The sequence below is a fragment of the Pinus tabuliformis genome, chromosome 4_2, assembly GCF_031772625.1.
Source record: "Pinus tabuliformis cultivar Carrire ecotype Pingquan chromosome 4_2, CPIR1, whole genome shotgun sequence".
In the NCBI taxonomy this organism is placed as follows: domain Eukaryota; kingdom Viridiplantae; phylum Streptophyta; class Pinopsida; order Pinales; family Pinaceae; genus Pinus; species Pinus tabuliformis.
In genome coordinates, this window is record NC_142304.1 from 712,285,887 (window position 1) to 712,357,975 (window position 72,089).

The 72,089-nt window shown below is 39.0% G+C and overlaps 1 pseudogene; it reads right to left on the minus strand.

The window, feature by feature from the left end:
• Positions 1-12,776: 12,776 nt before the first annotated feature.
• Positions 12,777-28,534, minus strand: LOC149171491 (alpha terpineol synthase, chloroplastic-like; annotated as a pseudogene).
• Between the last annotated feature and the right edge of the window lie 43,555 nt (positions 28,535-72,089).

A 72,089-nucleotide genomic window follows, 5' to 3' on the forward strand; every position in this document is an offset into this window, starting at 1 on the left:
ACAGGTAAGGAATGTAGCACTAGGGGAGGAAGGCCATACCAGAGAGGAATGGGAAATGGCAGGGGCAGAGGAGCTTCCTATCAGTGTTACAAGTGCCACAAGTGGGGGCACAGGTCCTTTGAGTGCCCTGAAGGAGAACAGGCTGGTCAAAGAGGAGCATATGTTGCTCAGATAGAGGAAGCAGAGGCACTGCCTCAAGAGGTCAAGAATGTACCGGAGACAGGAGAGGCCTTAGTCCTGAATAAGGTACTGCTCAAACTGGCAAAGGAGACAGCTAAACAAACCCAGAGAAAGGCATTATTCCGGACTGTGTGTAAATCACATGGAAAATGCTGAAAACTGATTATAGACAGTGGAAGCACTAATAATTTGGTTGGAATAGAGATGGTGGAGAAATTGGTTTTAAAAAGGTTGAAGCACCCAACTCCCTATAAGGTGTCTTAGTTACAGAAGGGTCACCAACTGCTAGTTGATGAGCAGTGTGAGGTGGAGTTCCATATTGGCAAGTATAGGGACAAAGTGATTTGTGACATCATGCCCATGGACGTGTGTCATATTTTGCTGGGTAGACCATGGTATTATGGCCGAAAAGTTTTTCATGACGGGAAAACAAACTGTTACAAGTTTGTCAAGGATGGGATTAAGCATATGCTAGTACCCATCAAGGAAGAAGAAACAACAGAAACTAGTGGGACAAAAGTGTTGCTAGTGGGTGGAAAAGAATTTCTAAAACAGATTGAAGATGACGAGGTAAAGTATGTTGTTGTAAGGAGATTGAGAGCAGTGCTGTTGCACACTGAAATTTCTGACTTACCTAAAGAAATTCAAGATTTGTTGCAGGAATTCAGTGACATTGTGGTGGATGATTTAACAGATAAATTACCACCAAAGCAGAGTATTAGTCATCACATAGATTTCATCCTTGGAGCTAGTTTATCGAACAAAGCTGCTTATCGGATGAGTCCCAAGGACAATGAAGAGATCAAGAAGCAGGTACAGGAATTGTTGGAGAAAGGCTTGATATGGGAAAGTTTAAGTCCCTGTGCATTTCTGAGAGTTTTAGCTCCCAAGAAAGGAGGCGAGTGGCAGATGTGTACAGATTCATGAGCAATAAATAAAATTACTATCAGGTACAAGTTTCCATTGCCACGAATAGATGACATGATGGATTGCTTGAGTGGAGTAGCATATTTTTTGAAGATATATCTAAAGAGCAGATACCACTAGATTAGAATCACAGAAGGGGATGAATGGAAAACAACTTTCAAAACTAATGAAGGGCTATATGAATGGCTAGTGATTCCATTTGGGTTGAGTAACGCCCCTAGTACCTTCATGCGCCTGATGAATGAGATGTTGAAGGAGTTTATTGGGAAATTCATGATTGTGTATCTTGACGATATACTGATTTTCAGCAAGACTAAGGAAAAACATTTTCCACATGTTCGATATGTTCTACAGAAGTTGCAACAAAACAAGTTGCTGATAAATTTGAAAAAATGTTCTTTCTTTCAAAAGGAGTTAGTCTATTTGGGTTTTGTGATTGTGGAAATGAGTTGAAAATGGACCCAAAAAAAGCTGCAGCGATACTTAGCTAGCCATCCCCTAAGGGTCTGTTCGATGTTCAAAGTTTTCATGGGTTGGAAAGTTTCTATCACAAGTTTATAAAGAATTTTAGTGGAATCTGCGCACCTATGTTGGATACCATCAAAAAGGCAAGTCAACCTTTTTAGTGGACTGAAGCTGCAAAGAAGAGCTTCCTGATCTTGAAGAAGAAGATCACTAAGAGGCCAATTTTGAGGTTGCCTGATTTCAACAAACTTTTTCAAGTTCGTTGTGATGCCAGTGGTACATCCATTGGAGCTGCAGTTAGCCAAGAAGACAAACCAGTAGCCTATATCAGCGAAAAATTAAATGAAAGAAGACAAAAATACGTCTTATGACAAGGCGTTTTATGTCGTCGGCCAAGCCTTGAAGCATTGGAGACATTATATGCTGGGTAATGAGTTTGTCTTGTTTTCTGATAATTCTGCATTACAGTATGTTATGTAGCAACATAAGTTGAATCACAAGCATGAAAAATGGGTGGAGTAATTGCAGAGTTTTACATTCGTATTGAAGCATGTGAGTGGTCAAGCGAACAAGGTAGCACATGCACTAAGCAGAAGAGTTCTACTCTTGCAGGAAAACACGATACAAGTGTTGGGTTTTGAACACTTGAAGGACTTCTATCAAACAGATCCAGATTTCAAGGAGGCTTATGAAGCCTGCCAGAATCCTTTGTTGAGAAGCAATAGTCCATGGCTAGATTATAATTTGCAAGAAGAGCTACTTTTCAAGGGAGGACGGTTGTGTGTTCCAAAATGTTCGATGATGGAGAACATCATCCGGGAAAAACATAGTGGAGGTCTAGTTGGACATTTCGGCATTGATAAGACCTTGGATCAGCTTAGTCATTTCTATTACTGGCCGAAGATGTGAAAAGACATGTAGTGGTATGTGCCCAGGTGTAAGATATGTCAGTTGGCGAAAGGGCACAGTCAAAACACGAGGTTGTGTACACCCTTGCCTATTCCAAATAGACCGTGGGATTCAGTCAGTCTGGACTTTGTCCTGGGTCTACCCAAAACACAGCGGGGATTTGATTCCATCATGGTGGTGGACCAATTCTCGAAGATGACACACTTCATCCCTTGCAGAAAAACCAATGATGCTACCCATGTAGCACACTTGTTTTTCACGAAAGTCATCAGACTACACGGCTTACCCAAGTCCATTATTTCCGACAGGGATGTGAAATTCATGGGACATTTCTGGTGCACCTTGTGGAAAAAGTTGGATACGAAGTTAAATTTCAGCTCCGCTTATCACCCACAGACTGATGGGCAGACGGAGGTAGTGAACAGAAGTTTAGGAAACCTGTTGCGGAGTCTAGTTGGGGAAAATTCATGAATGTGGGATCGTGTACTTGCTCAAGCGGAATTTTCTTACAACGATTCACTGAATCAAAGCATAGGAAATAGTCCTTTTCAGATCTTGTATGGAATGCATCCCCAAGGAGTGCATGAGCTATGAGATTTGGGACAGTTAGAAAGAAGAAGTGCTAATAGGGAAGACTTTGCAAGAGCAATTAATAGCCTACATGAGTAGGTGAAGATGACATTACAGGACAACAGTCAAAGGTACAAACAGAAAGCAGATCTGAAACGATAGGAGGTACAATTCAATGTAGGGGATCAAGTTCTAGTGCATCTACGCAAATAAGGATGCCCTAAGGGTGAGTACAATAAGCTGAAATTCAAAAAAATTAAACTTTGTAAAATTCTGCGTAAGTTTTATGCAAATGCCTATGAGCTAGAATTGCCTCCAGGTATAGAAATATCACCCATCTTTAATGTGGTGGATTTATTCCCATACACTGCCAGTCCAGAAGAGGACAGTTCGGCGCAGCCAAAGCGGGATACCCAGGGAGAGAGTAGTTTGTGGATGAGACAAATGCCTTCAACTCAGCCACTTGAAATTGAAGGAATCCTCGATACATAGATGGCCAGGCAAACTCGGAGAAAGGAGTACCTATAGTACCTTATCAAGTGGAAGAACCCTATTGAGGACAGTTCGTGGCTTGACGCGGGACATATACAATGTGCAAGGTATTCTATCAAGGAGATCACGGACTGGAGCCATGAATTTTCACCTACCTGGGAGCCTGATGCAGGAGCATCCAGCTCAGGGAGGTCATGGCTGGGAGTTTGTCTTTTCTAATAGATTGAGTTTTCGTTAGTTTTCATTTTCATTTAAATTTCTAGGAATGGCTGTCTCAGCCACCTGTTAGTGTTTTCTTACGTTATTTTTATTTTTAGTTTTATTTAAAGTTTACTTTTAGATTGCAAATCAAGAAAGGACAGTTATTCAGAAATAACCTAATGAAACTACTGGCAGTTTGCTAACTGTCCAGTGTTCTTTACAAAACGAAAAAAGGAAACAACTATTGTGATCTTTTCTTACCATCATAGAATTGAATAGAGATAAGGAGAGAAACATTCTGAAGAACAAATACATCTGAATCCATATATATTACAGCTTAAGTATTATTCTACGTGATACAATTGAATTCATTTTCTTTTCCATAGTATAATGATGATAGACAGTGAACAATAAGTACAGAAGCAAGGAGAGCATCCAAACAATTCAGCAAGATAACAAAGTAGCCCTACGGAAGAAACAAGAGAGCCACTATCTACAGGTACAGAAGAAAAAAATCTACAGGTACAGAACCAAACTCATAACCATTTCCTTTGCAAACTTTTATCAATAGAAATCATTGTATCTATATATATATATATATATATATATGTCAAAGTTGAACATCCATAGTCAAATATTCAGAGACCAACAATAAAATAGACTTGACAGTGCCAAAAACCACCACGAGATCACCACAGGACCGTATCATTACAAACACAAGTTAATAGTGGAGCCATAAATATACAGTGGAGCTATAGGTACAGTGAGGCCAAGAAACAACAAGGCCAAAGCCAAACCATGACTATAGTCCTGTAAACAAAACCCTCAAATAGACAAACAGAGAACTTTCAAGGAGTGACCCTACTCAGTTCGAGCGTAGGAGTTAGGGTGAGAGGTCGACAAATAGAACCAAGTCGCGCACCTGTAGGGCCAACAAGAAGGCCATCAGAACAAGTAAAATGAAACTAAAGATATAGGGTTGAAAATAGAGGAAGGGTCACCAAGAAAACTCACCGAGAGAGCCAAGCCCGTGTGAACCAGAGGAGAAACCACGGACAAAGGTTACGGCCGCAGAGTGCTCACTGCCCACAAGGAGCAAGAGTTGTCAGCACCGGAAGAAAACGAGGAAAAAAAGACCAGCATGGAGAGCAAACTTACCTCTAGATAACCACCGAATGAAAGCCAAGAGCCGAGCCACTCCACAACCACAACCTGTAGCAAGAACCAAGCAAACAATCAAACAGTGGAGCAAGGGCATTGTAACCAATAGCGAATAACAAAAGTTTACAACCGAAAACATAACCAAAGCTGAGAAAAATAGAAACTAGAGCCCAAGACCAAGGGTTCCAGGTCCAAAGCCGAGAAAATGAGCACAAAAGAGGAAACATTGACAGCATACGTAGGTTGAAACCCTCATGAAAATGCATGACCGGGAGCAGTGAGACAAAACCCCTGTGAAAACAACCAGAGCTAGAATCCTTGTTTTGCAGAGCAGCAGAGAAAACGAGCTAGAGACCTCACCTCGCAAGCAATAGAGTGAAACAGCAGTGAAATGACCTGACTTAGGGTTTCGGGGGTTTGGTAAGAGGCGGGAAGGAACGAGCCCCAAGGCCAGGACACCTGTCCTCAAATCATTAACACCATAGTACAACACCATAAAGTCAACCAACTACGCAGTTAACAACAAAATAATCAACAGTTAATTATTTATACGAAAAGGTAAAGGGCTGGTTCCATCAAGAATGATGAATAAGTGAATGAAAAAATACTACTCAATATGATTATCTAAGTGCAGAAGAACATAAAATCCTGATAGAAAAATTGTAGAATGATGAATAAGTGAATGAAAAAATACTACTCAATATGATTATTATTTTCTTTTTGTATTTTCATTGATAATATACTTAAGAATATTAGATAAAAAAGTTCAAACAATATATTAATTCATATATGTTTAATGTTCTACACGCAGGAACAACTAAGGAAAATATCAATGTCCTAAGAAAAGAAAAATTATAGAACATGTAAATAATGATGAATTGGTTATTAGATCAGCTATAGTGGTGTTGGAGGTTAACAAAAGGTGGGGAATATTTTACAGAAAGGGATCTAGGGGAATGAGCTTATAGACTTATTTTCCACTTACAATACAAAAATCAATCCAATGATTCTAAGAAACAAATTATATCTAAACTACATGAAGCATTTGCAATGGAAATGAGACATGTCAAACTTGCAATAACAAAAAGAATAATTCAAAAGGTAATATTCCTAATTGTATATAATCATTTTCTAGAATATATGTATATATAACTACAAACCATTAATTTATTAATATGGATTTTGTTATATTTACTTTTCTCGTTTCATTATAAAAATAGTTTATTATTTTTTCAAGAAGATTTTGAAAATCCAAAATGATTAACATGTTGATATGTGAAACATGTTAGTAGGAATGTCCAAAAAAGTGTATAAAGAGATGGTCAAAGAAATGGATATACTTGTATCACAGGAGGAGCCATGTCAACAACAACGTGCTTCAAATGTATGTAATCATGATTGACTTTGTACATATAAAAATATAATTTAGCATTTAAAATATTAATTTTAAAGTATTTTCTTGTAGAAAAGAAAACAAGATGGAACTCATTCAACACATAAATCAGGACAAGAAGGAAGAAAAGAGTTGATTTCAAAGTTTGTGAGTAATTGTTAATATTTCTTTATAACAACTGAAGGTTTCATTTTTGTATATTTTCAGTTGTTTTACAACAACTATTCTTGAATGTCTTCAAATAGGTGCTAACATACAAAGAAGAGTCATTGGAAGAATTGATTGACATTAGGTTAAATAAGGGCTATGAGTATATGTCGGCATATTAAAAATTAATTGTGGAATATTTAAGTATCTATGTTGTTTTACTTCTCTGAGTTTATAGTTAATAGAGCAAAAAAACCCTTTATATTAAATCTATGATTTATAATGAGATTTAAAACATGAAGGCAACAAGTATGAAACTACGTTAGCCAAAGACTTGTTGCAAAAAGGCATGCGACTTGGTTTTGAAACCACGTGCATAGTTTATGAGTCACTTCTTGCTATGGTAGATTTCTATTCAAATTAAATTTATGTATATTATTTATTTTAATTTTCATTATTCTCAACAATGTAGATACACTCATTACACTTTTATGTTTGCAGATGGAACTGCAAGATCAAGTAAATGAAAACAATCGATGCAATCAACAAAACATTCCTCCAAATAACCCAAGTTATAGAAGTAGCTCAAGTAGTGATAACATTTCCAGCGAAGAATGATAATCGAGTTGGATATCAATGCAACCTATTATATTTTTTGAAATAATTGTTTGTGAAAATCAGATATGTTGTTTAATGTAATGGACATAGTGTCCCAATTGAAAGACAAGGGTTTACCAATAACAATCCCATTTTGTCTGACAAAGAGCCTTTTATTGATATATAATAAAATATATTTTAATTTATTCTATTTTGTTATCCAATGTCATTGTGAAATGTTACACCACTGATTAAATATATGGATGATTAGATATTATAATGAAGAGATGTAAAATTTGATAATATAAAAAATTAATTCAAACATCATATACAAATGCACTAATAAATTTTTAGATTATATGAATATTGTTATAAGATATATGTCAATTTTTCAATGAATAATAGATCTAAAATATTACAATAATTGCACCATCACAAGTTGATCTTTCCAAGAAAAGAAAATGTCTTTCAAAAATTAGTGTGTCTATAACATAAAAAAACGTCGGTGCGTTTTGTTATATAAAAGCACCATGACAACATCTTTTTGCATGCCTACTGCCTTTTAAGAAAACAAGAGCATTGATGTGTTTAAAACTTGATGCACCAAACTTGTTTCAGATTAACGCTTTGATGCATTGTAATTATTAACACAATAGTGCTTTCTTATAACTAACTCCTTAATCTTACAAAATATTATTTCCATCTCGATGCTTTATGAAAACTAACAACATTGACCCTTTTGTATAACTAACGCACTAGGGCCTTTCTAATAACAATATGCATTGGTGCTGCAAGTTAGAAAAAACATTGGCACAGCAATTATATTTTGCGTTCCCCGGTGTTATTCCTTAGAGGAATGCCCCGGGGCTTTTCTATATCGTAGCACCATTATGGTATATACTATGTTATGCATCAATGTTCTTTTCATTTAATTCCTCGGTTCTTTTACTTATGTATGTCTCCTAGTGCTTTCATATATGTAGCACATCGGTGCTACTTGTTCCATTAAGCACACCGGTAAATAAATAAACATAAAAATAAAAAATAAAAGATCCATTAGAACTTCTGGCTGCCCAAATTTTTTTAGTTGTAATGAATTTTCGTTAAAACTTCTGCGAAAACCTTAGCTATCCCAAATGGATGCTTTAGTTGATGTTCTTTTGACAATTTTTTCCAATTTTATAACACTAAAAACCTCAGTTATAGCCTCCGCTAGAAGGTATTTTCCTTGTAGTGTAAGTTACCTATAACCAATGATGAAAAGGAGGATGAATTGGAGGAAAAAATGTAGACTTATTCCTTTAGGGTTGATTTGACTTCGCAAGCGTCATCAAGTCCAAAGAAGATGACCCAAAAAAAGCTAGTATAGAAGGACCCAACATAGATCTAAGAGAATCTACTAGGCAGAGATACTATAAGATATATCTATGGATGACCTCAAGCAGAAAATGGCACAACATGTGTTAGAGGAAACAATAAATAAGTGGAAGTTGAATAGGAAACAAACCCAAGAAAAAGAGATGATGATGGGATTTTTGGTTGGGCCCCAAATCTTAGAGGCATTAGGTCATGCAGAGAGGATCTTCATTGATCTAGTAAAAAAAAAACTAATAGAAGAATCGGAAAAGGAGGATCAATATACCCAAGAATAGGAAAGTATAGGAAGGACATAAATACTACCAACAAGTAATCCAATGGTTAGCACAAGAAAGCTTAAGCCAACCTGAATTAAGGATTATCTAATGAAACGAGCAAAGAAAATAAAAATTGACTTGACTCAAGACTCACCACTCCAAGAGAAAATATAAACTATTGAAGAAGAAGATGAGGCAATAGAGAAACAACACATATAACGAGTATTATTGGAGCATACTTAGTCAAATACCCTAGTTGATATTGACAAAGAAAAAAGTATCGAGATAGGAGCAGAGAAACAACAAGAATAGTTGATATAGTAATAGTAGAATATTCAACAACAATCAATAACACAACCAAATATACTACACCACAACAACAATTAATGAAATCCTATTAGTCTACCCAACAATAACTAACTAATCCTCAACAATCATAGACTATTACTGAATCGAAATAAGAACAATCATAGGAGAAGAAAAAGCAGTCATCGGGATCATATAAGAGAAAGATAAAATTAAGTTCTGAAGTGGGAAATTAAAAGCTGAAAAATCCCACTACCTCTACTCATAGAGAGTTGATTTCAATTCTTATCATCCAATCGACCCAACATGGGTGTCTAATTGCAAGTATATTTTAAATTATTTTATGATATTTCCCAAGAAGCATAAGTCAAATGGAAGGATAAAGAAGTAGAATTATGAAAGAAATTCATATATCTTACTCAAGGAAAGTTGTAAATTCAAGTTCCAAAAGCTGAGGACAAACGAATAGATGTAATGTAAAAACTTGTTTATCAACTAGCCAATCTCAATGTAAACATGAAGGAAGAAGTGAAACAATTGCAACAAAAAAGTAATAAGATTAAAATAAATGAATCTTCATCTATTTTGTAATAAGAATTTGACTCATTTAATAAGGTGAAGCAACCAATGGAAGCAATGCTAGACTGTGCTACTACTATGACATCATTGGTTAACAACTAGCTAACTTACTTGTTGACTACATGCAACCGACTCAGGATACAACATCTACTGGTCAAAGGTTTAATTGAAAAAAGGGGTTCAACTCCTAAAGGAAGAGCAACAACAACACTTGACATTTAGATTGAACAAGAAAAGAACCTTTAAATAACATTGATACATGAGGAAAAGAAATGGTTGAAGGAAGGAAACAAATCTCAAGTGTAGGCCAACAATACTTCAGAGCATCTCTTTATAATTCGGTAGCAACTCTAAGAAATCAAACAGAAAGTTGCAACTTCCTGAGTTTCAAATAAATTCATTGTTGAATCAACTTAGATACTTGACTCGGATGTAGTCCTTGGAGGAACAAGTTAGGTATTTAGTTAGAGAGTGGAGCATATTTGAGCAACATTTGATATGTCTAGCTCCAAAAATTCATAAGATAGCATTTGGGGTAACACAAGCCTCACTCTCATTCGAAAAATCTACCTCCTCGACTTACGTATCAATTTTTTTATCTAAGAATTTCTAAATGTCTCCCACAAGGAAAACATAATCAGTGGATGACACTAGAGGTAGAAGTCGAAGTGCCCAACCAATCACTTGTAGAACAAGAAAGACAAGGGACCAAAATCATAGATAAATATATTCCTCTACACAAAATAAAGTAGCCACAACCATTTGGTCAACTAGTAGCTTCTACATCATCATCAATCTCAGTTGACAAGGCACCAAATGCTCCATTAGCAACACTTCCATGAAGCATGAACCATCACCCAACACCTTATTCTTGTAATTTTGTTCGAAATTTTGTATGAAAGTTCTAAACATCCTTTTTTTCGAAAGGAAGAAGGAACTAAGGGTCGGGGAGACGTTGGAGGGGCTAGTGAACTTAGTCAATTAAACCCAATAAATCGAGATAGCCAACTAGAATCTATAGCTGACTAGAATCAAGTCAACCTTCTAGTCAGGTTGACCTCCCTGTTGGGTCAACCAAGTTAGTTAGATGCTTAATCTGGAGTGACCAATATAAATATGCATATATTAGATAAAGAATGTAATAACTATTATGGATTAATTCAAAGTAGTTTTCACTAGTCTATCATTAATTCTTGTTATTTCAATATGTGTTTCACATATATCTTTATATAATATATAAATTTGATGTATGAGTCTAATGATAACATATGTATAAAATTTCACTAGATTACAATGACAAGGGCTTCACTCAATGAACCTCTAACATATCAGGTGCATTAGTGGGATACTGAACAATATCCCTAATTTGACTACATATTGGACAATACCACTAAAAATTACATTATTTAACCCCCTACTAATACAAACCTAATACAACTTCCCAATTAAAAAAACTCCAACTTTAACTAGATATAGAAGGTATCCATTATTTCATTCACATTTTTTATACCCCTTTATATTTTTCATTAACTTTGAGCTCCATTTTTTTACCCCCTTATATATGTTCAATATATTATGTCATTTTTTCTTGAATTTATATCCCCAATTTGAATGCACCTGATATGCTATTACTCCCCAATAATCCCCCATCTTAACTTATTTTCATTATAGTGTTTTAATTTTTATATTTTTTATTCCTTTTCTAAAATCTCAAGTTGGATCCTTAAAATCTTTAGTTTCTTTGGTGTGAGATGACTACTCGTATGAATTACATATCCATTCCAGGGACTATTACTCCCCAATAATCCCCCATCTTAACTTTTTTTTTCTTTTTGTTTTTTTTTTTTTTTTTCTTTCTAGTTTAAGACTAACCTAAGTACCCAGGGAGATTTGAACCGGTGACCTATCGCAAGGAGTGCCTTAACAATGCACCCATTCACCGTCAATCCAAAGCCCCGTGGGCTCCATCTTAACTTATTTTCATTATAGTGTTTTAATTTTTATATTTTTTATTCCTTTTCTAAAATCTCAAGTTGGATCCTTAAAATCTTTAGTTTCTTTGCTGTGAGATGATTACTAGTATGAATTTTTTACATATCCATTCCAGGGATAGGAGCAGCAAAAGATATTAGCTTAGAGGACCATCCATTCTTTAACGCCTAATTATTCTTTAATATTAAAAAAAATCACTTAATATATTTTCATATTATAATTAATTCATTCATATTATTTAAAATAACAATATTTTATAATTTTTTTTGAATAAAAATAAACAAATATATTAATATTAATTAAATTTAAGATAATATTTTAAATTAACTATATATATAGCATAGATTCATTTTAAATCTGGATCTTTCTTAACACTTGGTAAAACCACAATTAAGATAAATCGATAGTGGTATATTAATATATATTATAATAAAACAATTTTAGTATTATATTAAATTTAATAATGTATTAATTTAAAGTTATTAAATTTAATGATATTAATTTTTCAATACTAATATTAGATTTAATGATTATTTTTACATGTTATCATAATAAAGTTTTTAAATATTACAATTTTATGTGAAAATATTTATTTTAAGAGATTTTAATTTTTAATGAAAAGAAATTAAGTCAAGATTTTTTTTTTGTGTTGAATTAATTTTTTTACTTTGATTTTAAAAATGATATTAGTTTTAGTAAAGAGTAAAGATGTTTAAAATTTTAGTTAATTTGGACTTTTAATATGGTAATTTTTTTTATGGAAAATAAATTTATAATCTATTTAAATCAAACTTATAATAAAAAAATTATTAAACACATCAAATAATTATATTGTGGTTATTTTTTTAATTTTTATTTAAAATTTACATACTTACATACCCCTTCTATTGAATTGTAAAATGCCCCTAGCATCTCGGCACAATGAGAGAACCCTATTCATTTCTTTTAAAATGCGTGTGTAACGGTATTTTAACACTTTTTCAAACTCTAGGGTCTTTGTGATGCTATTCAAAAAATGTCGATAGTCTGAAAGAATTTCGATAGACTCAAATATAAATGAGGAATTTTTTATGGAGAGAATGAAGAAATTAAATTTGCAAAGATAAAAGTTTGAAAGGTACAACTTATCAACCTGTCAACCCAGAAGCAACCTTCAGGTTTGTATCGAGAATAGAGTCGGGCAAGAAACAACGTACGGCCATGAATTTAGATATGAAGTGTGGTTACAAAGCAATGGGCTTCAGCACGGTTATCATGACCAAATTCTTCATTTCATTGGTGGCGATGCTATACCCATCCCAGTATTTGTAGCCATGAAGGAGAGCTCTGGTGATGTCAAATGCATATTTCTTGGAAGAGATGGGAACATTGCTCTCTGGTTTAAGAAACTCCCAATTCAATTCTTTAATTAAGTCATTGACCATTGCATTAATGTGATTGACAGCATCTTCCTCTGTTAATCCAGGATTCTCTTTCATATAGCATGATATACACGAAGCTGCTTCTCCACGGGCATTCTCCGCCTGCATTCTCCATGCCAATTTCAGAGTAAAAAAATCAAGCACTAGTAAATTAAGCCAAAACTAGTAAAAAAATCAAGCACAAAATGCAATGCAAAAATTATTCCATTGGCATTGACATCGATATAGGTCGTACCTTGTAACCACGAGTGTCACTTTTCAATCGATGGGAAGTCAATTTCCTACAGGTTGTGGTGAGGAAGGGGAATGTCCAATGTGAGAGTGAGTTGCAATTGGATTATAGTATAACCAAAACTAACTTTTCCGTTCTTGCAGTACTCCTCGAATGTTGGCAGATAACCAGTGGAGATCCAGTCTGCTTCTTTCATAAATGAATCAATAAAGGCCTCCAACTGCAGATACACAAGCAAATAAAATTAAGTCATCACCAACTAGTCGAGTGAAATCTATGGGCAAAGCTGTTGGGAATTTCTGTTTATTTCAAACACAAAAAGAAATTTGCACACAGAGAACAACGCTCTGGTTTTATCCAGGATCTTTATTATATAAAACAATAATAAAAACTGTTACAGAATTGTCTTCCTCGACTCAGAGGGATTTACAACAGGAACTTCAGTTCCAGAAAATATATCTTCAGCACTGTTGTGCGTTGCAGAGAAGAAAGAGTTCTTCTTGCTAATATTCTCCACTCTCTGCTCTTGCATATTTTTTTATATATACAATGAACAACACAAAATATCTTTAACAATACGTGTTGCTTTTCCCTTACTTCTGTGAAATAAAAAAATAGTAAAATTTAAGATTTCACCTATATTTACCAACCCTAGTAAATATCATTAATTACGCAGCTCAAAATATCTTGCTGGAATTTAATGCATGGCTTATCACACCATCGCATCGCACGAAAAAAAGAGAATGTTCCACCGCCTCTCTAACCTTTAAATCATGCGATCTGCAATCTGCGATCAGATCGCATCGCGAAATCGCATCGCAGACAATCAAAGGACACGTTGAAGCCTGGCAAGAAAGGAAGTGCGATATGCGATCTGCGATCGCATCACAGAGGAAAAAATCTGCAAGTTGAAATTACCATTCCAACACTCCCCTTTAATTTTAACTGCTGGGTTTTTTCTGCATACCCAGGCATTTCGTGAAATGATCAAAACTTTTCTTTGTCAGTGGTTTTGTCAGGATGTCAGCTAGTTGTTCCTCTGTTCTGCAGTGCTACAAAACAATCTCACCATTGTTAACCAATTCACGTATGAAGTGAAATTTGGTGTCTATGTGCTTTGTCCTTTTATGAAAAACAAAATTTTTAGACAATGCTATTGCTGAGCTATTGTCACAGTAAATGGTTGTGCCCTTTTTCTGTTCGTGACACAAGTCTCTGAGAACTCTTCTCAGCCACACTGCTTGGCATGCTGCTGCTGTTGCTGCCACATATTCTGCCTCTGCTGTTGACAAAGCCACAACTGGTTGCTTCTTGGAAGCCCATGAGATGGCTCTCGATCCCATATGAAACACATATCCTGATGTGCTTTTCCTATCATCAACACTTCCAGCCCAATCACTGTCAGTGTAACCTGTCAACATGAAACTTTCAGAAGAGGAGTATAAAATACCAAACCCCTTCGTTCCATTCACATACCTTAGAATCCTCTTGGCTGCCTGCCAATGAGTCTCTTTCGGTCTTTCCATAAATCTGGAGATTAAACTCACAGCGTGCATAATGTCCGGCCTAGTTGCAGTCAAGTACATAAGGCTGCCAACTATGCTCTTGTACAATTTTGGATCAAAATATTTGCTGTTGTCTTCTTTGGTCAACTTCAACCCCATTACAGTTGGAGTCACAGCTGCTTTGCTGTTCTGCATATTAAATCTCTTTAACACTACTTCTACATATTTATCTTGAGAAATGAAAACGCCATTTTCACTTTGGTTTACTTCAATTCCAAGAAAATATCTTAAGAAGCCCAAGTCAGTCATTTCAAATTCACTTTTCATGACTGCTTTAAAATCAGCAATGAGAGAAGCATCATTGCTTGTAAAAATCAAATCATCTACATATAGAACAACGATAAGAATCTTACCGTCATTCTCCTTTATGTAGAGTGTGGGTTCACCATCACACTTGTCAAACCCGTTCTCAATCAGATAAGCATCTATTCTGCTGTACCATTCTCTTGGAGCTTGCTTCAGCCCATAAAGAGCCTTCTTCAGTTTACAAACTTTATGCTCTTGGCCTTCAACTTCATAGCCCGGAGGTTGATCAACATAAACCTCTTCTTTCAACACTCCATTCAGGAATGCAGATTTAACATCCATCTGATAAATCTTCCACCTGTGTTGTGCCGCAATAGACAACACTGTTCTGACTGTTTCCATCCTTGCTACTGGTGCAAAGGTTTCATCATAGTCTTTGCCTTGTTGCTGCTTGTAGCCTTTCACAACAAGTCTTGTTTTGTGCATGTCAATCTTGCCTTCAGCATTGCTTTTGGTCTTGTAGACCCACTTAACTCCAATGGCATCTTTGCCTACAGGGAGGTCCACTAACTCCCATGTTTTACTCTTCTTAATTGCACCAATTTCTTCATTCATTGCTTCAATCCATTTATCTTCATTTACAGCATCTTCAAAATGGACTGGGTCATCAACATGACAATATAAAGCGAATAATGAATTCAGACCGGTATTGTTACTTACCTCTCCTTGTTCATAAATCTCATTCAGATTTCTGAATCTTGGTCTTCTTGGTGTACTTGGAGTTCCATCCGAACTTGAGGGTATTTCTGATCCCTGTGGTGTGCTTGGAGAAGCACTTCCTTGACTTCTTGAGGCTGTTCGAATTCCAGATTGTGGTGTGGTTTGTTGTACTTGTTGTGGTGGAGGAGGAGCCACCAAAGAAGGATTATTTGCTGCTGTCCCTTCCTCTTCTTCTTCGTGAGACACAATTGTCTTCACATTCACTGTCTTCTCTAAGCTTCCATCCCAAGCTTCATCCTCAATGAACTGCACATCTCTGCTTACTATCAATTTCTTGGTGGATGGATTATAGAGTTTGTATGCTTTTGACTCATCACAATAGCCAACAAAGACACACTTCTCCCCTTTACTATCAAGCTTTTTCCTTAGCTGATCTGGTACATGTGCATAGGCCACACAACCGAATACTCTCATGTGAGTGACAGTTTGCTTTTGACCACTCCATGCTTCTTCTGGTATTCTGTTCATGACAGCTTTAGTTGGGCATCTATTCAAGATGTAAACTGCGCAAGTAACAGCTTCTGCCCAATACTCATGCGGCAAGTGTTTTGCCTTCAACATACTTCTGACCATGTCAAGAATGGTCCTATTCTTTCTTTCAGCAACTCCGTTTTGCTGAGGTGTATACCTTGCGGTGAACTCCTTTCGCATGCCATTCTCTCTGCAAAAACGCAGAAAGTCTTGGGAGATGTACTCTCCTCCTCTATCTGTTCTAAGCACTTTGATGTAATGCCCACACTGTTTTTCAACAAGAGTTTTGAAGTGGCAGAATTTCTCAAACACTTCACTCTTCTGTTTTAGCATATACACCCATGTCTTTCTGGTGTAATCATCAATGGAAGTTAAAACATATTTATTTCCGGCAAATGATGGTGTTTGCATCGGTCCACACACATCAGAGTGAACAATTTCCAATGGTGCTTTTTCCCTTATACTCTTTCCTGCTGGAAAGCTTTCTTTGTGTTGCTTGCCCAAGATGCAGCCTTCACAAAGGCTGTCTGGTTTCTCGATCAATGGTAATCCCTTTACCATTCCCTTTCTGTGCAACAGATTCAGGCCTCCGAAATTGAGATGTCCAAATCTCAAATGCCACAACCAATTCACATCTTTCAGTTGTTCCTGAAAGACTTCTTGTGTTACAGCCGCAATAGTTCTGCCTTCCTTCAAATCTACCCTGAGTTTGAGAGGAAACATTCTATTGCTGGTCATCTGCACCTGTGCAATGATCTTCTTACTTGGAGGTATGTCTCTGATTGTACACAAATCATCTTTGAAGAACACATTGTAACCTTTGTTAATGAGCTTTCCAATGCTCAAAAGATTACATTTCAGACCAGGTACATAGTATACCTCTGGCACAATCATCTGTTCTCCATTTTTTGCTTGGATACTGACTTTACCCTTACCCTTGACAGATATCGTATCATCAGTCCCTGTTGTTACCTCAGATTTCACATTTTCATCCAGATTGGCAAACATTGCAATATTTCCAGTCATGTGATTACTACAACCTGAGTCTAAGAACCAAAGATCTTCTTGTTTGTCTTGTGCTATGTTACATGTTAACAACACATTCTTTGGGTTCTTATCTTCTTCATTTGCAAAATTAGCATTTTTCCTATTATTCATGTCACTTTGCTTTTTCCTACATTCATTGGCATAGTGCCCATATTTCTTACAATAATGACATTGGACTTGGGATTTGTCATACCTTTGTCCATGAGCTTGCTGTTTGCTTGAACCTTCATCTTGGTTCTGATTGCAGCTCCTTCCGCTTGTGCTTGCAGGATAATTTCTACCTCTGTTTTGGCTTCTTCCACGACCTCTGTTATTTGCTCTGCCTCGACCTCTTCCTTGGCCAAAAGACATCTGAGTTTTGAATGCTTGCTCAAAAGAGGAATTTGTTCCTCTACTCAGTCTATGTTCATGAGACAACAGAAAAGCACTTAGCTCATCTACCGTGAACTGTGAAAGATCTTTTGTTTCTTCTATTGCTACCACAATAGATTCAAACCTTGAGGGTAAACATCTCAAGATTTTCTCTACAATCCTTCTTTCTTCAAGAATCTCACCATGAGACCTTATATGGGTTATCAAGCCAATAACCTGAGTGAAGAATGAATCTATTGTTTCAGATTCCTTCATGCTGAGATTTTCAAAGTCTCTCCTCAACATCTGCAACTTTGCAGTCTTCACCTTCTCCATGCCTTAATAGGCAGTTTTGAGAATATCCCATGCCTCCTTGGATTTTGTTGCTGCTGCAATCCGCGGAAAAACACTTTCATGTACTGATTGGAAGAGGAAAAAGAGGGCTTTGGCATCCTTCTTCTTGTCGCTCTTCAACTGGTCTCTTTCTGCTGCTGTCAAAGCAGCCAACGCTGTTGCATTTGCAGGTTCAGCATAGCCAGTTTCAACCAGCTCCCATATTCCTTGAGAAGCAAACAATGCTTTCATGGTTATGGAACAATAACTATAATTTTTCTCATTAAACTGTGGCAGTTGGGGATTTGTCAAACCAGTTCCAGCATCTGCCATCTTAACTTGTGAAAAATAAAGAAGAGATACTGACCCAAAAGAAAAACAAGCAAAAACTTTCTCTGCCGGAGAAAATCTGCTCAGTAAGCTTCTTACAGCTCCTACAGTGAAAAAACCACCTTTGTTTTTTTATTCACTGAGTGCCTAGACTAGTTCTGATACCATGTTGGGAATTTCTGTTTATTTCAAACACAAAAAGAAATTTGCACACAGAGAAAAACGCTCTAGTTTTATCCAGGATCTTTATTATATAAAACAATAATAAAAACTGTTACAGAATTGTCTTCCTCGACTCAGAGGGATTTACAACAGGAACTTCAGTTCCAGAAAATATATCTTCAGCACTGCTGTGCGTTGCAGAGAAGAAAGAGTTCTTCTTGCTAATATTCTCCACTCTCTGCTCTTGCATATTTTTTTTATATATACAATGAACAACACAAAATATCTTTAACAATACGTGTTGCTTTTCCCTTACTTTCGTGAAATAAAAAAATAGTAAAATTTAAGATTTCACCTATATTTACCAACCCTAGTAAATATCATTAATTACGCAGCTCAAAATATCTTGCTGGAATTTAATGCATGGCTTATCACACCATCGCATCGCACGAAAAAAAGAGAATGTTCCACCGCCTCTCTAACCGTTAAATCATGCGATCTGCGATCTGCGATCAGATCGCATTTCGAAATCGCATCGCAGACAATCAAAGGACACGTTGAAGTTTGGCAAGAAAGGAAGTGCGATATGCGATCTGCGATCGCATCGCAGAGGAAAAAATCTGCAAGTTGAAATTACCATTCCAACAAAAGCAATCTTGCCAAAGAAAAATATTTGTTTTCACAAATATAACTATGAATCATTATTGTTCATACAGCCTATCGAGCATAGTTGATTGTGTCATGGCCTTGGGATTTCTCTCCCTGTTGCACCATTTCAAGTACGGTTTTGTAAAGCACCATGTACACTCCTTTCATATATTGTGGAAGCCACTCTGTAGCGGATGGATCCCTGTTGAAATCGTAATTTCAACACAGCGGCAACATCGCCAGAAACAGTTCAGCATACACGCCTGGAACTTCTCGGACCAGCTTTCCGGTGAAGGAATAATCTGGCAAACGAACCTGATGGAATATGGTGGCGCCACGTGTTTCTCACCTGACATCAGCCAACGTAATCTTCTCGGGTGCTAAAGTCCTGCAGCAAACTGGCTTCCGATATTCACCACCGCCGTCCGATCAGCCTGATCGTCCTCCGTCGTTCATCAATGAAGCTGCACACCTGCATACGACCAACGTCAATTCAAGGTTTGCGTGGAGTGTTAGGATTCCCGCTGACCGCCGTAAAAGGAAATTAAATGGAATTTATTATCGTTCGTAAGTTTTGGAAGAGCATTAAAATTCAACTACACGGAGGTATGGGTATACATTACATGTGTCATATCTTTTTAAAGAAGCGTTGACCATTATGAAAAGAAGATATCAAATGAAACTTGTAATGTGTAGTTGGTGTGTCGTTGCACATGGAGATATGTAAGAACGCAGCAGCGAAAGACCGGTGAGCTTGTGTGCATAAATTTTGCTATGCATTGACCATTTTTGTATGAGAGCTTGGGGAGCGAAAAAAAATGAGAGTGCGTAAAAATAGTTTTTGCTGCAGCAGAAAAAAGGTGTGTTGACTTGCAAGAAAACTATGGTGATGCACAGCAGTGCATAAAAATAAAAAAAATGAGAACAGGGGAGCGCACATGAAGCAGGTGAAGACATTGCACAGTAGTGCATAGATTTATTAATGAATTGGATTTGCATTGAAATGCAGGACAAAAGAATGCACAATTTTTTTTAATGGTGAATGTAATGAAATTTTTACTGAGTATGTGTAAAAATAGCTTTACACCAGTAAAGTAAAAAAGGGGTTTTACAGCAGTAAACCCAACACAGTGAACTCTCAGGTGGAGAGAAAAGACAGAGTTTTTGTTTTTGATGGGTGAATGTAAGTTTTGGTAAATCCCTCTCAGCAAAGAGGATGAAGTTTGTATCAGGCTTTATATTTTAAGCAATAGAAATATTTTTATGGCTGTGTAATAGACTGTTGAGTCATTTTGTTTTTAAGAGGTTCCTGTGCAAAGATCCTGGAACAAAGGAAACAGAGCATTCCTCTGTGGTGTTAATGTTTGTTTGGTTTTGGTATTTTCCCATTGAAAAATACCCAACAGTGGTATCAGAGCTAGTCCAGGCTCTTTGAAGACTCAAAGAAGCTGAAGGAAGGTGTGGTTGCAGCAGTCAAACTTCTCCAACAGTGTGAAGACTCAGCCAAAAGAGTTAAGGTATTTTTCAAAGCTTTCCTTTCTGTTACTGTTAAAGGAACAGTCAGTGATTTAAAAGAAAACACAGTCAAGTATTTAAAGCCTAGATAAGAATGGCAAGGTCAAAGAAGAAAGCCTCCAAGCCTGCTAAAAATGTGTCTCCCTCCTCTACTAAACTAGAAGGCAATCCATTTGAATACATTTTATTTGAAACCCCAAAGTTTGATGGAAACTTTGATGTATGGGAAATAATGATGAGGGCTTTCCTAATGTCTGAAGGGATTGAAGTCTGGGAGTCAGTGATTGATGACAGTAAGATGGATAAAGAATCCATGGAGTACGATGCACAAGCAGCAAAGACTATCTTGGATGGACTGCCTGATTCTATAAAGAAGAATCTAGGGAAATATTCATCAGCAAAGGATATTTGGGATAGACTGCATGACCTTCATGCAAAGGGAGCACTGACCATGACAATGAGTCAAGAAGAACCCATCATAGAAGCTGAGAATGAAAAGCTTGACCTCATCAAGCTTCAAGTAAAAGAAAGGGATGAAGAGCTTACCAAGCTTAAGAAGGAGCTTGACCAATGCAAGAAGAAACATCATGAAGAAGTCATATCCATGACAAATCAGCAGAACAAAGCAAAGAAGCAGGCAGATGCCTTGACAAGTCAACTTGATCAAAGACACAAGAAAATGAATAAGCTTGTGGAAGAGATTGGACAGTACAAGGTAGAGGTCTCCTCCCTTAAGTCCGAACTACAAGAAGCCAGGAAGCAGGCACAAGGCGCTGAAAAGAAAATGAAGAGCAGTCAAGCAAAAGATGAAGAAATCTCCATAATGAAGACATATATTATCTCCTTCAAAATAGTAGCAGCTGAAGCTACTCGTAGCAAGGAAGAAACTGAGGGACAACTAGAAAATAAAAACAATGTATGTGAACAGTTGGAAGAAGAAATTGTCCTCCTCAGGAAGAAGGTTGAAGGGATGAACAAAATAATGAAAAGCTCTCAAGCACTGGATGACATGCTCAGCTATCACAGATCTCCATCTGATAAATCAGGACTTGGGTATGTAGCTGAACCCTCAAACAAGGATGAGGATGCTTTAAGCAAAGGAGATGTGAAGAAGCCAGAAAGAAGTTGTGAAGCCCCTAGTTCCAGCAAAGGCAAGGAGAAAAATGAAGGCTGCAATAGAAGAAATCCTGCTCCAAGCAGAAAACCAGCTCCAAGAAGAAATGTAGCTGATGTCAAAGAGGCAAGAGGCAATGGTGATCATCAAAGGATCTCAAGGCAGCAAGGCTTCAGAAGTACATCAAGAAATCCTCCATCTCCCAGGTACCAAAGTTCATTTTATGGTTATTGTTATGCTTGCTCAAACTTTGGTCATATGGCAAAAGACTGTAGAGCCTTTCATAAAGATAGAAGTTGTGGTCTTCGACAACCTCCAAGAAACAATTTTAGAAGAAATCATGAAATGTTATTCATGAACAATGTTGAATGTTTCAAGTGTCATAACATTGGGCATATGGCACGAGACTGTAACTTAACATGGGCTCCTATGCAAGCTAGACCCATGCAAAAGAAGAAAGTTACACAAGTATGGAGAAGGAAGGAAAGGCAATCTGAAAACCCCTTGAACTCCCCAGTGGATCTAAATTTATTTTGAGAAGAGTCTGCCAAAAGAAGACAAGCATACACTAAAGGGGAGCTTGAATTTTTTTTGTTTGCTGAACTGTATTAACAGTCATTTGTTGATGGAGGATGTATTGCAGCGCAGCAGTTGCAAATGAAATCTTTGTTAATCCCTCTAAAAGGTAATATGCAGCAGTGATGAAATCAGCAATGTTTTTGCTTTGTGTTTATGCAATATGCACAGAAATGCATAAAGAAGAAAAGATGGCAGCGCTGAAATGTAAAGAGCAGCAGCGAGATAAGAGAAAAATGCAAAGCATGGAAACCCTCACAGCAGTGGGAAGACAAAATACAAAACAGCAGTTTGGAATTTTTTTTTGGAGCACATGGATTAGAATGAACAACAGTTTAAATTTTTTTGTGGTGCACATGCATTGAAATGCATAGCAATGGAATGTAGTTTTCCTTTTATGTAAAGTGAGAGAATATACTCACAGCAGAGTGAGTATAATACACAACAGATGGAAATGTTTTGTATTGGGAATGAAAATGCAAAGCAGTGAGAAGAAAATGAGAAGAAGGCAAAACACAGCAGAGCGTAAATGCCCAGTGGCTGAGAATGCAATGAAATTTTTCACACAGCAGTGAAAAATGTAATGTTTTTTGTATGCAATGCAACATGCAAAGAAATGCATAAAGAAAAACAGGGACAACAGATTTTTAATGCACATGGGTGAATGATAATGTGTGGCAGCAGAAAAATGAAAGGAATTGCACAGCAGTGCATTGTGTAATTAAAAAAAATGAAACTGAAGATTGTGTGAAGCAAGGGTGTAAAAAGTAACAGCCCGTGTTATTTTTGTGTGGAGAATGAAGTGCCAAGAGTATGGGCACAGCAGTATGATGAAACAAAAGGCAGCGACAGTGCAAATTGCAGAGGCAACGCAGCAGCAAATAAAAACCCAGGGATGACAGTCTATGGTTATGGGTATGGACAGCAGTGAATATGAAAAATGCAACAGCAAGAAGTGATGGACAGCAACATGATGGCAAGAAGGAGAAGCACACAGAAATGCAAATGTGAAAAATGCAGCAGCAAGAAGTTTTGAACAGCAGCACATGCAAAAGAAATTTTCCTTACAGTAGTAAAGGTAAATGTAATGAATTTGTTGTTCATTGAATTAAAATGCAATAAATGCAACAACAGTGAGTGTAAGAAATGTTTACACACAACAGTGTAAATTTGTAAATTGGGACAGTGTAATTGTTCCAGAAAAGACAAAGTATTTTGTCTTTGAAAAGTGCAGAAGTAGTGCAAGTGTAGACACAGCAGTGTGGGGTAGACACAGTAAAGAAGATGGCACAACAGTGCAGCAGAGAATATGCAGCAGCATAAAAAAACATTGTAATGAGTTTGCACACACAGCAGTGCAATGATTGTTTGTTTTGGAACTGCATTTGAAGCAGTCATTTGGTGAAACCCTCTGTTAAAGAGGAAGGTGCTTTTCAGCACAGTGTCATGGTAAATCCCTCTATCAAGAGGATGATGCTTTTCAGCATAGTCACAGGTGAATCCCTCTGTCAAGAGGAAGGTGCTCTTCAGCACATCGTTATGGTGAATCCCTCTGTCATGAGGAAGGTGCTCTTAAGCACAGTTTCAGGTTAATCCCTCTATTAAGAGGAAGACAACTTTGTTTGTTTATGAACTGCATCAGAAGCAGTTGGTGAATCCCTCTATGTGAGGAAGATATCTTTGTAACAACAGTACTAAGGAATCCCTCTACGAGAGGAAGTGTTTGGGTAAGATTGAATGCCCAGCAGTTGAAATTAAAGGGGAGTGTTGAAATCGTAATTTCAACGCAGCGGCAACATCGCCAGAAACAGTTCAGCATACACGCCTGGAACTTCTCGGACCAGCTTTCCGGCGAAGGAATAATCCGGCAAACGAACCCAATGGAATATGGTGGCGCCACGTGTTTCTCACCTGACATCAGCCAACGTAATCTTCTCGGGTGCTAAAGTCCTGCAGCAAACTGGCTTCCGATATTCACCACCGCCGTCCGATCAGCCTGATCGTCCTTCGTCGTTCATCAATGAAGCTGCACACCTGCATACGACCAACGTCAATTCAAGGTTTGCGTGGAGTGTTAGGATTCCCGCTGACCGCCGTAAAAGGAAATTAAATGGAATTTATTATCGTTCGTAGGTTTTGGAAGAGCATTAAAATTCAACTACACGGAGGTATGGGTATACATTACATGTGTCATATCTTTTTAAAGAAGCGTTGACCATTATGAAAAGAAGATATCAAATGAAACTTGTAATGTGTAGTTGGTGTGTCGTTGCACATGGAGATATGTAAGAACGCAGCAGCGAAAGACCAGTGAGCTTGTGTGCATAAATTTTGCTATGCATTGACCATTTTTGTATGAGAGCTTGGGGAGCGAAAAAATGAGAGTGCGTAAAAATAGTTTTTGCTGCAGCAGAAAAAAAGGTGTGTTGACTTGCAAGAAAACTATGGTGATGCACAACAGTGCATAAAAAAATAAAAAAAAGGAGAACAGGGGAGCGCACATGAAGCAGGTGAAAACATTGCACAGTAGTGCATAGATTTATTAATGAATTGGATTTGCATTGAAATGCAGGAGAAAAGAATGCACAGTTTTTTTTAATGGTGAATGTAATGAAATTTTTACTGAGTATGTGTAAAAATAGCTTTACACCAGTAAAGTAAAAAAGGGGTTTTACAGCCGTAAACCCAGCACAGTGAACTCTCAGGTGGAGAGAAAAGACAGAGTTTTTGTTTTTGATGGGTGAATGTAAGTTTTGGTAAATCCCTCTCAGCAAAGAGGATGAAGTTTGTATCAGGCTTTATATTTTAAGCAATAGAAATATTTTTATGGCTGTGTAATAGACTGTTGAGTCATTTTGTTTTTAAGAGGTTCCTGTGCAAAGATCCTGGAACAAAGGAAACAGAGCATTCCTGTGTGGTGTTAATGTTTGTTTGGTTTTGGTATTTTCCCATTGAAAAATACCCAACAATCCCATCTGAGCACATGCAATTATAACCACAAATTTCGGTCAAGTCGGTTCTTTGATGCAGAGGCATTACAGAAACAAGAAAATATTCTTTGATGCAGAGGCATTACAAGAAACAAGAAACAGGTAGCACCTCTTAACTGCCCCTGTGAAAATTTGGAGTTCGTCCATCGTTCCAAAAGTGTCGTAGATATCGTCGAGAACCGTGACAAGATGACACATTTTGGCAAAGATGAGTCAGTATGCAGAATGTTTAGGATCAATCACAAAGCAAGATGCCAAAGTGTAGAATTCCACGTGACGATGCCGAGCAAAAGTCAATTGAGAGAAACCCGAATCCTCCCACCATCTATCCACAAATTCATAGAATATAGGAAATCATTAGACTCTTCACATCCCAAATTTGCATGAGAAGAAAATATAATCCAATAGAAAGCTCTTCACCTGGAGATATATTTTAACTCCCTCAGTTGTATTAAGTGAAATATATTAAACTCCAATTTTGCAAGTTCTAAAAGTTTCTCCGCGTCAATAAATGCCGTCGTGAAAAAATAAAATCCAACTGATGATAACTGAAATACTATCGGGAAACTGAAATATCCAAAACAGATTTGATTGTTTGGAAAATAGAAGGCCAAATAATAATATCCCACTTATCTAACGAAATCACACTATCGAATTGTTCAAAAAATTAATTATAGGCATATGAGATAACCAAAATCAGTTGCCCGGCTGCAACCAGATAAATTATTGAAGTGCCCTCAACGGGAAAATTTATTAAGTAAAACATGACAAAGATCAGATATTTTTAGGAAATAAGAATAATAGAGACATTATTTTTAAATTTAAAAATAAGTTGTAGAGTAATAAAGAGTCAGAGGGGAAAAGAAAGTTAAGGTATTATAAAGAGTTAATCAATTCTATGTTTGCTAATCAGAATTACTTTTCTGTATTAACTAGTTCCAAGAAGCTAATGAATATTGCAAGGATCATAACTAATTTTCATGAGTTCAGGAGTGAAACTAGACTTTGGTCTATTTCTAAGATTTCTTGGGACTAAAGAATATGTCTCTTTTGCATACTAAGAAAGTCAAGATGAAAACACACTCTCTTGGATTGTCGCCCTTACTCACATTTGTTCTTATTTCCATAACATTTACCCCATTACCAATTTCAGAATCACTAACTTCAAAATGCTTCTTTCCTTTTATCACAGAAATAAAACCTTAAATAATCACAACTAGCTACTTTTTTCTTAATAATATAATATTATTAATAAAATAATAACAATTTTATAATATTTTATTATTTATTCAAATATACATTTTAATTCATAATATTTTATTATATTTATTAAAAAATTATTTTGATTTTTAAAATTAAAAAACATTCTTTTATTTACAAAAGAATAAATTTATTATTTATAAAATAATAAATTTTCTTCGTAGAATTTAACATATGGAAATAAATGGTCGCTAAAATAAATGGCCTACTCATTATACTTATGATTGGCCTGTGAAAAGACGTCGATGTAATTCCTTGCTTCCAATCGTGGGAGATTTGTGTGCCAACCATATTCCATAACGTATTCTATCTGCAGCTACAAACAAAATTCAAATTATTATAGAAACCTTCAAGACACTGATATAACGACTAGCAGAAACTATCATTTCACTATTTTTGGAAACTCCTTATAAAAAAATTTCAAAATTTGGATCAACCAGAAATTTGCTGTGAAATTTTGTTTATCTGTTTGAAGGGCTCCTTGTCAAACTCCGTGCCTCACCTCTCGTGAAAGACTTGATATCGGAATCTTTTGCAGAGATTCTTTCAAATATCTTCTACAGAAGGCTTCGGTGTCTTCCATAACTTTCTCATTGGGAAAGGCCCGAAATAAATTGAGAATACTTCTCATCTCTCCTTCTGTTTGCATGGAAGAATTGGCAAACTGCCCCTTCTCGTCTTTAAATTGTTCCAATACACCTGATATTAATGCATAATGTATTATCAAATCTGCTGCAATCATAAAATAAATTAAACGAGTGATTTCTTAATAAAATGTGGATCTTCCTACTTGAAGACACCGGGTACCCGTGTAGTCGAAGAGTTCGAAACCCCAGTGCAGTTGAGTTGAGATCGGTAACACCACTTTCTCTGCCACATCCTATGCCTTTCTCGCTCCAGTAACTGTACGTGAAATTAATTTAATAATTTCTCCTATTAATAATCCCATGTGTATGCCATTATATATAAAGCAGAAATATATAATGATGATAAGGCTGCGATAACTGACCTGTGAACATAATCCAGCGCTGATTTTATCTCCATTTTGAAATGCCTGTCGATTCCCAAACGTTCGATGCTGTCGACCATGGAAAGGCGTGAAAGCAGATCATTGAGGGGAGTGATTGATACCCCATCTTCAATTTCAGTAAACATCTCTTTCACTTCCTTAATAAGTCTCTCTGCACGTTCACGGTATGAAGGCGCCTGGCCCATATACATTCAACACAGTAAGTATATAAGGTAAAAAGTATTCATGGAGCAGCAATATCAAGCAATTAATCAAAATGTTTGAGATATTTTCAAAATATGTAATTCTGATAAAGATATTTTTATCATTATTTTTCTATTCAAACATTTTCAAAATTAAAAAATTGTGCTTAAGTAAATTTTCATATTAAACTATAAAATCTACTTCGACCCAATTTCCTCACCTAATTATTAAACCACATCCATAAAACTCGGTAAGAGCTAATGAGCCTGCCATAGGGCTGCTCAGCTGCAAATTTGTTCGCCATATAACACGAGATGGAGACGGAGTGTTTGTTAGATATGACTAACGAACTTACAGCAGACATTTAATGTCCTATGACAAGCTCGTTAGCCCTTCCTGTAAAACTCTATCATTCAAATAAAAATACCCTATCATTCGCCTATCATTTAATTAGCCCATCATTATCCTCATAAGCCGTCGACAGAGACTGTATGAACTCATCGTCCCAGAGGTTGGAATGATGATACGCTATGCGTCTCTTTACACCATCATCCGATACAGGGGCTGTCGAACACATGGTAATGGAGGGTGTCACAGGTTTCCGTCGCGTGCGTACACCAAGAGTTGGGATTGTTGTAGGGGGAGAGTTAATGTGATGAGTAAAACTGATCAACGATTTGTGAAGGCGCGATTTGGAAGCCAAGGGCGCGACAGAAAGTAGAGCCATTGGAATGAACGAACTGGAAGTTCAAATGATAGGTTAAATTTGGTATATGGAGCAATTCGAATGAACATACTAAAATTTATAGGGTACAACTCCACCTTACTAATCATGTATTTATCTAATTCCCTAAATTTATTTAATTGCAGTTTCCAGAATATCTAAAATTCTGACCAAAAGAAAAGACGTTAAACAATTACTCTCTGCAATACCCCACCAAATGCTGCTCTGTATCAGGAAAAGTTCTGTTCCATCTTTAGCGCACTCAAAGGGTCCCTGTATCACCGATTTACATCCTTTCGGATTTGAAAGAACTGTTTTCATTCCATCATTTATGGTGGGGAAGTATTTCCGACCATGCGAATCCAATGTACGTCTGTGTTTTTTATTTGTTTTTTTTTTGAAGTATTCTAATGGAGAGCTTATTTTTCCGACCATGGGAATCCAATATACGTATATGATTTTTTTTTTTTATTTTTTTTTTTATCGTTAAGTATTTTCTGGATAGCTTAATTGAAGATTGTTTTATTATAAAAATCGATGATCGTCAATTATAGCCAATTATGTTTGTATATCTTGGGGTTATAATGTTGCATTTGGTTTAATGTTGTTCCATATGGTTTTTAATATTATTGGAACATGGTTAATTATTTGTTTTCCTTTAAAATATCAATCACGCTTAGTCGCGGTCCATCATTGTCAATGAAGGTCAACTTGGCCACCCCTGCTGTGTGAAATCAATCATGGTCAATCATGCTCTAACGTTGCATGGTGGCAAAGATATGGTAAATCAACTTTGCTCAACGATGGCCCAACGTCATCTTGTGAAAAAAATGTGTCGATATGATAATCAATAATGCTCAAACAAACATTATCAACAATCGATGTATGTTGCATTGACAACGATTGTCTCAATATGTAAATCAACCACCTGCATGCATGGTTAACCATGTTTATTTTAAGGTTAATAATATTTATCTTTGGGTATTTACAAATTGGGTTTATAATGTTCATCCCTTGAGTTTAATATTATTGCCTTGGGTACATAATCCCTTGGGGTTATAGTATTAATCCCTCTGGTTTATTATTTTGTTGCCTTTGTAGTATCAATCCCTTGGGTTTATTATTCAAAGGGTTAACCAAGATTGACCATGGTTGACCATCTTTGGTTTCACATAATATGGGTGACCATGGTTGTCAATGGTAGCCCATCTTTGACCATGATTGAGCATGGGCAGCGAAGATGCATTGTAGGGTATTTAAACCCAAAGAAAAATATTATAAACTATTCACTACACATGCTTGGCCATGCCTCACAATGGTTCACTTTCATATTGAGACAATATTTGTCACAATGTGACGTTCAACCATGCCCGACTATGGTTGTGTTTCGCATTGCGACAAAGATTTCTTCAATATCAAAGTCAACCATACTTAACCCTCGTTCAATGCTGCATTATGACAAATATGGTCAAGCAGAGGCAACGATTATCCAATGTCGCATTCTGACAATGATTGTCTCTTTACAGAAGTCAACCATGGTCAAGGGTCGTCAACAATGTTTATTTTAGGGTTAGAAATATTTTTCTTTGGGTGTATATACATTGGGTTTATAATATTTATCCATTGGGTGAAATATTGTTCCTTTTGGTTCATGATCTCTTCAGGTTTTAGCATTGATCCCTCGGGTTTATTATTCCCTTAGGTTTATAATATCAATTTGTTGTTGTTCCCTTGGGTTTATAATATCAACTCCTTTGGTTTATTAATGTAGGGATCCATATTCCTAGGGTTTGAAATTAGTTCATTGGGTTTATAATATCAATTCCATGGGTTTAATAGTGTCAGGGTTCATCTTCCTAGGGTTTAATATTATTCCATTGGGTAAATAATCCCTTCGTTTTATAGTATAAATCCCATGGGTTTATTATTCCCTTGAGCTTATAATATTAACCATGTTTTTTTACGGTTTATAATATCTATCTTGGGGTTTATATACCTTTCATTTATAATGTTGATCCCTTGCATTTAATATTGTTCCTTCAGTTCATAGTCCCTTGAGATTATAGTATTCTTGCCTTGGGTTTATAATATCTATCCCTTGAGTTTATTAATCTAAGGGTTCATATTCGAGAGGTTTAATATTATTCCCTTGCACTTATTATTTCATTGGATTTATAATATTCGTGCGTTAGATTTATTAATTAGAAAGTTCATATTCATAAGGTTATTAGTGCATTAGATTTATTAATTAGAGAGTTCATTTTCATAGGGTGTCATATTATTCCTTTTAAGTTTATTCTTATTTTCTTGGGGTTATAATTCCTTAGGTTTTTAGTATTAATGTCGTGGATTTGTTATTCCCTTGAGTTACAATGATAATATTATTTTAAATATAATAATAATTATTATATTATTTATATATTTTTATATTGATATTAATATTAAATTTATATCCAATCACGATAATCAACGTATACGTTAACTACATTTTTAAACTGTGATTGTGAATGTGATTTATATAAATTTATCTACATTTATAAAATACATTTATTAAATACATTTATTAATATAATTATGCTAATTGAAAATCCGACCAACAAAACATACTTAGTAGAGAATTAGTCTCTACGATACCACCTAATCCTCTAAATCTGGAAAAGTTGTGTTCCATATTTAGCGCACTCAAAGGGTCGCTGTATCGCGAATCCAATATACACGTGTTTTTTGTTTTATTTTTGGAAGTAATCTAATGGACAGCTTCTTCTCTGATGTTGACGTTGAGGGAATGCTAATTTTTCGGATGACTAGATTAAGGAGACGTAAAGGAATTTTAATTTTTCGGATGATGACATTAACACTTTTTTAATCCATGCATATTATAATATCAAATATGATGCGAGGGGATTCTAAAGTTTGTTGCAATGAGATTTTAATACATATGTTTTATTTTATTTTTAATTATATAAAAAATATGTAAGTTTAAATAAAGATTTATAATTTTATTTATTTTAATAAAATTTTGTTTTAAAAAAATTATTTTATATATTAATATGGGTATTTATTTTGAAATAACATTTTTATAATTTTAATTTAATTATTAATAATTATTAGGTGGATGATGAAGATTTAATTTCCATTAAATATTCTAGAATATTTATAGTAGCATACACAAATCAAAGGTTGAGATTTATCTTCGAAGTAGTTATGCTTTTTTTATGAAAAAAAATATCATATGAATAAGTGTCATATGAAGTGAGTTATGGTTTTTTGGGCATATGATATTGATAAGCCATGATAATGACCCATGGTGTTGTGTCAAAACCTATTTACATAGATCCATCCTAACCCCTGATCTAGCAAGCATCGAGAGGGACAAAATTTCTTGAGATACAAACATTTTTTAAAGTGAAAATAAATTCGATCCCTCTTTGTGTTTGATAGATCCGGGGTTAAGATGGATCTAGTTTGGTTTTTATATGCACACATGTCATATCTAGGTTGGATCCATCTCTGTCTCTCTGTCTCTCTGTCTCTCTCTCGCTCCACCTTTCTCTCTTTATGTATTTCTTCTTCCCTCCATCTCTCCTTCTTTCTCTCAATTCCTCTCTCTCCCTTTCTTTCCCGCCTCCCTCTCTCTCCTCCCCATCACTCTCTCTCCATCTCTTCCCTCCAACTCTATCACTATCTACCTCCCTATCTCCTTTTCTCTCTCCCCTTATCTCACCCCTCCACCTTTGTGTCTCCCTCTCTCTCTCTTTCCTTCTCTCCCTCTCCCTCCCCTCTCCCTCTCTCTCTCTCTTCCCTCCTTTCCTCTCTCACTCACTCTCTATCCATCTCTCCCTTGTTACTCCCTCTCTCTCTCCACCTCTATATCTCTATATCTTTGTTCTTTCCTCTCTCTCTCTCTCCCCCCCTCCAACTCCATCTCTCTCTCCCCCCCTCCAACTCCATATTTCTCCCTCCCTCTCTTCTCTCTCTCAAGTCCTCTCTCTCTTCCTTCCTCTCTCCCACCTCCCTTTGTCTCTCCCCCCATCTCTCTCTCTCTACCCTCCAACTCTATCATTATCTCCCTCCCTATCTATTTCTCTCTCTCCCCCTTTTTCGTCCCTTTCTCTCCTTCTCTTTGTCTGTACATCTCTCCTTATTTCTCTCAATTCCTCTCTCTTTTCCTTCCTCTCTCTCTCCATTTCTCTCCCACCTACCTCTCTCTCTCTGCCCTCCAACTTTGTCATTATGTACCTCCCTAACTCCTTATCTCTCCCCTTCTCTCCCCTCTCCCTCTCTCTCTCTCTCCCCTCTCCCTCTCTCTCTCTTCCCTCCTCTTCTCTCTCACTTACTCTCTCTACATCTCTCCCTTGTCACTCCCTCTCTGTCTTCCCCCTCCAACTTCCTCCCTCTCTCCCTCCCTCTCCCTCTCCTTCTCTCTCTTAAGTCCTCTCTCTCTTCCTTCCTCTCTCCCCATTTATCTCCCACCTCCCTCAGTCTCTCCCCACATATCTCTCTCTACCTTCCAACTCTATCATTGTCTCCCTCCCTCTATCCTTCTCTCTCCCCCTCTCTCCCCCCTCCATATCGATGTTTCCCTCTCTCTCTGATGAGCATCATCATTAGGTAACTATATGGACCTTAATACACCTCCAAGTTTATTAAAATCAACTCTTCTCATAATTCCTTATATATTTTGATTATATTTTTCTTAATGAGATGAGTAAAAGTGAGATATTGTTTCTAGTGGGCTAATGTGCATTGATTGCAGGTTTTTGAGAGCAAATCATGGCAATTTTGGCTAATTAAGGGCAGAAAATCGAATGAGACAAGGAGGAGAGATTGTAGGAGATAGATCCTCCTCATTTAATCCTCACTCATTTGAATATTCCTCCATCAAATCACACTAGCTCAGAGTTGCAAGCAGCCGAGTCATGAAGATCAAAAGGCAGTTGAGCTAGTGACAGTTAAAGAGCTAGTTCATCTTGAGTTTGGGAGCCGAGCCTCCCTAGATTTAAGGAAGTTGTTGGAGACTTCAGTTGTATAAATAAGGAGGCCTAGAGCCTCATTAGGATTCAGATTTTTTATGTAAGAGCACTAAGCATTTTCGAGTTCAAGACTTGTGGAAGACATTGTTATGTAATTTTCTGATATGATAATGAGAATGAGAATTTCCTTGATCCAACACTGAGTTGACTCAGAGGGCTAAAGCTCTTGGGTTAGGGCCCAACCCTATCAGCAAAGGCTCCCCTTCTTGTACTTATATGTTTAGTTCATTTCATAGATTAATGGTTGAAATGGTTTTAGCATTATTTTATTTTAAGTAGTTGTGAATTTGATTAGTTTGCTTCCATTTTTGCATTGCTTTAACAGTAGCTTAGAAAGATAAAGGAATACCAAAATTCTGATAGTAGGAAGGTTTGGCCTCACTCCTCCCTTCAGGGACCATGGTTTGAGGAAATAACTCCTATGCAGCCCCAAAAAGATAGAATTATGATTTCTTATGGAATTTAGGGTTTTCTGCTACTTAGGCCAGCATCTTTTCAGTTTTCAAGAATAGGATTTAATTGTCATTTCTGATATCTTCAGCCTTGCATTAGATCTCATAAGGGTTTCACATTATTCTACAAGTTTTTCCATGCATGAAATAGGCAACTAGATAATGAAATTTTGTTTTCTTAGTTGATTGAAAATCTTTCTCATTTGACATGATTCATGGATAAATGCCAGTGATTGATGCAGTGCAAGAGTTTCAATAGTGCAGGGATATCTCATGACCAACAACCCCAACCTAACTTCATCCATCCATGATCATCAAAAGCCACTAAGTCCCTCACCCAATTCATCATTCCATAAGAACAACTTTCCAGGGTTGTTGAGAAAATCCAACCATCTTACAAACTCTATTTTGAGCTCTCAAGAAGTCCTCGTCACTCTCTTGCCTTATTTATCCCACTATTCACCTTCCCTAAGCCCTACACCACCTTCCAAATCATTCTTATTTCTCTCGGCCAGATCTTGTAGGAATACAGGGGATCTTGTAAGAGCATTAGGACATCCTGTAGGACGACCTGTAGTGGCCTATTTTGAGGTCGAATTGTGGTAAAAGCATCTAGGAGGATAGGAGAAGACCCCTACTTGCCTCTTAATCCATCTGACCTTCAATCACCATCTCTAACCCACCTGACACATCACCAAGAGAATTTAGCATTCACATTTTCACACAAAAAAAGAGAAAAAGGAAAAAAGTTTTTGTGTTCATTTACATGCACAGTAGTAGAATGTTTGTATATTTCAAATTGCATGCCTAGTGCAGTAGGATTACACACATGATAGCTTACCATTCTTTTGAAGCAAAGCCTCTTAGTAGTTAGTTAGATGAATGGTATGTTTGAGCATTTGATTTCAGTCTTTCCTTACTACAGTAGACAAGATTTCAATTAGTGCAAATTTCCCCTTTCCTCATTGGTAATCAAGCTTCTTTTGAATCAAGAGAAGGTTGGTTTGAGAAACCATAGTGGTTTATCGCTAGCTTAGTAGTGATAAAGAGTGGACCCATTTCATCTGCTTGTGTATACAACACTATCACCTCCAAGTTTGTACGAACCCCGGGTTGATGAAGTAAATTTGGTAGCCCCAGGAGTTGCAGCATTCTTGCTGCAATACTTGTGCTCATCACTTTTTGGTGATGTTGTCGGGGAGGTGTTTGAGTAAGATTTTATTTCTGATTTCTTTCTTCTATTTCTTATCTCTGACATTCTGCTATTAGCTTCATTTCTGCAAAGTAATTGTAAGTTGGTTTTCTTTCTTTTCCATTCTACAAGTAAGATTTCATTCAATAGTTAGTTTCCATTCAGTTTGTTATTTCAATTATGCAATTAGTATCAAAGCTTGAGAAAAACCACAAAACAAAACAAAAACAATTCTTTCATGCCTCGTAGGAGTAGGGATAAATTATGAAAATTTCAACCAAATACCCCCACCACTTCAAACAACCAAGCTTCCCTCTTCTTCAGTGGCTATGAATTGGAGGACCCCTTAGGCGAACAACCATAGATTTTTGAAGAGCCTACAGGGGGAGAAGAAGAAGGAGAACCCATTCCAACTGACCTAATGGCTGAAAATAGAAATGACAGAGGAGATAGAGAAAGAATTAAGGGTACTTTTCCCATTAGAGAAACTAATGGGGATATCAAGATGAAAAACATAAGCCCCTCTTCTCTCCCTCATTTCCATGGCCTGACCTCAGAAGATCTAGATACTTTCTTGTTTGAGTTTGTTGTCATATGCAAAACTTATGATTACACCACTGATGAGCCGAAGTTGAAGTTACTCCCATCTACTATCAAAGATGAAGCTATGCGCTGCTTTATGGGTTTACCTGGGGGAGCATCACAACTTGGGCTCAGATGCAGCAAGCCTTCAACAACAAGTACTGAGACTACTGCAGGTCCAAAGACACTAAAGAGGAAATTTTTAGGATGACCTTGGGGCGTGATGAATCCCTAGAGGATTATGAAGAAAGATTCCAGCTTAGCTACAAAAGGGCCAGGTGCACAGTTAATCGTGAGTCACTAAAGCTAGTCCTATTCCTAGGGATAGGGAAGATCTTCTGGATACCCTAAAACTCCTAGTAGGAGGGGACATCTACTAGCTATCCTATGAATATATCAAGACTGTATTTAGGAATCATTCTAGGGAAACTAGGAAAAAGGGTAAGCGTAGTCAACCAATGGCCAGGTCGTCCTCTTCCAACATATCCATAAAAGGTGAAATTGGAAATATGCTAGAATATTTCAAGAGTGAAATGATGCAAACCCTTACCCTACAGATGGACACTATGCACATCAAGAGGAAGCGGGAGGAAGCAGAAAGAGAATTAGCCATATTCTGCCCTAGATGCACAAGGAGGCACCCTAGGAATGAATGTCCATTAAACCTGATTGAAATCTGCTCGGTCTGTGAAGAAGACCACTCCACAGACAAGTTCCCTTCTCTACCTAGACTAAAGGATGTGTACCAGGGAACTAAAGGGGTGACTAAACAACTCTGCTACATAAATCAACGAAGATCTCATGGGCCTCGACCATACCAGCATGGCATGCAAGGGTCATCCCATGCATATTACAACCCTAACTAGAACACATCGATTCCCTCTTGGGCCCCCCCTGCTCACCCCTCCTGGTCTACACCTCCTCCTTGGTCATTTTCACCTCAGTACCATTCCCAGCAGACCAGCTAGTCATTTCAGCCATATACTCTGCCATAGCCTTAGTGGAATGCACCACCCCATGGGTGGAGGCCCCCATACAACAATTCTCCAACTTTATTGCCTTCACCTCCTACTCAACCACAACTTTTACACCTTGCTCCACCTATACAATCTCAGATGCCTGCCCAACCAAATCCGAACCTAAACAATAGACAAGCACAACAAGTGTACAACGGAGAGACATCCTATCCTACTTATGCTATGGAGATTCATGAAATCAACCTAAGATTTGGGAGAGTACTTCTAGACAACCAACGTCCACCTCCACCTAGGGAGATCAAGCAGGAAAGAGAGGAAAGCATGCCTAGAGTGAATCCACTACCCTTTCCTGAAAGATTAACTCATCCAGTCTAGCCTACCCCAGAAGAGAATGAACTTCTAGGTGAATTCAAAAATCTATGTGTCAAAATTCCACTTCTCCAAGCCATCAAGGATGTACCTATTTACAACAACTTGATTAAATATAAGTGTTTCAAACATCTAGGGAGGAGAAAAGGAGACACCCCTACCATTAATGTCATTGGACAGTTGTCCGACTTAATGTTGGGGTAGGTAATTTTCCCAAAGTATTTGGATCTTGGAAGCCCTGTAGTAGATGTGCACATCAATGACACCATTGTCCCACACACTTTGATTTATCTTGGGGCTGACATTAATGTAATGACTAAAGACACCATGCTCAAACTCAATCTCCAGGGCTCATTAAGAAAGACCACAACAGTATTGCAACTTGCAGACCATTCCATAGTAACCCCTGAGGGGATTGTTGAGGATGTGATGGTCTCCATTGACTCCTGGGAGTACCCTGCAGACTTCCTAGTTCTCCAACCTAAGGCCAAGCTTACTGGTTATCCTCTCATACTTGGGAGGCCTTGGTTAGCCATTGTTGATGCCTACATCAGCTGCAGGGCTGGAAATATGACTATAAAAAATGGGCATCTGTCCAAGCAGTTGGTCTTGTACCCTCCTGCTCAACCATCTCTAGAACATGACTTACCTTTATGGCTAGAAGAGGAGGAAGAAGATGAAATCTACTCAGCCCAACTCTATACCTTAGAAATTGCCATGGGAGGAGGATAGTCAGATGAAGATGATTTGATTCAACACATACTCCAAAGTCCAACTCCCAGCACCTTGTCCTCAGAGGAAGTAGTAAAGGAAAGCTAGAACAACCATAAGATTAATCTATACTTAGCAGATTCAAACCCTATCGATGCCAAAACAATAGAATTCGGCCCTGAAAGAAATTTGAAAATTCAACCCCTCTATTTTTGTACACCAAGAAGAAAAGTTGTGCAACATGCTAAGGGAACATCTGGATGCCTTTGCTTGGAGTTACAAGGAAATGAAGGGAGTGTAGCCCTTGATGTGCACTCACCACATTCATATCAAAGAAGGTCGCAAACTAGTCTGACAACCCCAAAGGAGAATGAATCCAACTCTCAAGGATATAGTCAAAGAAGAATTGCAAAAGTTGTTGGATGCATGATTCATTTACCCTATCTCGGATAGTGAGTGGGTTTCTCCTTTGGTGTTGGTTCCAAAGAAAAAAGTGAAGTGGAAGATTTGTGTTGATTACTGAGAGTTAAACAAAGCAACAAAGAAGGACCATTTCCCTCTACCTTTCATTGACTAGTGCTAGATGGCCTGGCAGGAAAAACTTTTTTTCTTTCCTAGATGGGTTCAACGAGTACAATCTAATCCAGATTAGTCCAGAAGACTAGGATAAAACCACCTTCACTTGTCCTTGGGGTGCTTTCGCTTATAGGGTCCTTCCTTTTGGCCTATGCAATGCCCCTGCCACTTTTCAAAGGGCAGTCCTAAGTATCTTTGCCGAGCTAGTCCATGATGCAGTAGAAATTTATATGGATGATTTTACACCCTATGGGTGTGATTTCCAGGAGGCTCTATCCAACTTGGGTAAGGTCCAAAAAAAATGCATTGAAATTAACTTGTCCCTTAGTCCCAAAAAGTGTGAGTTCTTAATGACTGCAAGGACTGTTCTAGGTCATTCATTATCCCAGAAAGGACTGCAAGTGGACCCAAATAAGATAGCCATCATCCAAAGGGTCCCACCTCCACAAAAGTAGAGGGATGTCAGAATTTTTTTAGGTTTAGCTAGATACTATAGTAGATTTATAAAAGACTTTAGCAATTTAGCTTCTCCTTTATTTGGGTTATTGGCCGAAGACTTTGAATTTGTATGGTGAGAAAGTTGTCAAGAGGCCTCGGATGCCCTAAAGACAAGTTGACCACTGCACCTATTCTCCGAGGACCAAATTGGGCCCTTCCTTTCCATATACATGTTGATGCCTCTCACAAAGCCATAGGAGCAACTCTAGGCCAGATAGATGACAAGTTACCTTATGCCATTTACTTCATCAGTAAGAATTTGTCAAAAGCCAAACCAAACTACACAATGACTGAAAAGGAGCTCCTAGCTATTGTGCATTCATTGGACAAATTTAGGCATTACATTGTAGGTTACCAAATAATTGTACATATTGATCATGCTGCAATTAAATACTTTATGAATAAACTTGATGTAAATTCCCAAATTATTAGATGGTTACTTTTATTATAACAGTTTGATCTAACCATTATTTATAAGCCTGGGAATGTTGTTGCAAATTTTTTATCCAGATTAACTTTGCTTGTAGGGGAGGAAGGAATGGTTGATGATTAGTTAGCAAATGAACACTTATTCCCCATTTCAGTTCTCTCTCCATGGTTTGCTGACATAGAAAATTACTTGGTGTCTTCATAGTTTCCACCGAACTTGTCCTCCAAGGAAAAAAGCAAGATTGTGAGGAAGAGTGTCCCATTCACTTGGATTGGGGGCAACCTCTTCAAACTAGGCCCAGATCAAATTCTGAGAAGATGTGTCAGGGAGGAGGAAGTATTTGACATCCTTTTGACCTGTCATGATGGGCCTTGTGGGGGTCACTTTCTAGCCAAGAGACAACATTCAAGGTGTTACAAGCTAGTTATTACTCGCCCACTCTTCACTACGATGTGAGGAGGTATACTAGTCAGTGTGATCAGTTCCAAAGGATGGGGAAACCTACCCCAAGGGATGAATGCCTCTACAAACTCAAGTGACTTTCAAGCCATTTGACAAGTGTGACATGGATTTCGTTGGACCCATTGACCCTCCATCCCTGCAAAAGTAGTACATCATTGTGTGCACTAACTATTTAACCAACTGGGCTGAAGCCAGGGCCATCAAAGCAGCAACAAAGGAGAAAGTGGTTGAGTTCTTAAGGGAAAATGTATTTTATAAATTTGGGCACCCTAGAGAACTGGTCACCGACCAAGGCATCCATATTACATTTCACATGATTGAAAATTTGTTAGTCTGGCACAAGATCAAGCATAGAACATCCACTCCTTACCACCCACAAGCTAATGGGTAAGTGGAGGTAACCAACACAACGCTAGAGAGAATTCTGACCAAAGTTATTAGCAGCAGCAGAAAGGGTGGGCAGATAGATTAGTTGAGGCCACTTGGGCCTACAATACTTCCGAGAAGACCACCACTAGATTTACTCCTTATGAGTTGGTCTATGGGAAGAAGGCCCTGCTATCCATTGAATTTGAATACAACACCTTAAGAATGGCAACATAGCTAGATCTAGATCTCACCAGGATGCAACAAGAAAGATTTCTACAGCTGAATGGGTTAGATGAGTTTAGAATGCAGGCCCTCCTTCACATAAAGGTGACTCAAGTTCAAAGGAAGATTTGGCATGACAAGAACATAAAGGAAAAATAGTTCTAAGAAGGTGATTGGGCTTTGTTGTATGATTCTAGCTACAAGGATTTTAAAGGCTAGTTAAGGACTAGATGGTTAGGGCCTTATGTCATAGAAAAATGTCATGCTAATGGTTTAGTGTAGGTAAGAACCATTGATGCAGAGGTTATTCCTTTAGTTGTCAATGGGCACAGATTGAAGGTCTATAAGAAGACCTTGTCAAAGAAATAAATCATCAATGGCATCAGCAAGACAATGATGGTGGTGGAGAAAGTCTTAGCTGCTACCTCATCATGTCCCTGAAAAGAAAAAGAAAAAAAAAAAAAGGAAAAATAAAGAGACTCAGGTGAAAACCTCCATGAGGCACTTGAGTCCCACTGTTGGGTTGAAAGCCTCTTGAGGCAGCCTAATGGTGTCAAAAAAAAAATAATAAAAAAATCTCTGGGTGAAAACCTCTTTTGAGGAACCCAGAGCAAGCAGCTAGGATGAAAACCTCTTGGAGGCAGACTAGTTATTTTCAAAAAAAAACAAAAAACAAAAAAATATATAAAAAAGAGAGAAAATAAAAACTTTGAAAATGTTGTTTGCAGGTCAGTAGGAGGAGGATCATAGTAATAAGAGAGGAGTAGAAGAGCCTATACAATTCATATTTTCATTCCTCCATCCCATATTCTTCATCATCCCATCATTCCCTCCATTTATGAACTCCTCCGGCTCAGTTCACACAGGCTCTGTGTTTTCTACAGGATTCCCTGTAAACCTACAGGATTCCCTAAAAACCTACAGGAGGATCCTGTAGGAATTACAGTGGCTTGGGAATCCTAAGAAAAGTGACCCTATAGCAAGGGGATGACTAGCCTATGTCAAAAATAAAATGTTTACTTCACCACCTCATCACCATGCCTCTCACCACTATGATTACCCCTGCATTCATCTAAGAAGTCAGTTCCAAAAAGATTACAAATTTCAAAAAGAAAGAAACAAATAGAAGAAGGTGAGAACAGAGGAAAAGGGGACAATACCTAAAGGTTATACCTCTCACCTACCAATCACTAGACCCCTTCTCTACCTATGACAACAATCCTCATACTCCACAAGTGAAGAAAAAGAAAAACTTTAGGGGAGGGGCAGCTATAGGACATCCTATAGGTTTCCTATAGGAAATCCTATAGCAGCCTATCCCAAAAAACGAAATTTCATAGGTTGCAGTCATCTTCAGCATAGATATCCCAATGTCAAGGAAGCTTCTCCATAGCTTAGCAGTACCAGCAAGATCATCAGCATCACCCTCCAGTACCTGCACATCAAAGGAAGCAAGCATCAAAGGAGGCCAATAAAAAAAAAAGTATGCAACAAATCCATAACACATGGACATCATTGTCCACAAGAAGCATCATCAAGTGATCTGAAATTGATCTAAGGCAAACAATTAAGGTGTTACAGACTCATGTGCATGGATGAGCCTATGTTATTTTATGTAACGGATTGATAAGATTGTGAAATACACAGGCACTGAAGCAGTTAGAGAAAACATAACAGGCAAACATGTAAACACAACAAGTTTAATAAGGAGTTCACCCAATGCTCCTGGGCTATGTCTCCCAGTCCATCCTTCAGTGGTGGCCTCTCTATTATGTTTTCAAAAGAAGAGTTTTTACAATAGTGAGATCAATTTGAGCCTCACTCAATAGATAGATATCAGCAAGACTGTACTTGGATTCCCCAAGTCTCTAGAGTACACAGACTCTCTTTATTGATTCTCGACCTCCTATGGGTCACAATGGTATGAGTCCAATATGAGACTCAATACATGATAGGTATTTACAAAGGAGTTCGCTTGAACCTCTCAAGCCTTCTCTGGAGTACATAGACTCTCTGCTCTCTCTGTCTCTGTCTCGATACTGCCTTTTTCCTCTGCAGGTCAGCTCGATTTCTTCTTTTTGTTCTCTACTCTCAACTTTCTTTCCGCTTCTAGCTTACTTTCTAACTACCCTCCTTCTTTCTTTATTAGCTCGCGGCTTTAGAGCCAATCTAATTTCTGACTATTCATTTTCGCTTCCCGGCTTTCTGGTTCCCCTGCCTCTGTCCGTTTGAATTCCTCTATTTTGCGTCATCATCATTGTATAACGCCTCACAGGGAGGTGGCCACCTATTTTGTAACGGATGAGGGTGTAAACTCTCTTGGACATGTTTGAACAATCGTTATTTCCATTTGCTCCAAGAGTGCCTGTGAAATCAAATCTTCTGCCAATGCATCATCCACATCGAACTTCAAATCTTATACAACTTTGCCTATTTACCCCATCAAATCTAGTCATCCATTGGATTTTGTCTCTACCGTCGATCTGGAGCCTCCTGATCCTATGGTCATCATTCATATCAGGTGGGTAAGTAACATGACTTTTACTCGTCTGATGTGAGCGGTTTTCTCTCTCTTCCGCCGAACGTGTGTCACTCGCTGTGTGGCATCGGGCGGGACTTGGTTGAAACCACTTACCGCCTCGAAGCCCTTTTGATATCCTGTCAGTTTTGTGGGACCTTACCTCTAATGGAATCAGCGTGATATTCGTTATGTTTTATAACTTTTCGGGTCTGGGTCGCTCGGGGCTTTTCCTTCTCTGAGGGGTTTTCTCGGCGTGTCGCTAATCGCATATCATAAACCACCCCCGTTTCTCAAAAAGACCTCCAGTTTTGCCAATTCGTGATAGCGCATGTTACCATGGGCCAATGGTCTGCGCGCTTCATCGAGGTTCCTTGTTGCTCCACTATATTCACAAATTACAACTGTTTCAAGGATATTTCTGATAAGCTCGTTCTTTGTAAGACTTTCAAACTTTGGCATGAATTTTACAGAGTTCATGAAAACTTAGAGAGTGTTTTAGGATCCAATTCGGATCACGGCCTTCCCACTAAAAAAACATTTGGACCACCAAAAGTTGGTTTTTAAGCATCAATTAAGTGAGGGTATAGATTCCTCACTTGTCCAATTTCTATCCATCTTGCACTGCTTGGTTTTTAACCTTTGAGCCCAATCCTAAGGTACTCAACATCCCCTTTGCGAGTAGTTCTCACCTTCCTATCCAGAACTGTATCTTCCTAAAACTCATTGAGATATTCAGGCAACAGATCATCAATAGAAGGCAATTGACTCTGCTCTTCGGGATCTTCAATCAATGAAGGTTTAAATAGTCTCAAGTTGTCTGCATTAACAACTGAGTAGATGTGCATGTAAGCTGGTAAATTAAGGCGAAAAGCATTCTCATCAATTTTCTCAAGTACCTTGAAAGGTCCATACCTTATTGGCTTCAGCTTCTTACCTTCACCTTGCATTCTGTCCTTGCTAATATACAGCCAGACTTGATCACCAACTTGGAAACTATGCTCAGTCTGATGCTTATCATGCCTTGCCTTGTACTTGGCTTGTCTCTTTTCCAACTATTCCTGTACTGCCTAGTGAATCTCTTGGATTTGTTCAATGAAATTAGTTGCCTTGTCCATATCATTGTGTCCATCAACCGCTATGTATTTTGAAAAGATAAAATCCAAGGGAGACCTTGGTATGAAACCACAACAGGTCTCAAAAGGAGATCTCTGCGTAGAAGAATGTTTAGCACGGTTGTAAGCATGTTGCACATAACACAGATGTTCATCCCAAAGCTTGGGATGCTTGCTGTAATAGCCTCTGAGCAACTGGATCACTATCCTGTTGACCACCTCTGTTTGGCCATCTGTTTGTGGATGAAAAGTTGTGCTTTTTTTTCAGTCAGGTGTCCATCAATTCCCACAGACTCAACCAAAATTTCCAAACAAACTGGGTATCTCGATCAGATACAATGGAAGTGGGTAATCCAAAATGAACCCATACATGCTAAAAGAACAACTTTGCTATTTGTTCAGCTATAATATGTTTGTTACAAGGTATTAAAATACACATTTTGCTGAACCTATCCACAATAACATATAAATAGTCATGACTTTTTCTAGATTTAGGTAGTCCCCCAACAAAGTCCATGGAAATACTTTCCAAAGGATTAGAAGGAACTGGTAATGGAGTGTACAAGCCTAGTTTTCTATTGCTGGGCTTGCTTTTAGCACACATAGTACACCCTCTTACATATCTAGAAACTGTCTCATTCATTTTTGGCTAATAACAAAATCTTTGCAGCTGTGCAACTGTTTTACTTACACCAAAGTGACCTGATATTAGAGCAGTGTGTGCTTCTTGAATTATCTTTACTCTTTCAGTTTATGGAATGCATAACTTTCCAAAATGATACAAGAGTTGGTCCTTAACATGATAATCCAATTCTTCTACTTGTTTGCCATGACTTAAAGTTGCGTATACATCTTTAAAATCTATATCTTGAGCATATTGTTCAATGTATCTTTCATGCAATACTGAATTATGCTTAAGTATAGTAGATGCATTTATGATTGTTCTGGATAACATATCTGCAAATTTATTGTGTATACCCTTTTTATATCTGATGACAAGATGAAACTGTTGTAGAAAGCCCATCCACCTATAGTGTCTTGATTGCTGCAAGTTAGTTTGTGAGTGCAAATATTGAAGTGCTTGATTATCAATATGTATAACTGTCTCTTTGCCGTTAGATAACATTTCCATTTTTTCACACTCTGTATTAATGCATACAATTCTTTATCATATGTGGGATAATTAACTACTGTAGAATTAAATGTCTCAAAATGATAACATATGGGTTTATCGTGCTGCATCAACATTGCTCCCATGGCATAGTCATTGGCATCTGTTTCAATCTCAAATGGTCTTTGAAGATCTAGTAGTGCTAGTACTGGTGCTGTACTAATCTTTTCTTTTAAGGTGTCGAAGGCTTTTTGCTACTTGCCTCCCCATTGAAACACCTTGTTCAATCTTGTTAAAGCATGTAAGGGAGCTGCAATCAAGAAAAAGTTAGAAATAAACTTCTCCAATACTATGCTGCTCCTAGGAAGCTTCAAACTTCTGTAGCAGATTTGGGTTTAGGCCATTTTACAATGACTACAACCTTAGAGGTATCTATATTCAATTCACCACCCCCTACAATATGACCCAAAGAATTCAAAGATGTTTTGCCAAATTCACATTTTGAGAGCTTAACATAAAAATTTTCTCTTTTCAAAACATCTAGAGTCTGCTTTACATGCTTCAAATGTTCTTCCCATGTTTTACTAAATATAAGAATGTCATCTAAATATACAATGAAAAGGTCATCAATAAAAGGTCTGAGTACATCATTCATTACTCTCATGAAAGTAGCAGGAGCATTAGTTAAGCCAAAAGGCATAACCAACCACTCATACAATCCCTGCATCGTTTTGAAAGCAGTCTTCCATGCATCTTGCTCTGCAACTATGACCTGATGGTAGCCACTATGAAAGTCCAACTTGGAAAAGTAAACAACTTCTTTCAACTGATCTAATAGATCATCTATGCGAGGAAGGGGATAATGATTTTTGATCGTTATCTTATTCAATGCTCGGTAATCAATGCACATTCTCCATGAGCCATATTTCTTTCTCACCAAGACAATTGGAGACCCACAAGGTGATTTGCTAGGTCTTATGAACCCTTTCTCGAGCAGCTCCTGTACTTGCTTCTTGATTTCTACATTCTCTAAAGCGGACAACCCGTACATTTCGATGTTAGGCAATGTAGCATCTTGCTGCAAATTAATATCATGTACTATTTCCTTTTGTGGTGGCAGACTTTTAGGTTCTTGAAATAGTATATCATATTCTGAAACAACTTTTTCTAAATCAGCTTGTTGTTTAGCATTACAACCCTCAAATATACTAGTTTTATTAGGTTTCTTTTCCTTTACAACCATCAATAAAAATTGTTTGCATGAATTTACATATCTTTTCATCTGCCCTGAGTTTATGAGAGTATAATTATTCTTGAGTTTATGAGCTCTTACAATATATTTGATTCCATCTTTAACGAGGTGATACTTGTTTTCGGCTCTATAGAAAATAACTTTCCTATAATACAAGTAAGGACTTCCTAAAACAATTCCACATATATCCAAAGGAACTATATCTAACTCAACCTCATCTACAAATGCTGACCCAAAAGAAAACTTAAGTTTACATTGTCTAGTCACTTGTAGCTTTGCTTTATCACATAACCAACCTAATGGATATGGCTTCTTGTGAGGTGTGGTTAGTAATCCCAGTTTCTTTACAATTGCTTAAGAAATTAAGTTTACTTGTGAGCCACTATCAAACAAAGTATCAATCTTTTGATGCTTGGAAGTAACTCTAATATGAAAAATCTCATGCCTTTTCCTCTCATTTTCTTCGTTATCAGTAGATTGTGTAGAATTACTAGGATATGCTTCAGAATTTTTACCTTTTATACATGTGGTTGTGATTGTTGTTTCATCCCCTGAGTTTGACCCCAAATCCTTCTGAATAGCTGCAACGATCTTCTTCTTTTTTCCATTGTACTTCTTGGGTCTCAACTCCAGATGCAGAATCCAGCAGTGTTCATCGTCATGCCCATCCTTCTTGCAATGAGTGCATGAAGGTTTGGTCTTTTGTACAACATTTTCCTTCCTCTCTTTCCATTTCTGTTTTCTCTTTTCCTTGTTCTTGTTTGCAGTGGGTTTTGATGATCCCCCAACTTTTGGGTTCACATTCTTGCCTCTAGCCTCTAGATGTGTAGCCTGAACAGATACCTCATCTATGCTAGTGGGATTAAACATGAGAATGGTATGTCTTAAATAACTATGTAGACCACCTATATACTTCAACAAAGTTTCAGGTGAGTCTAAAGAAATGCCTAGAATCAAAGCTCTTTTCCTAAATTCTTGGGTGTAACTTTGTACACTTTGCCCTTTCAATTGGCGAAGAGTTTGCCAACTCATCATAGCTTGCTGCATATAAGCTAATGGATAGAATTGTTTTTTAATTACAGAAACAAATTAATTCCAGGTAGAAAGAATTTTACCATGTTTCTTCAAATAATCTTGTGTCCTGCCTTCCCACCATACCACGGTGGTGCCTCCAAGGCATAGGCTAGCCAGCTGAATATTGCTCCTTTCTGAATCGATGTTCTGCACTCTGCAATATACATTAATTTGTCTAATCTAGTTATCTGGATTTTCTGCATTCAATTCTCCGTCATAAACTGGCAGATCAAACTTCACATCTAATTTAATCAAAGAAGATTTCTTCTTTTTATTTTTAGGGCTTTCTTTGTGTGAAGAAGATGATGATGAAGGCGATGATGGAGGAGATGGTGGAGAGGGCTTCTCTTATTTTCCTTTGCCTTCTGGGTGGGCAACTAGAAGAGGTTCTTCTACTCCTTTATCTTGTTTGGAGGTTGATGACTCTTCACCTCTACCTTTCTTAAATTCTCTATACATTTCTTCTACCATGGCTCTCATGGTCATGAAACTGTCCATGAACTGGGAGTCTGATTCCAAGGGACTTTCTTCTGACATTTTCCTCTTAGGATAGACTCTTCCGATTTCTGGGTTATCTTTGACCAACTCTCCTTCACTTAATTTAAGCTTTGATATAGTTATCATTCAACAAAAGAATCCAACACAAGCTTGTCTAACCTTAGTAACCTAGAGCTCTGATACCACTTGATCTGAAATTGATCTAAGACAAACAATTAAGGTATTACATACTCATGTGCATGGATGTGCCTATGTTATTTTATGCAACAGATTGATAAGATTGCGAAATACACAGGCACTAAAGCAGTTAGAGAAAACATAACAGACAAACATGTAAACACAACAAGTTTAATAAGGAGCTCACCCAACACTCCTGGGCTACGTCTCCCGGTCCAGCCTTCAGTGGTGGCCTCTCTATTATGTTTTCAAAAGTAAAGTTTTTACAACAGTGAGCTCAATTTGAGTCTCACTCAACAGATAGATATTAGCAAGACTGTACTTGGATTCCCCAAGTCTCTAGAGCACACAGACTCTCTTTACTGATTCTCGACCTCCTATGGGTCACGATGGTATGAGTCCAATATGAGACTCAATACATGACAGGTATTTACAGAGGAGTTCGCTTGAACCTCTCAAGCCTTCTCCAGAGTACATAGACTCTCTGCTCTCTCTGTCTCTGTCTCAATACTACCTTTTGCCTCTGCAGGTTAGCTCGATTTCTTCTTTTTGTTCTCTACTCTCAGCTTTCTGCTTCTAGCTTACTTGCTAACTGCCCTCCTTCTTTCTTTGTAAGTTCGTGGCTTTAAATCAAATCTGCTTTCTGACTGTTCATTTCCGCTTCCTGGCTTTCTAGTTCCCCTGCCTTTGTCCATTTGAATTCCTCTATTCTGCGTCATCATCATTGTATAATGCCTCAGAGGGAGGTGGCCACCTATTCCATAACAGATGAGGGTGTCAGCTCTCTCGGACATGTTTGAACGGTCATTATTTGTGTTTGCTCCAAGAGTGCCCATGAACCGAATCTTTTACCAATGCATCATCCATGTCGGACTTCAAATCTTATACAACTCTGCCTGTTTACCCCGTCGAATCTGGTCATCCATCGGATTGCTTCTCCGCCATCGATCTAGAATCTCTAGATCCTATGGTCATCGTTCATATAGGGTGGGTAAGTAACACAATGTTTACCCATCCGATGTGAGCGGTTTTCTCTCTCTTCCGCCGGACGCTTGTCACTCGCTGTGTGGAATCGGGCGGGACTTGGTTGAAACCACTTACCGCCTCAAATCCCTTCTGATATCCTACCAGTTTTGTGGGACCCCGCCTTTGACGGAATCAGCACGATATCTGTTATGTTTTATAACTTTTTGGGTCTGGGTCGCTCATGGATTTTCCTTCTCTGAGGGGTTTGCCTGGTGATATGTGATTAGCAACTTGTCGCTAATCGCATATCAGAAACCACCCTTGTTTCTCAAAAAGACCTCCAGTTTTTCCAATTCGTGACAGTGCACATTACCATGGGCCAATGGTCCGTGCACTTGACCGAGGGTCCTCGTTGCTCTTCTCTGTTCACAAATTACAACTGTTTCGAGGATATTTCTGATATAAACTCGTTCTTTGTAAGACTTTGAAACTTTGGCATGAATTTTACAGAGTTTATGAAAACTTAGAGAATGTTTTTGGATCCAATTCGGATCATCAAGGCATCTTACCCACAGGTATATCATCTTTCTTAAAGATATCTCATTAGCATAATATGGTAAAAAATGTAGGATTGTGTAAGAGTTGGTTTTATAAGCAAAGGTGGCTATTTAACTTGGCCACCTTCGGCCAGTTGGCAAGGAGAAATTAGTTAGACCACTCCACACGTGGTAGTAGTCAAATCAAAGGAAAAAAGGAGATAAGGAAAAAAATGGTTAAGATATGGATGATCAAAGTGGGAGATGATTACGAGGTAAGGAGGAATGATGGAATGGTAGTGAGACCAATGGTCCAAAAGTGGGTGCTCGTACTTAGGTAGCCAGCACACCATCCCACACCATCACCCATATGTGGAAATAAAACACTGATTTCCCTGCAAAGGAAGCATTCACAATCTCGAGGATTCATCAAAGCAAGGTTTCTCTCAGCTCTTGAAGCAATGCCTACAGGAGAGACAGTGAGAATTTTTTAGTGCAGGAGCACCTACAAGATCCTATAGGAAAACCTACTGGATCCTACAGTGGGACCTACAGGATACAGAGCAATCATCTACAGGATTATCAGTGGGAATTTAGAGAGGAAATATCAAAGGTTGGCTTCATCATATAGTAACCAGCAGGTAGGAGCTACATCTTCCCACATTTTCCAGTTAAAAGTATATAGTAAAACCCTCCATTTGGTTAAGGAAATTGTAGTCTAGGGGAATTATATTATAGAGTTGTCATTTAAAATCTCTCACCCACTAGAATTTGGAATTATACCCATACAAGCCTCCAAAATTACCATAGGAAAAATGACAGGGGGATTTAACAAGAGGAAACCCACAAACACAGTAAGAATTCATCAACAACCTCCTATAGTAGAAATTTTCCCAAGGCACAATTGGATGGTTTCTTTAAAAAATGATAGGATATGATGATGAGGTGGCTATAGACTTTTCTCTCTCACTCATACCACTAACTGGGACTCATGCCACTACTGTGGTGAAAGGAATCTTAGTAGTAATCAACCTTTAAGTCACAAGAAGAATCACCACAGTTTCATTAGGGTTTCCTTGGAGAAAGGAAGATAAGGGAAACAACACCCTTGCAAAGAAGAAATTATTTTTGGAAGGGGAGGAGGCAATGGAGGAAAAAAATGGGGTCATAACAGAAAGCCTTCCATACCCTTGGAATGAAATTAGCTACCACCTCATTAAATATATATCATGTGAAGGGAGATACATTGTGGTGTATGGATACCATTTCAGGCTTTTCCAAGAGCTGATATTTGGAGTAGACACACCACCTCAAAACAGACTAAGCATACCCCACTTTATTCTTCAATCAATCATAGGTATGAGCATCAAAGTGCAGGAAGGAAAACATCAACAACTAGCCCATCATGGGTTAATCAAACTTATCCTAGAAGATGCCCTCCAAAACCTAAGACTCCCTATTACATGGAAAACTTTCATAGACATACAGGTAGGGGGAGAAATAAAAGCTCTTGAATATGACAAAAACCCCACTACTAGTGAGAGGGATGAAGAAGAAACAGAGGAGGAAAAGGAGGAAGAAAAGGAGGAGGAAAATGAAGAAGAGAAAGAAGAAGATGAAAAATAAGAAACAGATGAACAGAGTGAGGAACTGGAGGAAGAAGAGGAAGAGAAAGATGTTGGTGTCCAGGTATGAACAATTTATTCACCCCTTTTCCTACATTAATGTATCAATCCGAGTGCGTATTCTTTTCAAGGCAACATGCAAGGTATATGCAAGGGCAAGGTTACAATTTGCCTTCGACCAAGGGTTTGTGATTACCAAATCAAGCATTGCTGGAACAGTAATAGAAACTCAACTGCAGAACTTAAAAAGGTATTCATAGTGATCTAAAAAATCTTCAACAACAATTAAGAAATAAACACAACAATGAACAATACACACATGACAAGGAAACACGCAGCACTTGATCAGGGCTACGTTACTCACAGTGAAAGATACATCAAAAAAAGGGTTATATTTTATTAAACTGAACAATGATGTTACAATACAATGCAGGGTCTGGCTAACCCCTTGTACATGAATGACTTGTCTTTTATACAATACAAACGGGAGTAACATCTCTCCCCAAAACCTAGAAACTATATGCCCAAAGATATACATCAGTTCAACACAGCACTAGCGTCGAGAGAGCAAGAATGGGAATGACCCAAAATGGGTTGAGAACAACTACAAATCAGTTATGTTTCTTCATTGTGGTCGATCAGCTACTGTGAATCATGGAACTGCTGCGATATGCTGTGAGGTCAACACCTACGCTCCATAATCTGTAGTCCTAATATGTTTTAGTGGTTCACATAGGTAAAACCCTCATGACTCTACTTCATTAATTAAATATCCCAAGAGACGATAAAATGGGAATTACCTTATAGTTTTACATAGTAAATATATGTGAATGAATACAAAAAGGGATGAAAAGAGGAGTGGAAATGCAGGAAAAAGATAGGCCGATTTGGTGCCCAACATCTCCCCCCAACTAGCCTTCTACACGCCCTCGTGCAGATCGTCGTCTCCATAGGTCTGGGTTGGATAGGCTGTGTGCTTCATGAAGCCGGGCGAGATCGTATTCCTCAGCCATTTCTGTTCTTGGAACCTTAAACCCCTCTGAGAGAATAACTTCCTTCCACCAATCATTCGGTACATTATATTCTTGGGTGTAGTGCTCTACTGGCAACCAAAGGACAGGGTACTAAAATCGAATTTCCATCCACTGGATCCCACATGTTTGGATGCATGCCATGTATCCTCGCACCCTACTGAGTGCTCGTGCAAAATTTGGTGCTCCAAATGGTTCTCTGTATCGGACAGATGTGGGTGACATCATCCACCTTTTCTGACAACTATCCAGGGCCTCAACTTGAAACATGACTAATTGCTTAACAGAGAGATCAATGCACCACTTTTGTGTCCTCATCATCCGTTCCTTATTTCCCATAATTTCTAAAAATTTAGTGTGCTTATTGTACATAGTCACTGATCGCTCGGGTTCTCCTTTTACCATAAAAGGCTTCGTGACCTGATTTGACTCAAACGTATTAGAAGCCTTCTGCCAGCTTATCTGATTAAAAGTGTAAGAGGTGAGGGCCCTTAAATCAATGTCCCCCACATATGGAACCAGATTAATGTTGGGTGTGGAGCTTGATTATCTTTTGTATTGAAAGGTATCACCACATTGGACCCCAGTTCGAAATGGGGCAGCAAAGCTGCCCATAAAATATTCACTACACGGGGGGTTCAGGGGGGGTGGCTATGACCTTTGGGGAGCCCCCCCTAGCTAGGGGTTTCGAGGGTAGCGCCCCCGAAGCTAAAAACAGATGTAAAATTGCCTTGTAAAAGTATAGTAATTTCTAGTCAATCTGGGTCGTTCATTGGGCAGATGATCTGATGGTAGAACTTATGTTTAGTTTAGGGTTTTTTTCCCTAGAAGGCAACCCGTCTCTTTGTATGAGGGCATTGTATTGAGTCCATGTAATATATGTGTATTCTCCGAGTGAGAAGTAGTGAGGTGAGATTGTGAGAGAAAACAGAGGATATTACAGCAGATCTGCTGTAGGTTGTGTCTCTTCATTTTGTTGGATAATAGAAAGGAAGGACTGATTGTTTGGGGTGGACGTAGTTCAAACTGGGTGAGCCATGTATATCTATGTCTCTCTTGTTTTATGCGTTTTCTGTGTTTAAATCTCTGCAATACTTTATGTGTTCCATTGCTCCGTAATATATAATTTTCTAACAATTAAATTCTCTATCAACACGCAGGAGATACCCATGCATGTAAAGCTCACACATCAAATGCTGAGTTGGCACATCATGGGCTCTCAATATCCAGAGGAACTGTACACCATCCTCAATCTCGTGACTAATTTCTTTCTGGATTCTTTCCAAACAGAAGAAAAGAAAATGTTCATGCAAAAATAAAGAATAACTGGAATCGGGAGGGTGACATGCCATCACCTCCTATGCTAAATGGAGCATTTGTTCTTTGTTGGTTTTCAAATCTGCCACTTTCTTTCCAACCACTCCACCTTGAGTTGCTGCTTTTCATACCTCAATCGCATTATATCTATGCACTCCACCTATTCGAAGATAGTCGTGGATGCTTGTTCTTGGGCTTTCTTCACTTTGTTTTGATATTGCACTGCGATGGATTTCCAGGTTTGTACTTCAGTTATCAAAGAAAACTCACGGCCTTCAAACAAATACTCTATAGGCTCTGTTTGAGTGGCAACAGAGGTTGTTGCCACTCCATCTACCTTTGTCTCCGCTTCGGCTATCGTAGCTTTGGGCTTCTTATCCCACCGCTTATATTTCTTCACCTAATTCTTCAATCGGTGCACTTGCCTTCTCAACCGCTTGACCTCTGTTTTGAGCCGCATTGTTTCTTTGAATTGTAGTTGATATTTCTGCTTAATAGGTAGCCTCCATTGCTCACACAGTGTTATAGACATTTTTGTGCCCTACAACACCAAGCATGAAATGTCCATAAACAAAGGGCTCCTAAGTCCCTAAAAGTGTTGTTCTAACCCCTAAAGGAACAAGGTCAATAGATTACAGCTTCTCCCAGAAGTTCTCCATGAAAAACTACTCAAAATTGGTCAAAACAAGATCATTGCAGCTGCTCCACTGGCTAGGTGTGTTGCATCTCACCCAAGTACACTGTGAGGGTGCGTTGCATTGCAAAAGTCCCTTCTGTGGGGTGCGATGGATGAAAAATGACAAATGGCAGTGTCGTTCCGCGAGGTGGAGAGGCAATGGAAGCTTCCAAAATCTTCTCTTGTGACACTTGCCTCACTGAATTCGACCAAGGATGAGTAAGAGGCCCTCAGTCTCCAAGTGGAAGCAAGAACTATCAGAGAGAAGACACCAATCAAATCACAAGCTAACTCATCCCCCTTACAGATATCGATATATGGATCCCTCATCCTAGAGATCTGGAGGCTGGAATTTTGCATATTGTAAGGAATTGTTGTTGGTTTCTAGAGACAAACATCAGATTGTTGGGTGATCTAAGCTTTGTTTGAGGTGAAGAGGGGCTTCTTTGCTGGGAGGTTGATGCTGGGTCGGAACAACTGGTTGTAACTCCTCCTGGATCTTTTCTTGTTTATCAATAAAAGCTATTTGAGTTTTCCTCCATGCTTTTATATCATTGATGCTTGTTACATTTGTATGGTCAATTTAAATATGATCCTAAGTTGTTTATGAATATAGATCCATGTCTTTGTATAGTGCTATGCTTCTGTGATCTTACAGGTACTTTTCGAAGTTGGGCGTGCAAGGGAGCAGGTAGCTGGGGACTATCAAAGAAGAGAGGGATCGAATCAAAGGATTAGCGCAAGACAGAGGTTGGTCTTTCTATTCCTCTCTATCTATAATTCATAAAGGAAAAACATAAGTAGCTTTTCTCTGTTTGTTTCTAAGGCAGCTGTCACACCTTAGTGGGATAGAGCAGTTCTAAATAGACACTTTTCCCTGTAACAAAATGGCGACTCCGCTGGGGAGCTAATTAGTTTGTTTGTGTATCATTCTTTGTTGTTTGTTTCATAAACTTACAAGTAGCATTCGAACTGCATTTGCCATAACAAATGCAAAGTAGATAACTGCTGCTTCAATCCACCCACTGGATCTGTTTATGATTTAAACAACTGATTCACAAACTATCTGATTGCCCTTGTGATAGCTCTTAGATCCTCCTTAGATCTACCCCTGATTGTTGCATTACTGATTGCTTTTTACTAGGCCAAAAACCAAGAATTGAACTGCAAACTGTGACCCGGAACCCGAACAAAGTCTCGTTTCTGGCCCAGCGCAGGTACTGTTCAGAGATTTTGAATTTCAGCACACTTCCCGAAGGGACAACCTGCGCTGCATTTCAGATTCCCTGTGTTACAGGTGCGCTGATCAGACTAGCTCTGTGCAGTTGTGTCTTCTGTGGATCACCCTTTCCAGTTCTATTCCTGAATTTTGCTGCCTGTGATCAGTATATGTCTGCTTGAAACTCCTTTTCCTTGTTGTTATTCCGCCTCCTTTGTACAAAAGAACTGTAGATGTTTTTGTGTGTTTGTTGAGTCATTTACAATTTTCCTTTGCAAAAGTAGCATAGTTGTGCTGTCGTCCTTTGATTTGAATCTGTCGCAAGTGTCGATTTCGATCATAGGAGAAAGTTTCATTGCTGTTGATGGTCGATTATCCTATTACTATTGCTTTTGGTCTGAATTTGTAATTTTCTAGTGTCAAAAACAAGTATTCATTTCAAAATCGTAAGGTGTCGTAATCATCTCTATTTTTAATTTCGAAAAGAAGCTTGTTTATGTTTGTTGCTTGAAAAGAAATTCAGATTTGTACATCAACTTTCTTTTTAGCATCTATATACTAAGAAAGTCGAAAAACAAATACATGCATGTGCATTTGCATATAGACAGTCTGTTTGGCTTGATTTAGGAAAGTGCATTTATAGTGTGCTCTTTGCTATTTGTGAAAAGATTCTGTCTTTCTTTTCCCTAGTAGCTAGGATTTTCATTGCACAAAAGAGATAAAAAGTTTGTTTATCATCTTTAGATTGCATTTTATGAATTACATCTACATCTCGTGGTGAACCCGAAAGGCAAACTTCATAAGCAAGATCAACTTAAAATAAATTCAATGAATCTAACAACGCTTTGGAACTTAACACACAACATTTAGAGGTCTAGGCTAGAGACGTATTCCGGCGTCGTAAAGCCTGGTAACTGTTGTTCTCACTGATGGTTGGGTGATTCCTCCACTTTGAGACGATAAGTGCCAGTACGGACTTGTGCTCCCACGTACCGTCGAGTATATTTTGGGAGACCCCTATAGGCTTAAATCCTTTATCCATAGGAAGCCGTGTCTGCTACCCTATCGATCGCAATGCATTGAACACAACATTCGAGAAGATTGACTGCCGTACCATAAAAATTATTCTGCAGTTTTGCGATTGGTTTGGTACTCCCTCTACCTAGACTTCTAGAGTAGTCCCTTTCGTTCCTTTTCAGACTCCTTAATGGAAAAGGTCCATCTGAGCACTTGTCACTTCAGGATCATTAAAAATCGAAGGAGACTAGAGTCATCTTTTGTTTTTTCTCGACTCTTAAAAACTGAAAAAACAAGTTGTGTCACAGCGTCTAAAAATTTATTTTAAACAGAATATTCATTACCCCTTTCCTACGTTGATCTTGGGTTGAGAAAATGGAATCCACCAACCAAGGAATTCCCCTTGGAGGAAATCCTAGCCCTTTCTCCTCTTGGGGAGATGTTGGTGCACCCTATATGGCCACATTGTTGCTTCCAAGACTGACAATTGGTTTGCCTGTATGGCTCTTCTCAACCTCTGTCATTCAGAACACCGCAATTCCTGAACAATCGAATCAGGAATTAGACGAGTCCAGAGTTACCCACCAACCTTCTACTTCCTCGAATTCTTCCTCTCCTCCTTCCTCTTCGCTTGATGGGGCTGGTAAAGCCAAAAGTCAAGTACCTAAAGAGAAGAAGGAAAAGAAGAAGAAAGAGAAGAAGAAGAAGGAGTCAAAAGCGAATGGGGGCAAACGAGTGTCGTCTAACAAAAATCCACACACTGCACCGACCAGGCCTAAATCACCATGTGTCATTTGCAAAGGAGACCACTTTCACAGAGATTGTCCTTGCATCCCTCGGATCTTAAGGGATTGGTCTCCTCGTTTGCACAACCCGGTGTCGTCAACCTCTGATAATCATGTTGAAAACACACCGTCAACTAGTGAAAGTGAAGCCCCAGGACAGAAAGGAAAATATAGTTTTCCTTGTAAACTGTGCGAAGGCGATCATGTCGTCCACCATTGTCCCTTCTTAGACAAAGCTAAAAGAGTTTTGGATGATCGTCCGGTTTCACCGTTACGACTTCCTCCTGGATATATAAAACTCTTGCTGAGTCCGTCACTAGTTGAAAATCCGGCTGACCCGCTCAGGTGGTCGGCCGAAGCATCTGTCATTGAAGATGAACCATCTGAACCCATACCAGACGAAAGTCAAAAGGTCGAGGCGGTAGTTGACCCGGTCTTGCCTTCAAAGGTTCCATCTTCAGATGATACAGTCACTGAAGAGAACAAGGATGACATCGTCCAAATTATTTTCATAAGCACAGACTCCAACAGACATGGGGGAAGTCTACCCGTTCCTTTACCGTAGGAAGGAAGTTTGTCAGAGTCGTACCTGGCCGTATATTCGGTCCCACCTCCAAGCAACCTAGTTGTCTCCTTCGACTGGAATCAACTAGGCAGACCCCGTTTACCGGCCAGTATACCATTCCGGATTATTGTCCAAATATATAGAATGGTTATGGCTGGTACCATCATAGATGAGGGGGCTTCTGTGAGTATCCTTTCCTCAACTGCTTGGAAAGCGCTTGGTTCGCCATCGCTTTTGCCTGAGATGAGAAATCTGACGGGCTTTGATAAAGGAACCATTCGACCGTTAGGGATCCTTCTCGATGTGCCCATAACATTGAGAAGGAAAACCATTCACATGAACGTGATGGTAGTTCAAGGACCCCTGGATTACAATCTACTCCTTGGGCGAGACTATATTTGTTGCATGAGAGCCATTGTCTCATCACTCTTTAGAGTGATGTGTTTTCCGCACGAAGGAAGAGTGGTCAAGCTCGTAGACCAACTTTCATTTCCTAGATCACGCATAGCAAATAGTCATATACCATCCCTAAATGGTATTTTCACACAAGAAATGTCTCAATCTCCAGTCCGTCCACCCGATGAGCGCGAGTGATTCGTGGGGATATGACTGAAACCCAGGGGCATGCGTCCTGGTCTTCTTCGGCAGGAAAACTTCGGGTATAGGGTAGGTTTCCGTGAGAGAATATGACCTCCGTACTCCCATCCGTGATTGGAAGGGGGAGTTGTACTGGAACAAGATTCTCTTGTCAAAGTTATGTGAGTTGGCGAGCACCGCCGCTCACCTTTGTTTATTTCGATAGACATCGCTGAAGAAGTGTTTTGTTTGCGCTGTGAATAGAGCAATCTTTGAGTAGCCTGAAAGAGGTATACCTTTCCTGATAAAACAAATGTTTTGTCAGCTCGAATAGAAGGTGACCTTGAAACTCTGTTTTATACCTGGGGGCATGCAAGCGAAGAGCGACTATTTATTTTTTAAATTTTTAGGACCTCTAACCCTTTAAACTCGTAGGATTGGTCGTTTCCTAACTTGCATAAAGAAAGGATGTGGGGCAAAACTCTAAAAGTTTCCGTTTTATATGAGACATTCTTATCACAAGACTGGATTAATCGAGCAGTGTTACCGCAAGGTTCAAGCTCGTTAAAAAATAAACCCGCATCGAGCAGTTTTAGCACATAGTTCAAGCTCGTTAAAAAATAAACATAAGACATGAGCAAATGTTTCCACCCGCGTTTAAGCTCGTTAAAAAATGAACTATTCCCCGGTAAATAACCATCGTGAATGTAGTACTTCAGCCGTTAAAGCCTTGGTCATGTTTGCACCATCACCTCCACTTTTTCATTGACCAATCATTCACCTCCATTTGATTGTTTACCCATTTTGAGGAATAGCTGTGAAGGGTGATTTCACCAGCCATCCTTGTGACACTACTGTTATTGGAAAATTCCAAACCTTACCTGGAATCAGCTGCTACCCGTCTTATCACTCGTTCCTCAAAAGACGAGTCTCCTTTAAGCTCTTTTCAACTGACTCGTAAAATATGAAAAGATTGCCGAGCCATTGGCCTCTCCAGCTCGTTAAAGGGACAGGAAGTGCTATCCCTCCTCTAGATTTTAATCTTTTTGGACCTGAGGGATTATTACATAAAACGATCGAGCGCTTGTTTTGTTCGGCTCGTTAAAAGTATTGAAAATCCATCCCTTCTGTATTGTTTTATACTTTTTCGTACTTAAGGGACTAGATGATGAAAAAGGAATTTTGGAGTTACCTTTACGTTCCTTTTCAGACTCTCTAAAATTGAAAAGGACCGAGTTATCTTTGTCGTTAAACTCGTTAAAAATATTAATAGAGACAAACTTGTCTTTAGACGAGAACGAGTTTCACTATCGCTAGGCTCGTTAAAACATAGCGATGGGTTTGCCCGAAGGGAAAATTATAGAACAAGCATATGTTATCCTCCTCAATCTTGACAAAAATAAAGAGGTACTGGTCAGCAATGAATGGGGAGAAATTGGGAAGAAAACTCAAAGAAACTTTGTTGGTAGCAAGTCGCTCTTAAACATGACACTTCCACTCCGTGTCCGAGTCGGGTTGGGTTGTTTCATTCACCGGTCACATCACCATGGTCACGCCATACCATCCACATTTGGGGTTAATGCTACCAATCCATCACATCAGTGTCGCCGATATGTTCAAGAGAAGTCATCTAGAGAAGTCACCTGTGTCTCACCCACTACCATACATTATACTCCATTCTTTCATGACCACCACCCTGAACCTTATATCACCAGATCGTTTTCACCTCCATCAAAATCATTTGCTCCGTTCCATGTCATTGATGTGGGATTCATTAAGGCCCTCTTATGACGGATCACTTCTTGTCGACATCATCTCATTATCCAAGAAGTTGATCTAGGAACACCCCATTCAGTACTTTGAAGCTTGCATGCCTCAATGGCAAGTTTCTCACTTCCGGCAACAGGTATACATCAATGGCCTTCGACCGAAAGATTTTGCGTGGTGTTCGACGCCAAGCCTTTATTCACACCACGTGATTTGTACTGCAGTACCTTGAGGTTCATTATCATTATCGGTGATTCCTCTCGCGCTTGTTAACAGTTTACATCATTGACTGGTAATCAAGCGATGTCTTTCCATGTTCGACTTCAGAACATTTCTCACATGGATTGACTTGTACTTCGAGTGAAGATCGGACGAGATTGAAGACCCCGGATCTAGTTTCATCCATCCGGGCTGCGATATATATTCAGGGAAATAAAGACATTAAATGTACCGCATTGCAGCACAGATAATCGTCCTACCAAAAGGATGATGGCTCTATCAGAATGATCAGTCTACACTCAGACGGTTATCTGTCCTATGTACATGAAAATGAATTTATAAAGCTGAACATGGGAATGCCCGCCTTAGCTAGATCATGAAAATATTATGAAGATAATGTATTGTATTGTATCTTATTACAGGTCTCCTCCCAGCATTGAAAGAACTTCGGATCCTCATAATAAAGCATTTCACCCGACACCAAAAGGTTAACGACCTCATACTTTAGGGGGCAACTGTTATAGACATTTTTGTGCCCTACAACACCAAGCATGAAATGTCCATAAACCAAGGGCTCCTAAGTCCCTAAAAGTGTTGTTCTAACCCCTAAAGGAACAAGGTCAACAAATTACAGCTTCTCCCAGATGTTCTCCATGAAAAACTACTCAAAATTGGTCAAAATAGGATCATTGCAGCTGCTCCACTGGCTAGGTGCGTTGCATCTCACCCAAGTACACTGTGAGGGTGTGTTGCATTGCAAAAGTCCCTTCTGTGGGGTGCGATGGGTGAAAAATGACAAATGGCAGTGTCGTTCCGCAAGGTGGAGAGGCAATGGAAGCTTCCAGAATCTTCCCCTGTGACACTTGCCTCACTGAATTCGACCAAGGATGAGTAAGAGGCCCTCAGTCTCCAAGTGGAAGCAAGAACTGTTAGAGAGAAGACACTAATCAAATCACAAGCTGACTCATCCCCCTTACAGATATCTATATATGGATCCCTCATCCTAGAGATCTGGAGGCTGGAATTTTGCATATTGTAAGGAATTGTTGTTGGTTTCTAGAGACAAACATCAGATTGTTGGGTGATCTAAGCTTTGTTTGAGGTGAAGAGGGGCTTCTTTGCTGGGAGGTTGATGCTGGGTCGGAACAACAGGTTGTAACTCCTCCTGGATCTTTTCTTATTTATCAATAAAAGCTATTTGAGTTTTCCTCCATGCTTTTGTATCATTGATGCTTGTTACATTTGTATGGTCAATTTAAATATGATCCTAAGTTGTTTATGAATATAGATCCATGTCTTTGTATAGTGCTATGCTTCTGTGATCTTACAGGTACTTTGCGAAGCTGGGCGTGCAAGGGAGCAGGTAGCTGGGGACTATCAAAGAAGAGAGGGATCAAATCAAAGGATTAGTGCAAGACAGAGGTTGGTCTTTCTATTCCTCTCTATCTATAATTCATAAAGGAAAAACATAAGTAGCTTTTCTCTGTTTGTTTCTAAGGCAGCTGTCACACCTTAGTGGGATAGAGCAGTTCTAAATAGACAATTTTCCCTATAACACACAATTCTATCCATTCTTGATTGACCACCACCTCATTTGGTACTACAGTCGGTTCGACAAGTGGTGGATTACTCGAGGGAGTATCCACAGGGTTAATCGACAGAGATGCTTTGCTTGGTCTCTCTTCCTTGGGAGCAGCTGCTTCCTTACTGACTCCTGCCTCGACCTACTATGAAGCTATCTCGATAGGTGGCAGACTCACTTGATTGGTGTCCATCGGTGTTTCAGCTAAAATTTCCCCTCTAGGTTCCCTTGTTTCAAAAACCCCTGCCTCTTCCTCTACTCTGGGTTCCTAGGAAAGGTCTCTGTGGAAGTCTGCGACGAACAAACCTGTGGCAGCTGGTTCCTTATTCAACCCATCAAACTTAAAAATCGGTGGAACAACAACATCCTCCTCCGTGTGTCAGGAAGAGTGAGACACCCTCGCCTCTTTTGGAATGGAGAAGTAAGAGGAAAATTGAAAGAATTTTTCTACCTGATCTATCTCGGCCCTGGTTGTGGCCTCAAGATCTTTCCCTCTGTCTGCAACATCTCTGCTTTGGGTTTAAACCCATGCATGTGCAGTCCCCTGTTCCGAGGTTGACACTGGTTCTTGTGGAGCAGTGTTAATCTCAGCATCTAATTCCTCTGCAATCTCCAGGGTCAGACAGGTTGATGGTGGTTCTTGTGTAACACCACCTTCTGTATCCAGCAGTTCTTGAACAGATGATGCTAGCACTATTTCTTCTAGCATGACATTGATAAAAATGGATTCTTGCATCATTACATCAATTCCGTCCATTATACCCATAGCCTCTCCTTCTGTTGGCCCCATGGTTCTTTCAGCTTCGGGCCCCTCTCGTCCTGGTTCATCTTCCTCCATTGGTTCCATGGTCGAGGGTGGTTCTTGTGGGACACCCCCGACCGCAATATTAACAAATTCCTCCACCTCAGCCTAATGTGGTACCTCTTCTCTTATTACAGTGTTGTTGATTTGCTCCACTGGCTCCATGGTCGAGGCTGGTTCTTGTGAGACAACCTCGGTCGTGGTGCTGGCGACCCTTTCTATATTGGCCCCTTGCTATAGCAATTCTTCTTCCATCGGTTCTGTGGTCGAGGCTCATTCTTGTGGAGAAGCCTTGACTATCCTCTTTGGTTCATGCTCCTAATTCTATTCCAGCCCCTTGGGTTCCATCTCCATTTCCTATGGTTCTTCTTGACCTATGTATTCGTCCTCTGCTCTGGGTTCTTCCTCCATCGCTTCTAGCTCTTCTTCTCTAGTGGCTCTAGTAGATTTTATCTCTTCCTCTGTAGAATCCTGGAATGTTTCTCACGGGATTTGAACTTGATCGATTTCATGCATGACTAACAGCCGGACCAGCCCATGGTTGGTAATGACTGCCGCCACTTGTCACGAACTCTGAGCAGATTGTGCCATCAACTGGAGACTTTTTAACAGGAAGAAAGGCATATTCAATGAGAAGGATTCTGACTGTGGGAACCGGAGGTGAGCCAACATTCTGAAATGATATTTAAACATGGTGGTATACCTCCCCTCGCAAGTTATGTATCTCACTACAAAACTTGCTACCTCACCCCATGGGTGTGGTAATGAATTCCGGTCATACCCCCAGCCTTTCTGAACAACATTTTCTCCGGCTTGCAAAAATGCTTCGGGGAACTCCGGGAGGGATGTTCTTCATGAAAACCATCTCTTCCCCTACTGGGGTAGTCTGCTGACCTCTGCATTGATTGCCCCTGTAACAGGGATTTCTATCCCCCGGACCCGAGAGCTCCCTTCCTCTAAATTGTGTGCAAATTCAATCACAATCACCTCATTAAACCCCTACAACCTATTGAAATAGACGTTCCACCCTGCATTTTCAAAAACCTGCCATACTTCCTAATTATTTAGAACCATTGTCGTATCCTCCGGCTCATGGTGCATAGCCAACCCACCCATCGCTGTAGGAACTAGATCAACATAATGGATACAGTTGGCTGGTAGGGGGAGAGTAACAACAACCCAACCGACGATGGCAATAATGTTAGCATGGTGGCCGTGGGGTAAAAGAATGGTAATAATGGTTGGTACACCTCAAAAAACACAACAAATAATGGTAGGGTATGGTAGTACAGGTGAATGATTATGGTGATTGAATACAACGTACTAGGGAAATGATCGATAAGGTTTTTGGCATACGATTTCAAATTCCAATGCGTCAGAATCATGATTACAAAATCACACTATTTTTGGTTTTTGTTCGCATTAGATTTGGTAATGATGTGATATGATTACAATTTTAGGTACGCCATCATCTATTTGTGATGGAACCCCCCCAACTTAAATGCGGCCATCCGCAACATGTACTAGTCTCTTCTTTGGAATATTTTAATTAAATCCATAAGAGTCAATGAAGGTGTACTTGGCAAATAACCTAGCGATGGAGTATCAGCAAAAAAATAACCGGCAGGGTAACAACGTTGATGGAGTAACAACGCTGACGGAGTAACAACACCGGCGGAGTAACAACACGGCAGAGTAGAAACAACAATGGAGTAACAACAACTACAGAGTAACAACACCGATGCAGTAACAACAACGACAGAGTAACAACACTGGCGGAGTAACAACATCGGTGGAGTAAGAGCAGTGGGGGAGTAACAACATTGGCGGAGTAACAAAAATGACAAAGTAACAGCAACGACAGAGTAACAACAATGGCGGAGTAACAACAACGACAGAGTAACAACAATAGCGGAGTAATAACACCAACAGAGTAACAAAAATGGCGGAGTAACAGCTCCTGTGGAGTAACAACAATGGCGGAGTAACAACATCGATGGAGTAATAGCAACGGTGGAGTAATAGCACCGACGGATTAACAACAATGGCAGAGTAACAACACCGATGGAGTAACAACAACGACGGAGTAACAACACCTGCGGAGTAACAACAACAGTGGATTAATAGCACTGATGGAGTAACAGCAACGACAGAGTAACAGCAACGACGGAGTAATAGCAACAACAGAGTAACAACATTGATGGAGTAACAACAACTTTGGAGTAACAACAACGACTATTACTTGGAAATTTTCTCAGTTTCTCCTTGTCATAATTCGGTTCTTATTCCTGCAAAAAGACAAACAAGTAAGTAGTAACATCATATTATTAATATTATTATTTTTATTTTTACTTTTTTTTAATAGAAGGTAGAGGGAGTATTCTCTGCACCAACAACCATCAAACCAGATGTGTCAAAAAGATGTTTGATGAAGGCATCCTTAGAAGTTGGACGGTTATATAACTTCAGATGGTGTTCGTTCACTAGGAAGGAAGTATGATTTTCATCTACTGTAACCAATCCGACTATTCCATTTTCAAATACAACGTCCACTTCATAGGGTCCCATCCAACGAGTGTGAAGCTTTCCTTTAAAATCTTTGAAATGGGAGTCATAGAGCAATGCCCAGTCTCCTGTATGAAACACCTTATTCTTGATAAATTTATCATGCCATTTTGTTCTCTGCTGTTGGATAGCAGTGGTTCTCTAGACAGCTACTGAACGAATCTCTTCTAACTCATTGCTCTGTTCCAGTCGATGTTTCTGGGCCTCTGATAAGTCTAATCCCACTTCCAAAGCTATTCTGATCATACTGATCTCGAATTCTACTGGAAACTAGGGGGATTTCCCATAGACTAGCTCAAATGGTGAAAACCTGGTTGTATTCCGCCATGTCGTCCTATATGCCCAAAGAGCTTCTGGAAGTTTCTGCGACCAATCCCAGCGATGACTTGCTACATTTTTTGTCAAGATATTTTCCAAAACCTTGTTTGTGCTCTCTACTTGTCCATTCGCTTGGGGATGTTAAGGAATTGTCACTCTGCATTTAACCTCGTATTTCTGCATAAGCCTCTCTATCATGTGGGATATGAACTATGCTCCTTCATCTGAACCAATTTCTCTCGGGGTACCATATCAGGCAGCAATCTCTTCAAAAAGGAAATCTACTACCACCTGTTCTGTTGCTTTTGCAACTGCTCTGGCTTCCATCCACTTAGTCACATAATCAGTGCAGACCAGGATGTGAACCTTTTGGTGAGAAGGTGGGTTGAAGGGCCCAACGAAATTGATGGCCCACTTCTTAAAAGGTTCAAGGACTATCTAGGGTTGTAATGGCATTTCATCTAATTTCCTAGGTTGTCCCATCTGTTGACAACTGTCACATCTTCGGACATAATCTCTAGCATCACGAAAGATAGAAGGCCAATAGCATCCCATTTGCAGCACCTTGTGGCCTATTCTTTTATCTGCAAAATGTCCTCCACAAGGTCCACCATGGGTGGCCTTCAATATCTCATAGATATCATCCTCTAATACACAACGCTGAATCTGTTGATCAACCCCTATATGAAAGAGGTATCCTGCCATCCATGAATATCAGGTATTATGATGAATAATTTTTCGTTGATATTTATATGACAAATGACGAGGTACCTTCCCTATAGCAAGATAGTTAGCAATATCTGCATACCACATAGTGTTAGTGGAAATTGCAAAGAGATATTCATCTGGAAAGCTATCTTCGATAGGTGTACCTTCGACATTATTTTCTAACCTAGACAGAAAATTAGCAACCACATTGTCCTTCCCTGGTTTATCTACTATGGTAATGTCAAATTCTTGAAGTAGCAAAAGCCATCTTGTAATACAACCAGGAGTTACAGTTTTATTCATCAGGTACCTGATGGTTGCATGATCAGTGTGTATAAAGGTGGGGTAACCAGTGATATAGTGCCAAAACTTGTTGATGGTGTAGATGACAACAAGGAATTCTTTTTCAGTCACTGTGTAGTTTAACTCAGTAAGAGCCAAGTTCTTACTAACATAGTAAACTGCATATGGTACCTTATCCACTTGCTGCCCCAAAATTTCCCCAACTACAGTCTGGGAAGCATCAGCATGAATATGGAATGGTAATGCCCAGTTTGTCCCTCTAAGGATCGAAGCACTATAGACCAGTTCCTTCATCTTCACAAAGGCTGCATCACAGTCATATGTCCACACAAAGTTTGCATATTTTATCAATAATTGAAAAAGCGGATGTTCTGTTTTAGCAAAATTTTCTATAAAGCGCATGTAATAACCAGTGCAACCGATAAAGATATGTACCTGAGTGGGTGTTCTGGGTATTGGAAAATGTTGTATTACCTTTATCTTAGCTGGATTCATCTGGATTCCTGCAACCGAAAGCAAGTGTCCCAGGACTATTCCTTCATTCATCATCATATGGCATTTCTCCGTACTTAAAGAGACATGCGCCTGCTTGCATCTTTCAAGAAATTTTTCTAGCTTCCCCAATGCTTCTTCGAATGAATCTCCATATGCCATGAAATCATCCATATAAATCTCAACACTATCATCCATCAGATCAGAGAAAATACCTAAAATTTCCCTCGAGAATGTTGCAGGCGCATTACAGAGACCAAATGGGAGGACCCGGTATACGAACGTTCCCCAAGGGCATGTGAAAGTGGTCTTATCCTGAGCTTCATGAGCTATCGGGATCTGGTTGTACTCGCTAAATCCGTCCAGGAAGGAGAAAAACTTCTTCCCAACCAATGAATCCAAGACTTGGTCAATGAATGGTAACGAAAAATGGTCTTTTTGAGTTGCCTTATTTAATTCTCTGTAATCTACTCATATTTGCCATTTACTGTTTTTCTTTGGGACCAGTACCAATGGGAGAATCCATTGGCTGTCTGAAATGGGGTAGATAAATCCCACGTCTAGAAGCTTTTGGAGCTATTCCTTAACAATGTTTTCATAGCAGGGTTCATTCTTCTTTGGGGTTGCCTCAGAGGATGAAAATCCTCCTTAATGTATATGTGATGGGTGCATAAATTAGCAAGAATCCCCTTCATATCTAAGTAGTCCCAGGTGAAGGCTTCTTTTTGTTTCCGAAGAACGTCCAAGAGTTGTTTCTTCTGGGACTCTAATAGATCTGGATTGATATTTAGGGATTTTCTTGGTTCTATTTCCACGGAAATACTGTCATGGGGCATAGTTGTAGGTAGCTCATCAAATCCATCTATTGTTCCAATACTTTCCTGAGTCTCACGGCTCAAGACGGACTCCAAGATTTGCTGATTTAAATCTGAAATAGAACAGGGATCACTAATAAAGGTAGTAATTGTGTGATCTTCCATTTCGATTTTCAGCTGGAGGGCCTATCCAATAGTAAGAACTGGTCTTAACTCCTCATTTTCTGATTTAGACTCTTTTCTGGGTAAATATTTCTTGGGCCTATTGGTTTTGTTGATGGGTTAGGTTCTGCAGAAGCATATAATACTAGATTCTTAGTGTTTTTCCCATTTGAAATGATCATATGTCCAGACCGACACCCAATATAAGCGTCTGTGGTTGCCAGCCACGGTCTTCCCAGAATCAAGGGATGGCTTCCAGCTGGAGATTGCATTTGGAGTACTAGGAAGTCCACAGGGTAGTGCCATGAATCAACCAAAATTATGATATCTTCTAACTTCCCTACTGGTTTCACTGTAGATTGATCTGCTAGTTCTAACATTGTAGGTGTGTGTTTCAAGTTACGAAGACCTAATGCACGCATAGTTTCAATTGTGATGACATTTATGGCAGCACCCAAATCTACCAGTACATTTGGAATTTCTACCCCATTAATTTTCACGGTTAAAATTGGGTTCCCAGGATCCCCATACTTTACAGACATGGACCTTCCCATCACGAGATCTGATAACTTCCCCATTACATGAATGGTGAGCGGGTCTCTTGATTTCTTTTTAGGCTTCTTAGCACAATATTCCCTGAGAGTTTTTGTGTATATAGGTACATCCCTCATAGCTTGCAACAGGGGAATCTTGACAAATAAATTCTGTAACTCCCCTAACAGGTCAAACTCAGCTTGAGGGGTTTGTTTACTCAAAGCCAACCTTTCTGGATAGGGTGGTTTAGCTTGGTGTTTTTGAGTAACTGGTGGTTGAGGTGTATGATTTTTGTTGACTCGGTTTGATTCCTCTTCAACCATTTATGGTTCCTTTTCCTCACTGTCAATTTGTTCAATGATAATTGGTGAGGGTTGAGCATCTACTATCTGCCCAGATCGTAAATTCATCTCATAGAATTCTGTGGTAGAGATGCTGTATGAAGGTAGGTTGAGGGTGTCATCTTGCTGAGCCCCTTTATTGTTAGGATTTGGATTGGGTTAGATGGGAGCTTGGGGACAAACAGGCCGATTACCAGGAGGCACATTAGAGGGTAACTAAAGTTCCTGTTGTGGAATTGACTGGGGAAACTGATGAGGAGGAGAAGGTCCTCACCAGTTCGGAGCCTGCGAGGAACTCGAACTAGCTTGAGGAGCCCACTGTTGCTAAGGTGGAAACTGGTATTGGGGCCACATGGGTGGATAAGGCATGGACTGGGGACCCATATTAAAATTACTAAAATACTGAGATGGATCTGGAAACATACCTTGATTTCCCATTGATGGTCGAGGTTGCCATGGCTTTTTAGGTCCCATAAAGTACAACTGCTCCATCTCTTCGCCTGTCCCTTGAAAAACCACTTTTAGTCCTGGCAAGGATGGGCACGAACTTGTCGCATGATTCAAATCATAGATTGCAAACTCCTCTATAGAGTTTAATGGACATTCCCTCTGTGGGTGTTTCTTCCTGCATGTTGGGCAAAATATAACCATAGTTCTTTCCAATTCCAGCTGTTTCTGTTTTACCTGCAGCGTGTCTATTTGTTCAAACAAGGTACTCAGGATATCAGTCCTCACGTTGTCCAATAGATTCCCAATTTCTACTTTTGTAACACCTCCACCAGATACTTTTGTTGATCGAATCCCTTGTTTATTCCTTGCAACTCCCCTTGAGCACTGGATGCACAACTCGCAAATGGTGTCAAAGTTCTCCTTTGATATATCTCCCTTTCCGACTATATTTAACAATTCCAAAGAGTCCTCTCGAAAGTCTCGAAGAAAGATAATTTTTAAAATGTTCTGTTGTGGCCAGCAACAACCCCCCCTCGTTCAAACTAGTATTGACCACGATGCTAGAATGAATGGGGACCCTTAGTTACATTTCAGAAAAAATAAAGACTTCTTTTGAAATTAGAAGCATCAGCTTAGGAAAGGTTTCTTGGACAACTTAAGCCTAAACCTGTGTTCATAAAAGCAAATCTTCAAGGTCGCAGCACGAAAGGTTAAGAAATGCCTGCATTTCCCTTCTAAAGGCCAATATGCACATCATCTCGGCATTAATAGACCACATCGCATCGCAATACGTTAGCATCCATGAACAAAAGCTTACGAGTCTGCCGATTTGCGATATTGCGATCGCGCGATCGCACATCGCAGAAACGAGGCAGGGAACGTTAGCAAACGTTGAGCCATTGCGATCCGCGATGTTGCGATATGCGATATTGCGATCGCTACCGTTTGCGATCGCGCGGCATGCAGGATGCGTTGGCAAGTCATAAAAGCACCTTGATACGACTCCTTCGGGCACACCACCCAAAGAAAATCCACTTACTATAACCTGACTTGGAAATTATTGCGCTTTTAATGTTAGTAATGAATTAGTTGTTAGTTATTAAGTGGCATAAAGACGCGTGCCTTAATGCGGATTTACTTCATGTAAGGTGGCGTATCTGATTTATCTCTTGCATTCAAAACTCTCCCATCACCTTTTTGATCAATCTTTCCATTTCTCTCATAACCTGCAGGAGCAAAGTGCGAAGGCAAAATCAAACAGAAACGATAAGCAAGATGGGGAAGAAGAACAAAGCTCAGAGCTCAGAAACAAGAGAAAAGACCAAGGAGATGGCGCCCCTCTACACAGATACCGCATGCAATAAAGATGCAGGCATTTCCACATGGGAAGGCATGTATAGGCTGTTAGAGGAAGAGAACCCTAGAATAATCAAGGCAACTGCTGCTGTCGCAGATGCACCACGTCCTTCAGAAGCATCCCTGGAAGACCTAGCGTGCTCTTTCCTCCACAGAATAGCGACAAGGCCGAAGATCCTACCGTATACAGACATGATCAAGTGGATTTTATATGACGCAGAGTTGCATCATAGGCAATTCAAAGTCAAAGGACATGGGCTCGTAGGATCGTTCGCGGCTCAAGACCTGAAGCTCATGTATCACCTTCCCGAACCTCAAACGATCTACAATGCAGATTTTGTTAGGAAGTTCGCAGCAGAGAATCCGGACCTATCAGACACTACCAAGGAATGGTCGAAAAGGGATGAACCTCTGAAGAAAGATAAGAACGGTATGTATAGCACCGGTTCCCTTACTTCTCCGTATTGTTTTGCTGCAGCCATGCTCTGTAGGCTATTCGGTAAGCCCGATATCAATAAATTTCCATCTGAATGGCTACCGTTAATTGATGCTGCGACTAACTCCGAGATAATAGATTGGGCCAAAATCCTTTCTGACACTCTATACACGGCGATTCTCTACTATCGTTCTAAAAGATCCTTCTCCCAAAGGTTTTATCCCCCTTTTTATTTGTCTGCCTATATAATGGACTCTGTCTGTCTTGTGTCTAAATTCCCTACTATGGGCTGGCAATGGACTACCCAGGACCCATTGCCCATTCATGTCTACCATAAAGTCTTATGGGATTCTCAGTTTATCCCCCACTTTTACCAGATTTTCCACGGGCTCATACTGCCCATGCATAGAATGATATATGATAAAGACCCTCCGAGATGCTCTCCCGAGGCACAAAACGACATCACCTCCGTAGCAAGATGGTTTGGAGAAGAATGGTTTACCTACATTCGAGTTTTTGGAAGCACAGTACCTCCTCATGTCCTACCCTTGTACATCCCAGATAAATTGTTGGCCCGAGAGATCGCTTATCAGACTTGTTCTGAAGGTGGTTTAACTAAGGACCTAAAGAACAAGAAGAAGGCCATTTGGCCTCCATTCCCCGTCACATGTGGGGCCTTCTCTTTATTCGATGTGGGACACGCTTTTGGCGAAGTGGAGAATGTGACATGTCTCCAACTATTTAAATTCTCACCAAGGCCATTTGACCCAAATAAGG